At 52.9% G+C, this 70748-nt stretch overlaps 2 protein-coding genes across 4 annotated transcripts; both read left to right on the forward strand.

The window, feature by feature from the left end:
* Positions 1–38360: 38360 nt before the first annotated feature.
* Positions 38361–43593, forward strand: LOC147645791 (olfactory receptor 14A16-like). The gene has a single exon (XM_086874212.1). It carries the CDS (start codon positions 42529–42531, stop codon positions 43459–43461), a length of 933 nt encoding a protein of 310 aa, XP_086730338.1. The 5' UTR covers positions 38361–42528; the 3' UTR covers positions 43462–43593.
* A 6934-nt stretch (positions 43594–50527) lies between these two features.
* LOC147645792 (serine/threonine-protein kinase pim-1-like) lies at positions 50528–59105 on the forward strand. 3 transcript variants are annotated; one of them, XM_086874213.1, is made up of 8 exons: positions 50528–53491; positions 53621–53671; positions 53876–54242; positions 54798–54974; positions 55231–55378; positions 55562–55787; positions 56335–56469; positions 56756–56970. In XM_086874213.1, the coding sequence occupies exons 1-5, from the start codon at positions 52940–52942 to the stop codon at positions 55335–55337; spliced, it is 1254 nt and encodes a 417-aa protein (XP_086730339.1). In that variant the 5' UTR covers positions 50528–52939; the 3' UTR covers positions 55338–55378; positions 55562–55787; positions 56335–56469; positions 56756–56970. The 3 variants fall into 3 exon arrangements, with proteins under 3 accessions (XP_086730339.1, XP_086730341.1, XP_086730340.1); XM_086874215.1 differs by having other exon boundaries at positions 52703–53491; positions 55610–55787; positions 56756–59105; XM_086874214.1 differs by having other exon boundaries at positions 52704–53491; positions 55461–55787.
* The last annotated feature ends 11643 nt before the right edge of the window (positions 59106–70748 follow it).

The raw sequence follows: 70748 nt of genomic DNA on the forward strand, positions 1-70748 counted from the left end.
CTCACACCACAACAGCAGTGACAGCACCTATTTCTTCATCTCTTCCAGCACAGAAGTGAGAGCCCCAAAGTTCCACTCGCTGTGACCGCAGTGCAGTCACACACCAAATTTCCTCCTTTCTCGGACTCCACGGCAGTGACAGCCCCACTCCTCCATTCCCTGTGACACCAGGGCAGTGACATGCCCAATTTCCTCCTCTCTGTGACTCCAGAACAAGGAGAGCTCCAGTGTTCCTCTCTCTGTGACAACACAGCAGTGACAGCTCCAATGTTCCCGTCTCTGGGACACCAGAGCAGTATGAGCCCCAAAGTTCCACTCTCTGAGACAGCAGTGCAGCCACAGCCCAAAATTGCTCCTGTTGGTGAAAGGACAGCAATTTTAGGCCCAGGATTACCCTGTTGGAGACACCACAGCAGTTAGAGCCCAACTTTACCCGTCTCTGTGACACCAGAGCAGTGAGGGCCCAAATTTCCTCTTCTCTGGGACACCACAGCAATGTCAGAGCCACTGTTACCCTACCTGTGACATCATAGCAGTGTGAGCTCCAACGTGCTCCTCTCCATGACAGCACAGCAATGACAGGCCCAGTGTTTCCCTCTCTCAGACACCACAGCAGTGACAGCTCCAATATTCCCGTCTCCGTGACACCACAGCAGGGACAGCCAAAAAGTTGCCCTCTCTGTGAAACCAGAGAGGTGAGAGCCAAAATTGCCTCCTCTCTGGGAAACCACACCAATGTCAGGCCCAGTGTTCCACTCTCTGACACCACAGCAGCGACAACACCGCTGTTTCTCTCTCTGTGACACCACAGCAGTGAGAGCCCCAAAGTTCCGCTCTCGGTGACAGCAGTGCACTCCGAGTCCCAGGATTCCCCTGTCTGTAACATCACAGCTCTAACTACCTCCATTTCACTCTCTTGCTGAAACCACAGCAGTGACAGCCCGACTCTTCCCCTCTCTGTGAAATCACAGTAATGACAGCCCCAAATTGCCTCCTCTCTGTTACACCACACCAATGTCAGGCCCAGTGTTCCACTGTCTAGGACACCACAGAAGTGTGAGCTCCAATTTAATCCTCTCTGGGACACCACAACAATGACAGCCCCAGTGTTATGTCCTCACTGATACAACAGCAGTGAGAGCCCAAATTTCCCCCTCTCTGTGACACCAGAGCAGGGAGAGGCCTAATTTCCTCCTCTCTGTGACATCACAGCAATATCAGAGCCAGTGTTACCCTATCTGTGACATCATAGCAGTGTGAGCTACAAAGTGCTCCTCTCCGTGACACCACAGCAATGACAGGCCCAAATTTCCTCTTCTCCGTCACACCACAACAGTAGTGACAGCACCTATTTCTTCATCTCTTCCACCACAGAAGTGAGAGCCCCAAAGTTCCACTCGCTGTGACCGCAGTGCAGTCACACACCAAATTTCCTCCTTTCTCTGACTCCACGGCAGTGACAGCCCCACTCTTCCATTCCCTGTGACACCAGGGCAGTCACATGCCCAATTTCCTCCTCTCTGTGACTCCAGAACAAGGAGAGCTCCAGTGTTCCGCTCTCTGTGACAACACAGCAGTGACAGCTCCAATGTTCCCGTCTCTGGGACACCAGAGCAGTATGAGCCCCAAAGTTCCACTCTCTGAGACAGCAGTGCAGCCACAGCCCAAAATCGCTCCTGTCTGTGAAACGACAGCAATTTTAGGCCCAGGATTACCCTGTTGGAGACACCAGAGCAGTTAGAGCCCAACTTTACCCGTCTCTGTGACACCAGAGCAGTGAGGGCCCAAATTTCCTCTTCTCTGGGACACCACAGCAATGTTAGAGCCACTGTTACCCTACCTGTGACATCATAGCAGTGTGAGCTCCAACGTGCTCCTCTCCATGACAGCACAGCAATGACAGGCCCAGTGTTTCCCTCTCTCAGACACCACAGCAGTGACAGCTCCAATATTCCTGTCTCCGTGACACCACAGCAGGGACAGCCAAAAAGTTGCCCTCTCTGTGAAACCAGAGAGGTGAGAGCCAAAATTGCCTCCTCTCTGGGAAACCACACCAATGTCAGGCCCAGTGTTCCACTCTCTGACACCACAGCAGCGACAACACCGCTGTTTCTCTCTCTGTGACACCACAGCAGTGAGAGCCCCAAAGTTCCACTCTCTGGGACAGCAGTGCAGCCACAGCCCAAAATTGCTCTTGTTGGTGAAACGACAGCAATTTTAGGCCCAGGATTACCCTGTTGGAGACACCACAGCAGTTAGAGCCCCGCTTTACCCCTCTCTGTGACACCAGAGCAGTGAGGGCCCAAATTTCCTCCTCTCTGGGACACCACAGCAATGTTAGAGCCACTGTTACCCTACCTGTGACATCATAGCAGTGTGAGCTCCAACGTGCTCCTCTCCATGACAGCACAGCAATGACAGGCCCAGTGTTTCCCTCTCTCAGACACCACAGCAGTGACAGCTCCAATATTCCCGTCTCCGTGACACCACAGCAGGGACAGCCAAAAAGTTGCCCTCTCTGTGAAACCAGAGAGGTGAGAGCCAAAATTGCCTCCTCTCTGGGAAACCACACCAATGTCAGGCCCAGTGTTCCACTCTCTGACACCACAGCAGCGACAACACCGCTGTTTCTCTCTCTGTGACACTACAGCAGTGAGAGCCCCAAAGTTCCGCTCTCGGTGACAGCAGTGCACTCCGAGTCCCAGTATTCCCCTGTCTGTAACATCACAGCTCTAACTACCTCCATTTCACTCTCTTGCTGAAACCACAGCAGTGACAGCCCGACTCTTCCCCTCTCTGTGAAATCACAGTAATGACAGCCCCAAATTGCCTCCTCTCTGTTACACCACACCAATGTCAGGCCCAGTTTTCCACTGTCTAGGACACCATAGAAGTGTGAGCTCCAATTTAATCCTCTCTGGGACACCACAACAATGACAGCTCCAGTGTTACGCCCTCACTGATACAACAGCAGTGACAGGCCAGATTTCCCCCTCTCTGTGACACCAGAGCAGGGAGAGGCCTAATTTCCTCCTCTCTGTGACAACACAGCAATATCAGAACCAGTGTTACCCTATCTGTGACACATAGCAGTGTGAGCTCCAAAGTGCTCCTCTCCGTGACACCACAGCAATGACAGGCCCAAATTTCCTCTTCTCCCTCACACCACAACAGCAGTGACAGCACCTATTTCTTCATCTCTTCCAGCACAGAAGTGAGAGCCCCAAAGTTCCACTCGCTGTGACCGCAGTGCAGTCACACACCAAATTTCCTCCTTTCTCGGACTCCACGGCAGTGACAGCCCCACTCCTCCATTCCCTGTGACACCAGGGCAGTGACATGCCCAATTTCCTCCTCTCTGTGACTCCAGAACAAGGAGAGCTCCAGTGTTCCTCTCTCTGTGACAACACAGCAGTGACAGCTCCAATGTTCCCGTCTCTGGGACACCAGAGCAGTATGAGCCCCAAAGTTCCACTCTCTGAGACAGCAGTGCAGCCACAGCCCAAAATTGCTCCTGTTGGTGAAAGGACAGCAATTTTAGGCCCAGGATTACCCTGTTGGAGACACCACAGCAGTTAGAGCCCAACTTTACCCGTCTCTGTGACACCAGAGCAGTGAGGGCCCAAATTTCCTCTTCTCTGGGACACCACAGCAATGTCAGAGCCACTGTTACCCTACCTGTGACATCATAGCAGTGTGAGCTCCAACGTGCTCCTCTCCATGACAGCACAGCAATGACAGGCCCAGTGTTTCCCTCTCTCAGACACCACAGCAGTGACAGCTCCAATATTCCCGTCTCCGTGACACCACAGCAGGGACAGCCAAAAAGTTGCCCTCTCTGTGAAACCAGAGAGGTGAGAGCCAAAATTGCCTCCTCTCTGGGAAACCACACCAATGTCAGGCCCAGTGTTCCACTCTCTGACACCACAGCAGCGACAACACCGCTGTTTCTCTCTCTGTGACACCACAGCAGTGAGAGCCCCAAAGTTCCGCTCTCGGTGACAGCAGTGCACTCCGAGTCCCAGGATTCCCCTGTCTGTAACATCACAGCTCTAACTACCTCCATTTCACTCTCTTGCTGAAACCACAGCAGTGACAGCCCGACTCTTCCCCTCTCTGTGAAATCACAGTAATGACAGCCCCAAATTGCCTCCTCTCTGTTACACCACACCAATGTCAGGCCCAGTGTTCCACTGTCTAGGACACCACAGAAGTGTGAGCTCCAATTTAATCCTCTCTGGGACACCACAACAATGACAGCCCCAGTGTTATGTCCTCACTGATACAACAGCAGTGAGAGCCCAAATTTCCCCCTCTCTGTGACACCAGAGCAGGGAGAGGCCTAATTTCCTCCTCTCTGTGACAACACAGCAATATCAGAGCCAGTGTTACCCTATCTGTGACATCATAGCAGTGTGAGCTACAAAGTGCTCCTCTCCGTGACACCACAGCAATGACAGGCCCAAATTTCCTCTTCTCCGTCACACCACAACAGTAGTGACAGCACCTATTTCTTCATCTCTTCCACCACAGAAGTGAGAGCCCCAAAGTTCCACTCGCTGTGACCGCAGTGCAGTCACACACCAAATTTCCTCCTTTCTCTGACTCCACGGCAGTGACAGCCCCACTCTTCCATTCCCTGTGACACCAGGGCAGTCACATGCCAAATTTCCTCCTCTCCGCTCTCCAGAACAGGGAGAGCTCCAGTGTTCCTCTCTCTGTGACAACACAGCAGTGACAGCTCCAATGTTCCCGTCTCTGGGACACCAGAGCAGTATGAGCCCCAAAGTTCCACTCTCTGAGACAGCAGTGCAGCCACAGCCCAAAATCGCTCCTGTCTGTGAAACGACAGCAATTTTAGGCCCAGGATTACCCTGTTGGAGACACCAGAGCAGTTAGAGCCCAACTTTACCCGTCTCTGTGACACCAGAGCAGTGAGGGCCCAAATTTCCTCTTCTCTGGGACACCACAGCAATGTTAGAGCCACTGTTACCCTACCTGTGACATCATAGCAGTGTGAGCTCCAACGTGCTCCTCTCCATGACAGCACAGCAATGACAGGCCCAGTGTTTCCCTCTCTCAGACACCACAGCAGTGACAGCTCCAATATTCCTGTCTCCGTGACACCACAGCAGGGACAGCCAAAAAGTTGCCCTCTCTGTGAAACCAGAGAGGTGAGAGCCAAAATTGCCTCCTCTCTGGGAAACCACACCAATGTCAGGCCCAGTGTTCCACTCTCTGACACCACAGCAGCGACAACACCGCTGTTTCTCTCTCTGTGACACCACAGCAGTGAGAGCCCCAAAGTTCCACTCTCTGGGACAGCAGTGCAGCCACAGCCCAAAATTGCTCCTGTTGGTGAAACGACAGCAATTTTAGGCCCAGGATTACCCTGTTGGAGACACCACAGCAGTTAGAGCCCCGCTTTACCCCTCTCTGTGACACCAGAGCAGTGAGGGCCCAAATTTCCTCCTCTCTGGGACACCACAGCAATGTTAGAGCCACTGTTACCCTACCTGTGACATCATAGCAGTGTGAGCTCCAACGTGCTCCTCTCCATGACAGCACAGCAATGACAGGCCCAGTGTTTCCCTCTCTCAGACACCACAGCAGTGACAGCTCCAATATTCCCGTCTCCGTGACACCACAGCAGGGACAGCCAAAAAGTTGCCCTCTCTGTGAAACCAGAGAGGTGAGAGCCAAAATTGCCTCCTCTCTGGGAAACCACACCAATGTCAGGCCCAGTGTTCCACTCTCTGACACCACAGCAGCGACAACACCGCTGTTTCTCTCTCTGTGACACTACAGCAGTGAGAGCCCCAAAGTTCCGCTCTCGGTGACAGCAGTGCACTCCGAGTCCCAGTATTCCCCTGTCTGTAACATCACAGCTCTAACTACCTCCATTTCACTCTCTTGCTGAAACCACAGCAGTGACAGCCCGACTCTTCCCCTCTCTGTGAAATCACAGTAATGACAGCCCCAAATTGCCTCCTCTCTGTTACACCACACCAATGTCAGGCCCAGTGTTCCACTGTCTAGGACACCACAGAAGTGTGAGCTCCAATTTAATCCTCTCTGGGACACCACAACAATGACAGCCCCAGTGTTATGTCCTCACTGATACAACAGCAGTGAGAGCCCAAATTTCCCCCTCTCTGTGACACCAGAGCAGGGAGAGGCCTAATTTCCTCCTCTCTGTGACAACACAGCAATATCAGAGCCAGTGTTACCCTATCTGTGACATCATAGCAGTGTGAGCTACAAAGTGCTCCTCTCCGTGACACCACAGCAATGACAGGCCCAAATTTCCTCTTCTCCGTCACACCACAACAGTAGTGACAGCACCTATTTCTTCATCTCTTCCACCACAGAAGTGAGAGCCCCAAAGTTCCACTCGCTGTGACCGCAGTGCAGTCACACACCAAATTTCCTCCTTTCTCTGACTCCACGGCAGTGACAGCCCCACTCTTCCATTCCCTGTGACACCAGGGCAGTCACATGCCAAATTTCCTCCTCTCCGCTCTCCAGAACAGGGAGAGCTCCAGTGTTCCTCTCTCTGTGACAACACAGCAGTGACAGCTCCAATGTTCCCGTCTCTGGGACACCAGAGCAGTATGAGCCCCAAAGTTCCACTCTCTGAGACAGCAGTGCAGCCACAGCCCAAAATTGCTCCTGTCTGTGAAACGACAGCAATTTTAGGCCCAGGATTACCCTGTTGGAGACACCATAGCAGTTAGAGCCCAACTTTACCCCTCTCTGTGACACCAGAGCAGTGAGGGCCCAAATTTCCTCTTCTCTGGGACACCACAGCAATGTTAGAGCCACTGTTACCCTACCTGTGACATCATAGCAGTGTGAGCTCCAACGTGCTCCTCTCCATGACAGCACAGCAATGACAGGCCCAGTGTTTCCCTTTCTCAGACACCACAGCAGTGACAGCTCCAATATTCCCGTCTCCGTGACACCACAGCAGGGACAGCCAAAAAGTTGCCCTCTCTGTGAAACCAGAGAGGTGAGAGCCAAAATTGCCTCCTCTCTGGGAAACCACACCAATATCAGGCCCAGTGTTCCACTCTCTGACACCACAGCAGCGACAACACCGCTGTTTCTCTCTCTGTGACACCACAGCAGTGAGAGCCCCAAAGTTCTGCTCTCGGTGACAGCAGTGCACTCCGAGTCCCAGGATTCCCCTGTCTGTAACATCACAGCTCTAACTACCTCCATTTCACTCTCTCGCTGAAACCACAGCAGTGACAGCCCGACTCTTCCCCTCTCTGTGAAATCACAGTAATGACAGCCCCAAATTGCCTCCTCTCTGTTACACCACACCAATGTCAGGCCCAGTGTTCCACTGTTTAGGACACCACAGAAGTGTGAGCTCCAATTTAATCCTCTCTGGGACACCACAACAATGACAGCCCCAGTGTTATGTCCTCACTGATACAACAGCAGTGAGAGCCCAAATTTCCCCCTCTCTGTGACACCAGAGCAGGGAGAGGCCTAATTTCCTCCTCTCTGTGACAACACAGCAATATCAGAACCAGTGTTACCCTATCTGTGACACATAGCAGTGTGAGCTCCAAAGTGCTCCTCTCCGTGACACCACAGCAATGACAGGCCCAAATTTCCTCTTCTCCCTCACACCACAACAGCAGTGACAGCACCTATTTCTTCATCTCTTCCACCACAGAAGTGAGAGCCCCAAAGTTCCACTCGCTGTGACCGCAGTGCAGTCACACACCAAATTTCCTCCTTTCTCTGACTCCACGGCAGTGACAGCCCCACTCTTCCATTCCCTGTGACACCAGGGCAGTCACATGCCCAATTTCCTCCTCTCTGTGACTCCAGAACAGGGAGAGCTCCAGTGTTCCGCTCTCTGTGACAACACAGCAGTGACAGCTCCAATGTTCCCGTCTCTGGGACACCAGAGCAGTATGAGCCCCAAAGTTCCACTCTCTGAGACAGCAGTGCAGCCACAGCCCAAAATTGCTCCTGTCTGTGAAACGACAGCAATTTTAGGCCCAGGATTACCCTGTTGGAGACACCAGAGCAGTTAGAGCCCAACTTTACCCGTCTCTGTGACACCAGAGCAGTGAGGGCCCAAATTTCCTCTTCTCTGGGACACCACAGCAATGTTAGAGCCACTGTTACCCTACCTGTGACATCATAGCAGTGTGAGCTCCAACGTGCTCCTCTCCATGACAGCACAGCAATGACAGGCCCAGTGTTTCCCTCTCTCAGACACCACAGCAGTGACAGCTCCAATATTCCTGTCTCCGTGACACCACAGCAGGGACAGCCAAAAAGTTGCCCTCTCTGTGAAACCAGAGAGGTGAGAGCCAAAATTGCCTCCTCTCTGGGAAACCACACCAATGTCAGGCCCAGTGTTCCACTCTCTGACACCACAGCAGCGACAACACCGCTGTTTCTCTCTCTGTGACACCACAGCAGTGAGAGCCCCAAAGTTCTGCTCTCGGTGACAGCAGTGCACTCCGAGTCCCAGGATTCCCCTGTCTGTAACATCACAGCTCTAACTACCTCCATTTCACTCTCTCGCTGAAACCACACCAGGGACAGCCCGACTCTTCCCCTCTCTGTGAAATCACAGTAATGACAGCCCCAAATTGCCTCCTCTCTGTTACACCACACCAATGTCAGGCCCAGTGTTCCACTGTCTAGGACACCATAGAAGTGTGAGCTCCAATTTAATCCTCTCTGGGACACCACAACAATGACAGCTCCAGTGTTACGCCCTCACTGATACAACAGCAGTGAGAGGCCAGATTTCCCTCTCTCTGTGACACCAGAGCAGGGAGAGGCCTAATTTCCTCCTCTCTGTGACAACACAGCAATATCAGAACCAGTGTTACCCTATCTGTGACACATAGCAGTGTGAGCTCCAAAGTGCTCCTCTCCGTGACACCACAGCAATGACAGGCCCAAATTTCCTCTTCTCCGTCACACCACAACAGCAGTGACAGCACCTATTTCTTCATCTCTTCCACCACAGAAGTGAGAGCCCCAAAGTTCCACTCGCTGTGACCGCAGTGCAGTCACACACCAAATTTCCTCCTTTCTCTGACTCCACGGCAGTGACAGCCCCACTCTTCCATTCCCTGTGACACCAGGGCAGTCACATGCCCAATTTCCTCCTCTCCGTGACTCCAGAACAGGGAGCGCTCCAGTGTTCCTCTCTCTGTGACAACACAGCAGTGACAGCTCCAATGTTCCCGTCTCTGGGACACCAGAGCAGTATTAACCCTAAAGTTCCACTCTCTGGGACAGCAGTGCAGCCACAGCCCAAAATTGCTCCTGTTGGTGAAACGACAGCAATTTTAGGCCCAGGATTACCCTGTTGGAGACACCATAGCAGTTAGAGCCCAACTTTACCCCTCTCTGTGACACCAGAGCAGTGAGGGCCCAAATTTCCTCTTCTCTGGGACACCACAGCAATGTTAGAGCCACTGTTACCCTACCTGTGACATCATAGCAGTGTGAGCTCCAACGTGCTCCTCTCCATGACAGCACAGCAATGACAGGCCCAGTGTTTCCCTCTCTCAGACACCACAGCAGTGACAGCTCCAATATTCCCGTCTCCGTGACACCACAGCAGGGACAGCCAAAAAGTTGCCCTCTCTGTGAAACCAGAGAGGTGACAGCCAAAATTGCCTCCTCTCTGGGAAACCACACCAATGTCAGGCCCAGTGTTCCACTCTCTGACACCACAGCAGCGACAACACCGCTGTTTCTCTCTCTGTGACACCACAGCAGTGAGAGCCCCAAAGTTCTGCTCTCGGTGACAGCAGTGCACTCCGAGTCCCAGGATTCCCCTGTCTGTAACATCACAGCTCTAACTACCTCCATTTCACTCTCTCGCTGAAACCACAGCAGTGACAGCCCGACTCTTCCCCTCTCTGTGAAATCACAGTAATGACAGCCCCAAATTGCCTCCTCTCTGTTACACCACACCAATGTCAGGCCCAGTGTTCCACTGTCTAGGACACCATAGAAGTGTGAGCTCCAATTTAATCCTCTCTGGGACACCACAACAATGACAGCCCCAGTGTTACGCCCTCACTGATACAACAGCAGTGAGAGGCCAGATTTCCCCCTCTCTGTGACACCAGAGCAGGGAGAGGCCTAATTTCCTCCTCTCTGTGAAACACAGCAATATCAGAACCAGTGTTACCCTATCTGTGACATCATAGCAGTGTGAGCTCCAAAGTGCTCCTCTCCGTGACACCACAGCAATGACAGGCCCAAATTTCCTCTTCTCCCTCACACCACAACAGCAGTGACAGCACCTATTTCTTCATCTCTTCCACCACAGAAGTGAGAGCCCCAAAGTTCCACTTGCTGTGACCGCAGTGCAGTCACACACCAAATTTCCTCCTTTCTCTGACTCCACGGCAGTGACAGCCCCACTCTTCCATTCCCTGTGACACCAGGGCAGTGACATGCCCAATTTCCTCCTCTCCGTGACTCCAGAGCAGGGAGAGCTCCAGTGTTCCTCTCTCTCTGTGACAACACAGCAGTGACAGCTCCAATGTTCCCGTCTCTGGGACACCAGAGCAGTATGAGCCCCAAAGTTCCACTCTCTGGGACAGCAGTGCAGCCACAGCCCAAAATTGCTCCTGTCTGTGAAACGACAGCAATTTTAGGCCCAGGATTACCCTGTTGGAGACACCATAGCAGTTAGAGCCCAACTTTACCCGTCTCTGTGACACCAGAGCAGTGAGGGCCCAAATTTCCTCTTCTCTGGGACACCACAGCAATGTTAGAGCCACTGTTACCCTACCTGTGACATCATAGCAGTGTGAGCTCCAACGTGCTCCTCTCCATGACAGCACAGCAATGACAGGCCCAGTGTTTCCCTCTCTCAGACACCACAGCAGTGACAGCTCCAATATTCCCGTCTCCGTAACACCACAGCAGGGACAGCCAAAAAGTTGCCCTCTCTGTGAAACCAGAGAGGTGAGAGCCAAAATTGCCTCCTCTCTGGGAAACCACACCAATGTCAGGCCCAGTGTTCCACTCTCTGACACCACAGCAGCGACAACACCGCTGTTTCTCTCTCTGTGACACCACAGCAGTGAGAGCCCCAAAGTTCTGCTCTCGGTGACAGCAGTGCACTCCGAGTCCCAGGATTCCCCTGTCTGTAACATCACAGCTCTAACTACCTCCATTTCACTCTCTCGCTGAAACCACAGCAGTGACAGCCCGACTCTTCCCCTCTCTGTGAAATCACAGTAATGACAGCCCCAAATTGCCTCCTCTCTGTTACACCATAGCAATGTCAGGCCCAGTGTTCCACTGTCTAGGACACCATAGAAGTGTGAGCTCCAATTTAATCCTCTCTGGGACACCACAACAATGACAGCCCCAGTGTTACGCCCTCACTGATACAACAGCAGTGAGAGGCCAGATTTCCCCCTCTCTGTGACACCAGAGCAGGGAGAGGACTAATTTCCTCCTCTCTGGGACAACACAGCAATATCAGAACCAGTGTTACCCTATCTGTGACATCATAGCAGTGTGAGCTCCAAAGTGCTCCTCTCTGTGACACCACAGCAATGACAGGCCCAAATTTCCTCTTCTCCCTCACACCACAACAGCAGTGACAGCACCTATTTCTTCATCTCTTCCACCACAGAAGTGAGAGCCCCAAAGTTCCACTCGCTGTGACCGCAGTGCAGTCACACACCAAATTTCCTCCTTTCTCTGACTCCACGGCAGTGACAGCCCCACTCTTCCATTCCCTGTGACACCAGGGCAGTCACATGCCCAATTTCCTCCTCTCCGTGACTCCAGAACAGGGAGCGCTCCAGTGTTCCTCTCTCTGTGACAACACAGCAGTGACAGCTCCAATGTTCCCGTCTCTGGGACACCAGAGCAGTATGAGCCCCAAAGTTCCACTCTCTGGGACAGCAGTGCAGCCACAGCCCAAAATTGCTCCTGTTGGTGAAAGGACAGCAATTTTAGGCCCAGGATTACCCTGTTGGAGACACCATAGCAGTTAGAGCCCAACTTTACCCCTCTCTGTGACACCAGAGCAGTGAGGGCCCAAATTTCCTCTTCTCTGGGACACCACAGCAATGTTAGAGCCACTGTTACCCTACCTGTGACATCATAGCAGTGTGAGCTCCAACGTGCTCCTCTCCATGACAGCACAGCAATGACAGGCCCAGTGTTTCCCTCTCTCAGACACCACAGCAGTGACAGCTCCAATATTCCCGTCTCCGTGACACCACAGCAGGGACAGCCAAAAAGTTGCCCTCTCTGTGAAACCAGAGAGGTGACAGCCAAAATTGCCTCCTCTCTGGGAAACCACACCAATGTCAGGCCCAGTGTTCCACTCTCTGACACCACAGCAGCGACAACACCGCTGTTTCTCTCTCTGTGACACCACAGCAGTGAGAGCCCCAAAGTTCTGCTCTCGGTGACAGCAGTGCACTCCGAGTCCCAGGATTCCCCTGTCTGTAACATCACAGCTCTAACTACCTCCATTTCACTCTCTCGCTGAAACCACAGCAGTGACAGCCCGACTCTTCCCCTCTCTGTGAAATCACAGTAATGACAGCCCCAAATTGCCTCCTCTCTGTTACACCACACCAATGTCAGGCCCAGTGTTCCACTGTCTAGGACACCATAGAAGTGTGAGCTCCAATTTAATCCTCTCTGGGACACCACAACAATGACAGCCCCAGTGTTACGCCCTCACTGATACAACAGCAGTGAGAGGCCAGATTTCCCCCTCTCTGTGACACCAGAGCAGGGAGAGGCCTAATTTCCTCCTCTCTGTGAAACACAGCAATATCAGAACCAGTGTTACCCTATCTGTGACATCATAGCAGTGTGAGCTCCAAAGTGCTCCTCTCCGTGACACCACAGCAATGACAGGCCCAAATTTCCTCTTCTCCCTCACACCACAACAGCAGTGACAGCACCTATTTCTTCATCTCTTCCACCACAGAAGTGAGAGCCCCAAAGTTCCACTTGCTGTGACCGCAGTGCAGTCACACACCAAATTTCCTCCTTTCTCTGACTCCACGGCAGTGACAGCCCCACTCTTCCATTCCCTGTGACACCAGGGCAGTGACATGCCCAATTTCCTCCTCTCCGTGACTCCAGAGCAGGGAGAGCTCCAGTGTTCCTCTCTCTCTGTGACAACACAGCAGTGACAGCTCCAATGTTCCCGTCTCTGGGACACCAGAGCAGTATGAGCCCCAAAGTTCCACTCTCTGGGACAGCAGTGCAGCCACAGCCCAAAATTGCTCCTGTCTGTGAAACGACAGCAATTTTAGGCCCAGGATTACCCTGTTGGAGACACCATAGCAGTTAGAGCCCAACTTTACCCGTCTCTGTGACACCAGAGCAGTGAGGGCCCAAATTTCCTCTTCTCTGGGACACCACAGCAATGTTAGAGCCACTGTTACCCTACCTGTGACATCATAGCAGTGTGAGCTCCAACGTGCTCCTCTCCATGACAGCACAGCAATGACAGGCCCAGTGTTTCCCTCTCTCAGACACCACAGCAGTGACAGCTCCAATATTCCCGTCTCCGTAACACCACAGCAGGGACAGCCAAAAAGTTGCCCTCTCTGTGAAACCAGAGAGGTGAGAGCCAAAATTGCCTCCTCTCTGGGAAACCACACCAATGTCAGGCCCAGTGTTCCACTCTCTGACACCACAGCAGCGACAACACCGCTGTTTCTCTCTCTGTGACACCACAGCAGTGAGAGCCCCAAAGTTCTGCTCTCGGTGACAGCAGTGCACTCCGAGTCCCAGGATTCCCCTGTCTGTAACATCACAGCTCTAACTACCTCCATTTCACTCTCTCGCTGAAACCACACCAGGGACAGCCCGACTCTTCCCCTCTCTGTGAAATCACAGTAATGACAGCCCCAAATTGCCTCCTCTCTGTTACACCACACCAATGTCAGGCCCAGTGTTCCACTGTCTAGGACACCATAGAAGTGTGAGCTCCAATTTAATCCTCTCTGGGACACCACAACAATGACAGCTCCAGTGTTACGCCCTCACTGATACAACAGCAGTGACAGGCCAGATTTCCCCCTCTCTGTGACACCAGAGCAGGGAGAGGCCTAATTTCCTCCTCTCTGTGACAACACAGCAATATCAGAACCAGTGTTACCCTATCTGTGACATCATAGCAGTGTGAGCTCCAAAGTGCTCCTCTCCGTGACACCACAGCAATGACAGGCCCAAATTTCCTCTTCTCCCTCACACCACAACAGCAGTGACAGCACCTATTTCTTCATCTCTTCCACCACAGAAGTGAGAGCCCCAAAGTTCCACTTGCTGTGACCGCAGTGCAGTCACACACCAAATTTCCTCCTTTCTCTGACTCCACGGCAGTGACAGCCCCACTCTTCCATTCCCTGTGACACCAGGGCAGTGACATGCCCAATTTCCTCCTCTCCGTGACTCCAGAGCAGGGAGAGCTCCAGTGTTCCTCTCTCTCTGTGACAACACAGCAGTGACAGCTCCAATGTTCCCGTCTCTGGGACACCAGAGCAGTATGAGCCCCAAAGTTCCACTCTCTGGGACAGCAGTGCAGCCACAGCCCAAAATTGCTCCTGTCTGTGAAACGACAGCAATTTTAGGCCCAGGATTACCCTGTTGGAGACACCATAGCAGTTAGAGCCCAACTTTACCCGTCTCTGTGACACCAGAGCAGTGAGGGCCCAAATTTCCTCTTCTCTGGGACACCACAGCAATGTTAGAGCCACTGTTACCCTACCTGTGACATCATAGCAGTGTGAGCTCCAACGTGCTCCTCTCCATGACAGCACAGCAATGACAGGCCCAGTGTTTCCCTCTCTCAGACACCACAGCAGTGACAGCTCCAATATTCCCGTCTCCGTAACACCACAGCAGGGACAGCCAAAAAGTTGCCCTCTCTGTGAAACCAGAGAGGTGAGAGCCAAAATTGCCTCCTCTCTGGGAAACCACACCAATGTCAGGCCCAGTGTTCCACTCTCTGACACCACAGCAGCGACAACACCGCTGTTTCTCTCTCTGTGACACCACAGCAGTGAGAGCCCCAAAGTTCTGCTCTCGGTGACAGCAGTGCACTCCGAGTCCCAGGATTCCCCTGTCTGTAACATCACAGCTCTAACTACCTCCATTTCACTCTCTCGCTGAAACCACACCAGGGACAGCCCGACTCTTCCCCTCTCTGTGAAATCACAGTAATGACAGCCCCAAATTGCCTCCTCTCTGTTACACCACACCAATGTCAGGCCCAGTGTTCCACTGTCTAGGACACCATAGAAGTGTGAGCTCCAATTTAATCCTCTCTGGGACACCACAACAATGACAGCTCCAGTGTTACGCCCTCACTGATACAACAGCAGTGACAGGCCAGATTTCCCCCTCTCTGTGACACCAGAGCAGGGAGAGGCCTAATTTCCTCCTCTCTGTGACAACACAGCAATATCAGAACCAGTGTTACCCTATCTGGGACACATAGCAGTGTGAGCTCCAAAGTGCTCCTCTCCGTGACACCACAGCAATGACAGGCCCAAATTTCCTCTTCTCCCTCACACCACAACAGCAGTGACAGCACCTATTTCTTCATCTCTTCCACCACAGAAGTGAGAGCCCCAAAGTTCCACTCGCTGTGACCGCAGTGCAGTCACACACCAAATTTCCTCCTTTCTCTGACTCCACGGCAGTGACAGCCCCACTCTTCCATTCCCTGTGACACCAGGGCAGTGACATGCCCAATTTCCTCCTCTCCGTGACTCCAGAGCAGGGAGAGCTCCAGTGTTCCTCTCTCTCTGTGACAACACAGCAGTGACAGCTCCAATGTTCCCGTCTCTGGGACACCAGAGCAGTATGAGCCCCATAGTTCCACTCTCTGAGACAGCAGTGCAGCCACAGCCCAAAATTGCTCCTGTTGGTGAAAGGACAGCAATTTTAGGCCCAGGATTACCCTGTTGGAGACACCACAGCAGTTAGAGCCCAACTTTACCCGTCTCTGTGACACCAGAGCAGTGAGGGCCCAAATTTCCTCTTCTCTGGGACACCACAGCAATGTTAGAGCCACTGTTACCCTACCTGTGACATCATAGCAGTGTGAGCTCCAACGTGCTCCTCTCCATGACAGCACAGCAATGACAGGCCCAGTGTTTCCCTCTCTCAGACACCACAGCAGTGACAGCTCCAATATTCCCGTCTCCGTGACTCCACAGCAGGGACAGCCAAAAAGTTGCCCTCTCTGTGAAACCAGAGAGGTGAGAGCCAAAATTGCCTCCTCTCTGGGAAACCACACCAATGTCAGGCCCAGTGTTCCACTCTCTGACACCACAGCAGCGACAACACCGCTGTTTCTCTCTCTGTGACACCACAGCAGTGAGAGCCCCAAAGTTCCACTCTCTGGGACAGCAGTGCAGCCACAGCCCAAAATTGCTCCTGTTGGTGAAACGACAGCAATTTTAGGCCCAGGATTACCCTGTTGGAGACACCACAGCAGTTAGAGCCCAGCTTTACCCCTCTCTGTGACACCAGAGCAGTGAGGGCCCAAATTTCCTCCTCTCTGGGACACCACAGCAATGTTAGAGCCACTGTTACCCTACCTGTGACATCATAGCAGTGTGAGCTCCAACGTGCTCCTCTCCATGACAGCACAGCAATGACAGGCCCAGTGTTTCCCTCTCTCAGACACCACAGCAGTGACAGCTCCAATATTCCCGTCTCCGTGACACCACAGCAGGGACAGCCAAAAAGTTGCCCTCTCTGTGAAACCAGAGAGGTGAGAGCCAAAATTGCCTCCTCTCTGGGAAACCACACCAATGTCAGGCCCAGTGTTCCACTCTCTGACACCACAGCAGTGACAACACCGCTGTTTCTCTCTCTGTGACACTACAGCAGTGAGAGCCCCAAAGTTCCGCTCTCGGTGACAGCAGTGCACTCCGAGTCCCAGTATTCCCCTGTCTGTAACATCACAGCTCTAACTACCTCCATTTCACTCTCTTGCTGAAACCACAGCAGTGACAGCCCGACTCTTCCCCTCTCTGTGAAATCACAGTAATGACAGCCCCAAATTGCCTCCTCTCTGTTACACCACACCAATGTCAGGCCCAGTGTTCCACTGTCTAGGACACCATAGAAGTGTGAGCTCCAATTTAATCCTCTCTGGGACACCACAACAATGACAGCCCCAGTGTTACGCCCTCACTGATACAACAGCAGTGAGAGGCCAGATTTCCCCCTCTCTGTGACACCAGAGCAGGGAGAGGCCTAATTTCCTCCTCTCTGTGACAACACAGCAATATCAGAACCAGTGTTACCCTATCTGTGACACATAGCAGTGTGAGCTCCAAAGTGCTCCTCTCCGTGACACCACAGCAATGACAGGCCCAAATTTCCTCTTCTCCCTCACACCACAACAGCAGTGACAGCACCTATTTCTTCATCTCTTCCAGCACAGAAGTGAGAGCCCCAAAGTTCCACTCGCTGTGACCGCAGTGCAGTCACACACCAAATTTCCTCCTTTCTCGGACTCCACGGCAGTGACAGCCCCACTCCTCCATTCCCTGTGACACCAGGGCAGTGACATGCCCAATTTCCTCCTCTCTGTGACTCCAGAACAAGGAGAGCTCCAGTGTTCCTCTCTCTGTGACAACACAGCAGTGACAGCTCCAATGTTCCCGTCTCTGGGACACCAGAGCAGTATGAGCCCCAAAGTTCCACTCTCTGAGACAGCAGTGCAGCCACAGCCCAAAATTGCTCCTGTTGGTGAAAGGACAGCAATTTTAGGCCCAGGATTACCCTGTTGGAGACACCACAGCAGTTAGAGCCCAACTTTACCCGTCTCTGTGACACCAGAGCAGTGAGGGCCCAAATTTCCTCTTCTCTGGGACACCACAGCAATGTCAGAGCCACTGTTACCCTACCTGTGACATCATAGCAGTGTGAGCTCCAACGTGCTCCTCTCCATGACAGCACAGCAATGACAGGCCCAGTGTTTCCCTCTCTCAGACACCACAGCAGTGACAGCTCCAATATTCCCGTCTCCGTGACACCACAGCAGGGACAGCCAAAAAGTTGCCCTCTCTGTGAAACCAGAGAGGTGAGAGCCAAAATTGCCTCCTCTCTGGGAAACCACACCAATGTCAGGCCCAGTGTTCCACTCTCTGACACCACAGCAGCGACAACACCGCTGTTTCTCTCTCTGTGACACCACAGCAGTGAGAGCCCCAAAGTTCCACTCTCTGGGACAGCAGTGCAGCCACAGCCCAAAATTGCTCCTGTTGGTGAAACGACAGCAATTTTAGGCCCAGGATTACCCTGTTGGAGACACCACAGCAGTTAGAGCCCAGCTTTACCCCTCTCTGTGACACCAGAGCAGTGAGGGCCCAAATTTCCTCCTCTCTGGGACACCACAGCAATGTTAGAGCCACTGTTACCCTACCTGTGACATCATAGCAGTGTGAGCTCCAACGTGCTCCTCTCCATGACAGCACAGCAATGACAGGCCCAGTGTTTCCCTCTCTCAGACACCACAGCAGTGACAGCTCCAATATTCCCGTCTCCGTGACACCACAGCAGGTACAGCCAAAAAGTTGCCCTCTCTGTGAAACCAGAGAGGTGACAGCCAAAATTACCTCCTCTCTGGGAAACCACACCAATGTCAGGCCCAGTGTTCCACTCTCTGACACCACAGCAGCGACAACACCGCTGTTTCTCTCTCTGTGACACTACAGCAGTGAGAGCCCCAAAGTTCCGCTCTCGGTGACAGCAGTGCACTCCGAGTCCCAGGATTCCCCTGTCTGTAACATCACAGCTCTAACTACCTCCATTTCACTCTCTCGCTGAAACCACAGCAGTGACAGCCCGACTCTTCCCCTCTCTGTGAAATCACAGTAATGACAGCCCCAAATTGCCTCCTCTCTGTTACACCACACCAATGTCAGGCCCAGTGTTCCACTGTCTAGGACACCATAGAAGTGTGAGCTCCAATTTAATCCTCTCTGGGACACCACAACAATGACAGCTCCAGTGTTACGCCCTCACTGATACAACAGCAGTGAGAGGCCAGATTTCCCCCTCTCTGTGACACCAGAGCAGGGAGAGGCCTAATTTCCTCCTCTCTGTGACAACACAGCAATATCAGAACCAGTGTTACCCTATCTGTGACACATAGCAGTGTGAGCTCCAAAGTGCTCCTCTCCGTGACACCACAGCAATGACAGGCCCAAATTTCCTCTTCTCCCTCACACCACAACAGCAGTGACAGCACCTATTTCTTCATCTCTTCCACCACAGAAGTGAGAGCCCCAAAGTTCCACTTGCTGTGACCGCAGTGCAGTCACACACCAAATTTCCTCCTTTCTCTGACTCCACGGCAGTGACAGCCCCACTCTTCCATTCCCTGTGACACCAGGGCAGTGACATGCCCAATTTCCTCCTCTCCGTGACTCCAGAGCAGGGAGAGCTCCAGTGTTCCTCTCTCTCTGTGACAACACAGCAGTGACAGCTCCAATGTTCCCGTCTCTGGGACACCAGAGCAGTATGAGCCCCAAAGTTCCACTCTCTGGGACAGCAGTGCAGCCACAGCCCAAAATTGCTCCTGTCTGTGAAACGACAGCAATTTTAGGCCCAGGATTACCCTGTTGGAGACACCATAGCAGTTAGAGCCCAACTTTACCCGTCTCTGTGACACCAGAGCAGTGAGGGCCCAAATTTCCTCTTCTCTGGGACACCACAGCAATGTTAGAGCCACTGTTACCCTACCTGTGACATCATAGCAGTGTGAGCTCCAACGTGCTCCTCTCCATGACAGCACAGCAATGACAGGCCCAGTGTTTCCCTCTCTCAGACACCACAGCAGTGACAGCTCCAATATTCCCGTCTCCGTAACACCACAGCAGGGACAGCCAAAAAGTTGCCCTCTCTGTGAAACCAGAGAGGTGAGAGCCAAAATTGCCTCCTCTCTGGGAAACCACACCAATGTCAGGCCCAGTGTTCCACTCTCTGACACCACAGCAGCGACAACACCGCTGTTTCTCTCTCTGTGACACCACAGCAGTGAGAGCCCCAAAGTTCTGCTCTCGGTGACAGCAGTGCACTCCGAGTCCCAGGATTCCCCTGTCTGTAACATCACAGCTCTAACTACCTCCATTTCACTCTCTCGCTGAAACCACACCAGGGACAGCCCGACTCTTCCCCTCTCTGTGAAATCACAGTAATGACAGCCCCAAATTGCCTCCTCTCTGTTACACCACACCAATGTCAGGCCCAGTGTTCCACTGTCTAGGACACCATAGAAGTGTGAGCTCCAATTTAATCCTCTCTGGGACACCACAACAATGACAGCTCCAGTGTTACGCCCTCACTGATACAACAGCAGTGACAGGCCAGATTTCCCCCTCTCTGTGACACCAGAGCAGGGAGAGGCCTAATTTCCTCCTCTCTGTGACAACACAGCAATATCAGAACCAGTGTTACCCTATCTGTGACATCATAGCAGTGTGAGCTCCAAAGTGCTCCTCTCCGTGACACCACAGCAATGACAGGCCCAAATTTCCTCTTCTCCCTCACACCACAACAGCAGTGACAGCACCTATTTCTTCATCTCTTCCACCACAGAAGTGAGAGCCCCAAAGTTCCACTTGCTGTGACCGCAGTGCAGTCACACACCAAATTTCCTCCTTTCTCTGACTCCACGGCAGTGACAGCCCCACTCTTCCATTCCCTGTGACACCAGGGCAGTGACATGCCCAATTTCCTCCTCTCCGTGACTCCAGAGCAGGGAGAGCTCCAGTGTTCCTCTCTCTCTGTGACAACACAGCAGTGACAGCTCCAATGTTCCCGTCTCTGGGACACCAGAGCAGTATGAGCCCCAAAGTTCCACTCTCTGGGACAGCAGTGCAGCCACAGCCCAAAATTGCTCCTGTCTGTGAAACGACAGCAATTTTAGGCCCAGGATTACCCTGTTGGAGACACCATAGCAGTTAGAGCCCAACTTTACCCGTCTCTGTGACACCAGAGCAGTGAGGGCCCAAATTTCCTCTTCTCTGGGACACCACAGCAATGTTAGAGCCACTGTTACCCTACCTGTGACATCATAGCAGTGTGAGCTCCAACGTGCTCCTCTCCATGACAGCACAGCAATGACAGGCCCAGTGTTTCCCTCTCTCAGACACCACAGCAGTGACAGCTCCAATATTCCCGTCTCCGTAACACCACAGCAGGGACAGCCAAAAAGTTGCCCTCTCTGTGAAACCAGAGAGGTGAGAGCCAAAATTGCCTCCTCTCTGGGAAACCACACCAATGTCAGGCCCAGTGTTCCACTCTCTGACACCACAGCAGCGACAACACCGCTGTTTCTCTCTCTGTGACACCACAGCAGTGAGAGCCCCAAAGTTCTGCTCTCGGTGACAGCAGTGCACTCCGAGTCCCAGGATTCCCCTGTCTGTAACATCACAGCTCTAACTACCTCCATTTCACTCTCTCGCTGAAACCACACCAGGGACAGCCCGACTCTTCCCCTCTCTGTGAAATCACAGTAATGACAGCCCCAAATTGCCTCCTCTCTGTTACACCACACCAATGTCAGGCCCAGTGTTCCACTGTCTAGGACACCATAGAAGTGTGAGCTCCAATTTAATCCTCTCTGGGACACCACAACAATGACAGCTCCAGTGTTACGCCCTCACTGATACAACAGCAGTGACAGGCCAGATTTCCCCCTCTCTGTGACACCAGAGCAGGGAGAGGCCTAATTTCCTCCTCTCTGTGACAACACAGCAATATCAGAACCAGTGTTACCCTATCTGGGACACATAGCAGTGTGAGCTCCAAAGTGCTCCTCTCCGTGACACCACAGCAATGACAGGCCCAAATTTCCTCTTCTCCCTCACACCACAACAGCAGTGACAGCACCTATTTCTTCATCTCTTCCACCACAGAAGTGAGAGCCCCAAAGTTCCACTCGCTGTGACCGCAGTGCAGTCACACACCAAATTTCCTCCTTTCTCTGACTCCACGGCAGTGACAGCCCCACTCTTCCATTCCCTGTGACACCAGGGCAGTGACATGCCCAATTTCCTCCTCTCCGTGACTCCAGAGCAGGGAGAGCTCCAGTGTTCCTCTCTCTCTGTGACAACACAGCAGTGACAGCTCCAATGTTCCCGTCTCTGGGACACCAGAGCAGTATGAGCCCCATAGTTCCACTCTCTGAGACAGCAGTGCAGCCACAGCCCAAAATTGCTCCTGTTGGTGAAAGGACAGCAATTTTAGGCCCAGGATTACCCTGTTGGAGACACCACAGCAGTTAGAGCCCAACTTTACCCGTCTCTGTGACACCAGAGCAGTGAGGGCCCAAATTTCCTCTTCTCTGGGACACCACAGCAATGTTAGAGCCACTGTTACCCTACCTGTGACATCATAGCAGTGTGAGCTCCAACGTGCTCCTCTCCATGACAGCACAGCAATGACAGGCCCAGTGTTTCCCTCTCTCAGACACCACAGCAGTGACAGCTCCAATATTCCCGTCTCCGTGACTCCACAGCAGGGACAGCCAAAAAGTTGCCCTCTCTGTGAAACCAGAGAGGTGAGAGCCAAAATTGCCTCCTCTCTGGGAAACCACACCAATGTCAGGCCCAGTGTTCCACTCTCTGACACCACAGCAGCGACAACACCGCTGTTTCTCTCTCTGTGACACCACAGCAGTGAGAGCCCCAAAGTTCCACTCTCTGGGACAGCAGTGCAGCCACAGCCCAAAATTGCTCCTGTTGGTGAAACGACAGCAATTTTAGGCCCAGGATTACCCTGTTGGAGACACCACAGCAGTTAGAGCCCAGCTTTACCCCTCTCTGTGACACCAGAGCAGTGAGGGCCCAAATTTCCTCCTCTCTGGGACACCACAGCAATGTTAGAGCCACTGTTACCCTACCTGTGACATCATAGCAGTGTGAGCTCCAACGTGCTCCTCTCCATGACAGCACAGCAATGACAGGCCCAGTGTTTCCCTCTCTCAGACACCACAGCAGTGACAGCTCCAATATTCCCGTCTCCGTGACACCACAGCAGGGACAGCCAAAAAGTTGCCCTCTCTGTGAAACCAGAGAGGTGAGAGCCAAAATTGCCTCCTCTCTGGGAAACCACACCAATGTCAGGCCCAGTGTTCCACTCTCTGACACCACAGCAGTGACAACACCGCTGTTTCTCTCTCTGTGACACTACAGCAGTGAGAGCCCCAAAGTTCCGCTCTCGGTGACAGCAGTGCACTCCGAGTCCCAGTATTCCCCTGTCTGTAACATCACAGCTCTAACTACCTCCATTTCACTCTCTTGCTGAAACCACAGCAGTGACAGCCCGACTCTTCCCCTCTCTGTGAAATCACAGTAATGACAGCCCCAAATTGCCTCCTCTCTGTTACACCACACCAATGTCAGGCCCAGTGTTCCACTGTCTAGGACACCATAGAAGTGTGAGCTCCAATTTAATCCTCTCTGGGACACCACAACAATGACAGCCCCAGTGTTACGCCCTCACTGATACAACAGCAGTGAGAGGCCAGATTTCCCCCTCTCTGTGACACCAGAGCAGGGAGAGGCCTAATTTCCTCCTCTCTGTGACAACACAGCAATATCAGAACCAGTGTTACCCTATCTGTGACACATAGCAGTGTGAGCTCCAAAGTGCTCCTCTCCGTGACACCACAGCAATGACAGGCCCAAATTTCCTCTTCTCCCTCACACCACAACAGCAGTGACAGCACCTATTTCTTCATCTCTTCCAGCACAGAAGTGAGAGCCCCAAAGTTCCACTCGCTGTGACCGCAGTGCAGTCACACACCAAATTTCCTCCTTTCTCGGACTCCACGGCAGTGACAGCCCCACTCCTCCATTCCCTGTGACACCAGGGCAGTGACATGCCCAATTTCCTCCTCTCTGTGACTCCAGAACAAGGAGAGCTCCAGTGTTCCTCTCTCTGTGACAACACAGCAGTGACAGCTCCAATGTTCCCGTCTCTGGGACACCAGAGCAGTATGAGCCCCAAAGTTCCACTCTCTGAGACAGCAGTGCAGCCACAGCCCAAAATTGCTCCTGTTGGTGAAAGGACAGCAATTTTAGGCCCAGGATTACCCTGTTGGAGACACCACAGCAGTTAGAGCCCAACTTTACCCGTCTCTGTGACACCAGAGCAGTGAGGGCCCAAATTTCCTCTTCTCTGGGACACCACAGCAATGTCAGAGCCACTGTTACCCTACCTGTGACATCATAGCAGTGTGAGCTCCAACGTGCTCCTCTCCATGACAGCACAGCAATGACAGGCCCAGTGTTTCCCTCTCTCAGACACCACAGCAGTGACAGCTCCAATATTCCCGTCTCCGTGACACCACAGCAGGGACAGCCAAAAAGTTGCCCTCTCTGTGAAACCAGAGAGGTGAGAGCCAAAATTGCCTCCTCTCTGGGAAACCACACCAATGTCAGGCCCAGTGTTCCACTCTCTGACACCACAGCAGCGACAACACCGCTGTTTCTCTCTCTGTGACACCACAGCAGTGAGAGCCCCAAAGTTCCACTCTCTGGGACAGCAGTGCAGCCACAGCCCAAAATTGCTCCTGTTGGTGAAACGACAGCAATTTTAGGCCCAGGATTACCCTGTTGGAGACACCACAGCAGTTAGAGCCCAGCTTTACCCCTCTCTGTGACACCAGAGCAGTGAGGGCCCAAATTTCCTCCTCTCTGGGACACCACAGCAATGTTAGAGCCACTGTTACCCTACCTGTGACATCATAGCAGTGTGAGCTCCAACGTGCTCCTCTCCATGACAGCACAGCAATGACAGGCCCAGTGTTTCCCTCTCTCAGACACCACAGCAGTGACAGCTCCAATATTCCCGTCTCCGTGACACCACAGCAGGTACAGCCAAAAAGTTGCCCTCTCTGTGAAACCAGAGAGGTGACAGCCAAAATTACCTCCTCTCTGGGAAACCACACCAATGTCAGGCCCAGTGTTCCACTCTCTGACACCACAGCAGCGACAACACCGCTGTTTCTCTCTCTGTGACACTACAGCAGTGAGAGCCCCAAAGTTCCGCTCTCGGTGACAGCAGTGCACTCCGAGTCCCAGGATTCCCCTGTCTGTAACATCACAGCTCTAACTACCTCCATTTCACTCTCTCGCTGAAACCACAGCAGTGACAGCCCGACTCTTCCCCTCTCTGTGAAATCACAGTAATGACAGCCCCAAATTGCCTCCTCTCTGTTACACCACACCAATGTCAGGCCCAGTGTTCCACTGTCTAGGACACCATAGAAGTGTGAGCTCCAATTTAATCCTCTCTGGGACACCACAACAATGACAGCTCCAGTGTTACGCCCTCACTGATACAACAGCAGTGAGAGGCCAGATTTCCCCCTCTCTGTGACACCAGAGCAGGGAGAGGCCTAATTTCCTCCTCTCTGTGACAACACAGCAATATCAGAACCAGTGTTACCCTATCTGTGACACATAGCAGTGTGAGCTCCAAAGTGCTCCTCTCCGTGACACCACAGCAATGACAGGCCCAAATTTCCTCTTCTCCCTCACACCACAACAGCAGTGACAGCACCTATTTCTTCATCTCTTCCAGCACAGAAGTGAGAGCCCCAAAGTTCCACTCGCTGTGACCGCAGTGCAGTCACACATCAAATTTCCTCCTTTCTCGGACTCCACGGCAGTGACAGCCCCACTCTTCCATTCCCTGTGACACCAGGGCAGTGACATGCCAAATTTCCTCCTCTCCGCTCTCCAGAACAGGGAGAGCTCCAGTGTTCCTCTCTCTGTGACAACACAGCAGTGACAGCTCCAATGTTCCCGTCTCTGGGACACCAGAGCAGTATGAGCCCCAAAGTTCCACTCTCTGAGACAGCAGTGCAGCCACAGCCCAAAATTGCTCCTGTTGGTGAAAGGACAGCAATTTTAGGCCCAGGATTACCCTGTTGGAGACACCACAGCAGTTAGAGCCCAACTTTACGCGTCTCTGTGACACCAGAGCAGTGAGGGCCCAAATTTCCTCTTCTCTGGGACACCACAGCAATGTCAGAGCCACTGTTACCCTACCTGTGACATCATAGCAGTGTGAGCTCCAACGTGCTCCTCTCCATGACAGCACAGCAATGACAGGCCCAGTGTTTCCCTCTCTCAGACACCACAGCAGTGACAGCTCCAATATTCCCGTCTCCGTGACACCACAGCAGGGACAGCCAAAAAGTTGCCCTCTCTGTGAAACCAGAGAGGTGACAGCCAAAATTGCCTCCTCTCTGGGAAACCACACCAATGTCAGGCCCAGTGTTCCACTCTCTGACACCACAGCAGCGACAACACCGCTGTTTCTCTCTCTGTGACACCACAGCAGTGAGAGCCCCAAAGTTCTGCTCTCGGTGACAGCAGTGCACTCCGAGTCCCAGTATTCCCCTGTCTGTAACATCACAGCTCTAACTACCTCCATTTCACTCTCTCGCTGAAACCACAGCAGTGACAGCCCGACTCTTCCCCTCTCTGTGAAATCACAGTAATGACAGCCCCAAATTGACTCCTCTCTGTTACACCACAGCAATGTCAGGCCCAGTGTTCCACTGTCTAGGACACCATAGAAGTGTGAGCTCCAATTTAATCCTCTCTGGGACACCACAACAATGACAGCCCCAGTGTTAAGCCCTCACTGATACAACAGCAGTGAGAGGCCAGATTTCCCCCTCTCTGTGACACCAGAGCAGGGAGAGGCCTAATTTCCTCCTCTCTGTGACAACACAGCAATATCAGAACCAGTGTTACCCTATCTGTGACATCATAGCAGTGTGAGCTCCAAAGTGCTCCTCTCCGTGACACCACAGCAATGACAGGCCCAAATTTCCTCTTCTCCCTCACACCACAACAGCAGTGACAGCACCTATTGCTTCATCTCTTCCACCACAGAAGTGAGAGCCCCAAAGTTCCACTCGCTGTGACCGCAGTGCAGTCACACACCAAATTTCCTCCTTTCTCTGACTCCACGGCAGTGACAGCCCCACTCTTCCATTCCCTGTGACACCAGGGCAGTGACATGCCCAATTTCCTCCTCTCTGTGACTCCAGAACAGGGAGAGCTCCAGTGTTCCTCTCTCTGTGACAACACAGCAGTGACAGCTCCAATGTTCCCGTCTCTGGGACACCAGAGCAGTATGAGCCCCAAAGTTCCACTCCCTGGGACAGCAGTGCAGCCACAGCCCAAAATTGCTCCTGTTGGTGAAAGGACAGCAATTTTAGGCCCAGGATTACCCTGTTGGAGACACCATAGCAGTTAGAGCCCAACTTTACCCCTCTCTGTGACACCAGAGCAGTGAGGGCCCAAATTTTCTCTTCTCTGGGACACCACAGCAATGTTAGAGCCACTGTTACCCTACCTGTGACATCATAGCAGTGTGAGCTCCAACGTGCTCCTCTCCATGACAGCACAGCAATGACAGGCCCAGTGTTTCCCTCTCTCAGACACCACAGCAGTGACAGCTCCAATATTCCCGTCTCCGTGACACCACAGCAGGGACAGCCAAAAAGTTGCCCTCTCTGTGAAACCAGAGAGGTGAGAGCCAAAATTGCCTCCTCTCTGGGAAACCACACCAATGTCAGGCCCAGTGTTCCACTCTCTGACACCACAGCAGCGACAACACCGCTGTTTCTCTCTCTGTGACACCACAGCAGTGAGAGCCCCAAAGTTCTGCTCTCGGTGACAGCAGTGCACTCCGAGTCCCAGGATTCCCCTGTCTGTAACATCACAGCTCTAACTACCTCCATTTCACTCTCTCGCTGAAACCACAGCAGTGACAGCCCGACTCTTCCCCTCTCTGTGAAATCACAGTAATGACAGCCCCAAATTGCCTCCTCTCTGTTACACCACAGCAATGTCAGGCCCAGTGTTCCACTGTCTAGGACACCATAGAAGTGTGAGCTCCAATTTAATCCTCTCTGGGACACCACAACAATGACAGCCCCAGTGTTACGCCCTCACTGATACAACAGCAGTGAGAGGCCAGATTTCCCCCTCTCTGTGACACCAGAGCAGGGAGAGGCCTAATTTCCTCCTCTCTGTGACAACACAGCAATATCAGAACCAGTGTTACCCTATCTGTGACATCATAGCAGTGTGAGCTCCAAAGTGCTCCTCTCCGTGACACCACAGCAATGACAGGCCCAAATTTCCTCTTCTCCCTCACACCACAACAGCAGTGACAGCACCTATTGCTTCATCTCTTCCACCACAGAAGTGAGAGCCCCAAAGTTCCACTCGCTGTGACCGCAGTGCAGTCACACACCAAATTTCCTCCTTTCTCGGACTCCACGGCAGTGACAGCCCCACTCCTCCATTCCCTGTGACACCAGGGCAGTGACATGCCCAATTTCCTCCACTCCGCGACTCCAGAAAAGGAGAGCTCCAGTGTTCCTCTCTGTCTGTGACAACACAGCAGTGACAGCTCCAATGTTCCCGTCTCTGGGACACCAGAGCAGTATGAGCCCCAAAGTTCCACTCTCTGAGACAGCAGTGCAGCCACAGCCCAAAATTGCTCCTGTCTGTGAAACGACAGCAATTTTAGGCCCAGGATTACCCTGCTGGAGACACCATAGCAGTTAGAGCCCAACTTTAGCCCTCTCTGTGACACCAGAGCAGTGAGGGCCCAAATTTCCTCTTCTCTGGGACACCACAGCAATGTCAGAGCCACTGTTACCCTGCCTGTGACATTATAGCAGTGTGAGCTCCAATGTGCTCCTCTCTGTGACAGCACAGCAATGACAGGCCCAGTGTTTCCCTCTCTCAGACACCACAGCGGTGACAGCTCCAATATTCCCGTCTCCGTGACACCACAGCAGGGACAGCCAAAAATTTGCCCTCTCTGTGAAACCAGAGAGTTGACAGCCAAAATTGCCTCCTCTCTGGGAAACCACACCAATGTCAGGCCCAGTGTTCCACTCTCTGACACCACAGCAGCGACAACACCACTGTTTCTCTCTCTGGGACACCACAGCAGTGAGAGCCCCAAAGTTCTGCTCTCGGTGACAGCAGTGCACTCCAAGTCCCAGTATTCCCCTGTCTGTAACATCACAGCTCTAACTACCTCCATTTCACTCTCTCGCTGAAACCATAGCAGTGACAGCCCGACTCTTCCCCTCTCTGTGAAATCACAGTAATGACAGCCCCAAATTGCCTCCTCTCTGTCACACCACAGCAATGTCAGGCCCAGTGTTCTGCTGTCTAGGACACCATAGAAGTGTGAGCTCCAATTTAATCCTCTCTGGGACACCACAACAATGACAGCCCCAGTGTTACGCCCTCACTGATAGAACAGCTGTGAGAGACCAAATTTCCCCCTCTCTGTGACACCAGAGCAGGGAGAGGCCTAATTTCCTCCTCTCTGGGACAACACAGCAATATCAGAACCAGTGTTACCCTATCTGTGACACATAGCAGTGTGAGCTCCAAAGTGCTCCTCTCCGTGACACTACAGTAATGACAGCCCCAAATTGCCTCCTCTCTGTTACACCACACCAATGTCAGGCCCAGTGTTCCACTGTCTAGGACACCATAGAAGTGTGAGCTCCAATTTAATCCTCTCTGGAACACCACAACAATGACAGCCCAATGTTACGCCCTCACTGATACAACAGCAGTGAGAGCCCAAATTTCCCCTTCTCTGTGACAACACAGCATTATCCGAGCCAGTGTTACCCTATCTGTGACATCATAGCATTGTGAGCTCCAAAGTGCTCCCCTCTGTGACACCACAGCAATGACAGGCCCAAATTTCCTCTTCTCCCTCACACCACAACAGCAGTGACAGCACCTATTTCTTCATCTCTTCCACCACAGAAGTGAGAGCCCCAAAGTTCCACTCGCTGTGACCGCAGTGCAGTCACACACCAAATTTCCTCCTTTCTCTGACTCCACGGCAGTGACAGCCCCACTCTTCCATTCCCTGTGACACCAGGGCAGTGACGTGCCAAATTTCCTCCTCTCCGTGACTCCAGAACAGGGAGCGCTCCAGTGTTCCACTCTCTGTGACAACACAGCAGTGACAGCTCCAATGTTCCCGTCTCTGCGACACCAGAGCAGTATGAGCCCCAAAGTTCCACTCTCTGAGACAGCAGTGCAGCCACAGCCCAAAATTGCTCCTGTCTGTGAAACGACAGCAATTTTAGGCCCAGGATTACCCTGTTGGAGACACCACAGCAGTTAGAGCCCAACTTTACCCGTCTCTGTGACACCAGAGCAGTGAGGGCCCAAATTTCCTCTTCTCTGGGACACCACAGCAATGTTAGAGCCACTGTTACCCTACCTGTGACATCATAGCAGTGTGAGCTCCAACGTGCTCCTCTCCATGACAGCACAGCAATGACAGGCCCAGTGTTTCCCTCTCTCAGACACCACAGCAGTGACAGCTCCAATATTCCCGTCTCCATGACACCACAGCAGGGACAGCCAAAAAGTTGCCCTCTCTGTGAAACCAGAGAGGTGAGAGCCAAAATTGCCTCCTCTCTGGGAAACCACACCAATGTCAGGCCCAGTGTTCCACTCTCTGACACCACAGCAGCGACAACACCGCTGTTTCTCTCTCTGTGACACCACAGCAGTGAGAGCCCCAAAGTTCCACTCTCTGGGACAGCAGTGCAGCCACAGCCCAAAATTGCTCCTGTTGGTGAAACGACAGCAATTTTAGGCCCAGGATTACCCTGTTGGAGACACCACAGCAGTTAGAGCCCAGCTTTACCCCTCTCTGTGACACCAGAGCAGTGAGGGCCCAAATTTCCTCCTCTCTGGGACAGCGCAGCAATGTCAGAGCCACTGTTACCCTACCTGTGACATCATAGCAGTGTGAGCTCCAACGTGCTCCTCTCCATGACAGCACAGCAATGACAGGCCCAGTGTTTCCCTCTCTCAGACACCACAGCAGTGACAGCTCCAATATTCCCGTCTCCGTGACACCACAGCAGGGACAGCCAAAAAGTTGCCCTCTCTGTGAAACCAGAGAGGTGACAGCCAAAATTGCCTCCTCTCTGGGAAACCACACCAATGTCAGGCCCAGTGTTCCACTCTCTGACACCACAGCAGCGACAACACCGCTGTTTCTCTCTCTGTGACACCACAGCAGTGAGAGCCCCAAAGTTCTGCTCTCGGTGACAGCAGTGCACTCCGAGTCCCAGGATTCCCCTGTCTGTAACATCACAGCTCTAACTACCTCCATTTCACTCTCTCGCTGAAACCACAGCAGTGACAGCCCGACTCTTCCCCTCTCTGTGAAATCACAGTAATGACAGCCCCAAATTGCCTCCTCTCTGTTACACCACAGCAATGTCAGGCCCAGTGTTCCACTGTCTAGGACACCATAGAAGTGTGAGCTCCAATTTAATCCTCTCTGGGACACCACAACAATGACAGCCCCAGTGTTACGCCCTCACTGATACAACAGCAGTGAGAGGCCAGATTTCCCCCTCTCTGTGACACCAGAGCAGGAAGAGGCCTAATTTCCTCCTCTCTGTGACAACACAGCAATATCAGAACCAGTGTTACCCTATCTGTGACACATAGCAGTGTGAGCTCCAAAGTGCTCTTCTCCGTGACACCACAGCAATGACAGGCCCAAATTTCCTCTTCTCCCTCACACCACAACAGCAGTGACAGCACCTATTTCTTCATCTCTTCCACCACAGAAGTGAGAGCCCCAAAGTTCCACTCGCTGTGACCGCAGTGCAGTCACACACCAAATTTCCTCCTTTCTCTGACTCCACGGCAGTGACAGCCCCACTCTTCCATTCCCTGTGACACCAGGGCAGTGACGTGCCCAATTTCCTCCTCTCCGCGACTCCAGAATAAGGAGTGCTCCAGTGTTCCTCTCTCTCTGTGACAACACAGCAGTGACAGCTCCAATGTTCCCGTCTCTGGGACACCAGAGCAGTGTGAGCCCCAAAGTTCCACTCTCTGAGACAGCAATGCAGCCACAGCCCAAAATTGCTGCTGTCTGTGAAACAACAGCAATTTTAGGCCCAGGATTACCCTGTTGGAAACACCATAGCAGTTAGAGCCCAACTTTACCCCTCTCTGTGACACCACAGCAGGGACAGCCAAAAAGTTGCCCTCTCTGTGAAACCAGAGAGGTGACAGCCAAAATTGCCTCCTCTCTGTCAAACCACACCAATGTCAGGCCCAGTGTTCCACTCTGACACCACAGCAGCGACAACACCACTGTTTCTCTCTCTGTGACACCACAGCAGTGAGATCCCCAAAGCTCCGCACTCTGTGACACCAGTGCAATCAAAACAAAAAAATTCCTCCTCTCTGTGACACCACAGCAGTTAGAGTCTCAGTGTTCTCCACTCTGTGACCCCATAGCTGTGACAGCCCCCTATTTCCTCCTCTCTTTGAAACCACAGAAATGTCAGGCCCTGTGTCCTTCCATCGGAGACACCATAGCAGTGTGAGCTCCAGTTTCCTCCTCTCTGTGTCACCACAGAAGTGACAACCACGAAGTTCTACTCTCTGTGACAGTAGTGCCACGATAGGCCAGTGTCCCCTGTCTGTAACATCACTGCTGTAACAGCCTGAATTTCACCCTCTCGGTGATATCACAGCAGTGATAACCCCACTCTTTTCCTCTCTGTCAAACCAGTGTAGTGACATCCAAAATTGCCTCCTCTCTGTCACACCACAGCAATGTCAGGCCCAGTGTTCCACTGTCCTGGACACCATTCAAGTGTGAGCTCCAATTTAATCCTCTCTGGGACACCACAGAAGTGAGAGCCCAAATTTCCCACACTCTGTGACAACAATGACAGCCTCAGTGTCCCCCTATCCATGAAACCACAGCAATGACAGGCCCAGTGTTTCCCTCTCTGTGACACCTCAGCAGTCACAGCCCCTATTACCTTGTTGAAGAATGGCTTGCTTCTCCAGGGCACAGCTCCTTGCAAGGCCTGCACAACTCTGAGTGAGCTAGTCTAAGTCCTTGGCTGAATATTGTATCAAGGAAATGAAGAAGACTAATTTTTAATAAGACAATGAAGAGTTAGAATTTAGGATGAGAAATCTGCTAAATGTATCTTAATAAGTTTTACTAAAACTATCTTATAGAGCTCGGGTGTTATGATCTGGACCAATAGAAGTGTAGAAATTAACACGTGAAAAAATAGCAATTATCCAATCATAGTATAATACAGATCGCATGTTACCTTTTCAAAATACTATAAAAATATAGCTAAGATTGTAATAAATTGCGAAGAAGCAGCTAACTCACATTGGGTCGTCTCTTGATTCCCGAACCCGTCTCCTACAAGGCAGCAAAGGCACCTTGGCAGCAGCAGCTGCTTCCAGGCCATGGCCAGAAGGCTCCCTTGGCACCCCGGCCTGGTGGCCAGCACTGCAGAGCTGCTGCTTCAGGGCTCATTTCTGGCTGGGCTCTGAAAAGCCACTTCTGCTCCAGGAGCCTGACTGGGAAGCAATTGGCCCCAGCACCCTGGGGACAAGATAATAATGAACAAACTGTTCATGCCAGCAGAGACAAGGCAGGGGCAGAGGAAAGGGGAGAGCCTGGCCCAGGGGACATGGCTGAAATGGTGATGGCTCTGAGGTCACTGCCACTGCAGCAGCCTGGCTGGCCCTCAGCAGACATTCTGGCCAGGAGGGTTGTGAGGGCACCCAGCACATCAGAGAACCCACACAACAGCAATTCCATCCTTGGGGACAGGTGGGCACTTTCACTATGTCAGGTGACACAGCTCCTGCTCTGGGAGCAATCCTGGGATGGGGCATCCACTTCTCTGGAAAAACTGTTGCAGTTTTGTGCCACACTCATTGTAAAATATTTCCTACTTGTAACAAATCTAAATCCATTCTTGTTCAGTTTAGTGATATTGATCCTTGTTCTGTCACTGCAAGATTTGGTAGAAAATAATTTTGACCAGAGTTCCCATTTTCATAGATCATGGAGAGGACCCAAAAATCGCCCAGGATGGGGTCTGGAGGCCTCATCACATAAGCAGCAGGCAGAGGCTGAGGGCTCTGGGCTGTGCAGCTGCAAGGCCCTGCCAGAGGCAACTTGTGCAGCCCTTTGGCCATGGCTGCTGGCCCTGGGCCTGAGGCCAGCAGGGGACAAGTGACCCTGGCAGCCCTGGGGCCTCATTGCCTCCTTGTCCCTGCTCAGCAGCCTGGGAGGGGCCGCCCCATGGTGCTGCCCTTGGCATTGCACATCCCCACATGCCAGTGGCCCAGGAAGAGCCCTGAGCAATGAGGGAGGGACAGCATCTGCCTTGCCAGGGGCTGGGGCTCAGCCCTTGGCCCTTGGCATTCCTGAAACACATCCAGCTTTGCTCAGCACCACAGACACCTTTCCCTTGCTTGTCCCCAGCTGCCATCAGGGCCTCCAGTCTTCTGCTCTGCCTGGAACCTGGGGACGCTTTCTCACTCGTGTCTCTCTTATTTCAACTACAAGAAACTTCAGTGTTTCCATCTGACTTGGATTTCTTGAGAAGTTTTTTAGAGCACACTCTGAGGGACTGAGTGTGATGCAAAGAGCCCCAAAGGCCTGAGAGGGTTTTGTAAGTCCTGGTGCTGTGTCTGTGCTGCTGAGCTGGGCCGGGCTCCTGGCCCAGAGACAGCTCCTGGCAAGGGCAGCGCTGCAGAGAGACAGCTCTGGCCAGGAGCAGCTCCTGAGCACAGCCCAGCAGGGCTGGGGCCCTGCCAGGGCATCTCAGGGACACGAGCAGGCCCAGACAGAGCTCCCAGGGGCTCAGCACTGGCAGGGGCTGTGCGATGTCCCAGAGGGGGCTGTGTCACAGCGGCACCTCTGGGGCTGTGTCCTGGAGCCCCAGAGCAGCTGGGATGTCTGAAAGGGGCTGTGTGACAGCTCCGAGTGGGTTGTGTGAGGTTACAGGTGGGGCTGTGACATAACAGAGTTTGTTGTGTGAGGTCACAGAGCAGCTACAGCATCATAGAGGGGATTCTGTGGCATCAGAAATCAGGGTGTGACATCAGACTGTGGCTGTATGACATCCCAGTGTGGGCTGGGTGATACCACTTAGTAGGTTGTGACATCACAGACATTACTATGACATCAAAGGTTGAATGTATGTCATCATAGAGAGGGTTCTGACATCACAGATCAGGTTGTGACATCATAGAGTTGCTGGATGACATCACAAAGCCACTACAGGTTGGACTGTGAAATCACTGGTTGGTTGTGAGACATCACAGAACAGGCTGTGAGGCCACATGGCAGTGATGTGACATCATACAGCGGACTGTGACATCACAGAGTAGCTGTGTGACATCACAGTGTTCCCTGTGACATCACAGAGAAGAGTGTATGATGTCAGAGAGAAGGCTGTGACATCAGAGTGGGTTCTGCCACCTCAGAGGGGCTGGGGCATCACAGAATGGCTGTGGGACATTGCAAGGGCAGTGGGGTCTGGGACAGGGGGACAGGGACCTCCCCGGCAGCGTCCCCATGTCCCCCAGGGCCAGAGCCTGAGCCAGGGCTCCTTCACCCTGTCACCAACAAGGGCTTGAGAGCACTTAAAAAATCCCCAGCAAGGGAGCAGCAAAAACCAGATTTAATATTAAGCACCAGCAGCACAAAGTTCCTTGGCAAGAGTCACTCTGCTCCTGACTGGACACTTCAGGCACAGCAAGGAAACAAAGCAACAACAAAACCAAACAAAATCCAGGCAACTAAACCAGAAATGAACCCAGAACTGTCCCTGTGTTTGTGTGTGTGTGTGTGTGTATGTGTGTGTGTGTGTGTGTGTGTGTGTGTGTGTGTGACAAGAGGACAGTGAGGGCAAGGATAAAAGGAATACAGCCTAAAAGCTCTACACAGCTCAAACTTAACAGGACTTCACTTAGACCTCAACCTTAACTGATAGCACAAATGTCACAATTTAGCAAAAGAGCTGTATTTACTATATTTAACCTAACTTATAACCTATGACTTTTTGATTTAACAGGGGGATAACCCTTAACAATATTCAACTTAGCTTATAACTTATATTCAACTTAACTCAGCAAAGAGCAACAGTAGGCAGCATTTAACTTAGTTTATACCTCGTGACTTACCCTCACTCACAGGCCTGACTGACTCAGATCTCCAAGGCACCCCAGCCCCTCCGAGAGCAACATTTCTGCCACATTTGCCAGGGTACAGCGCTGGTGTGTGCACACAGACACAAAGAGGCAGTGCAAGGCAGCTGTGAGAAATTCCCCTGCAGGGCAGGGAAATGCTCCCTGTGGATGCTTTGGCATCTCCCCAGCGGGCCAAGGGCTGAGCCTGGAGGAGTGGGGGGATTGGCCCAGGCTCCGTCGTTGTTCGGGGATGCCCCGAGTGCAGCAAACGGGAGAGTTCCCGGCTCGCAGAGGCCCCACTCCGAGGGAGGTGGCTGGCCCAGGACAGCTGCAAGGGGCTCCTTTTGGAGCGCTGTTTGTAGGGCCCCAAGAGAGGGACTTCAGGCACAGCAATGTTTCATCCTGGCTGCACTCGGCATCAACAGCTTTCTTTGCAAGGCTGAGAACAGGGATGCTGTGCCACGGAGGGAACAGAAACAGTTCCCAGGGCTGCTCCTGAAGCAAGCAGGAGCTGGTTGGCAGCAGCAGTGCCTGGGAGCAGACAGTGTTTCTGATGAGCTGCACAGGAGCTGAGCCCAGGGGCTGTTGGCCAAGACCCAGGCCCAAGGAGCATTTCTCAGCTGGCACGGTGGCCTGAGAAGGGCAGGGGGGAATGCACCAGCACAGGGCCCCATGGAACCAAGGGACATCTGTGACATTGTGGGGCACCATGGAATAAACAAAGCATTGTGACACTGTGGGGCCTCATGGAACAGTGAGACCATTGTGGTCCCCACAGAACCAAGAGGACCATTGGGATACTGTGGGGCCTCGTGAAACCAAGAGGCCTTTGTGACACTGCAGGGCTACACGGAACCAAAGGTCCATTGTGATATTGAGGGGCCTCCTGTAATCAGTGGTCCATGGTGACACTGTGGAGCCAAAGGAGACCTTTGTGACACTGCAAATCCCCAAGGTCCATTGTGACATTTCAGGCCTCATGGAACAGAGGAGTCACGTGACATTGAGGGGCCTGTGGGACCACAGAGACCATTGTGACACTGCAAGGCCACATGGAATCGCTGGGACCATTGTGACACTGCAGGGCCTGATGGATCCTGAGGCCATTGTGACAACTCCATGGAATCAAGAGTCCACTGTGACACTGCAGGTCTTCTTATAATCAGTGCTCCACTATGACACTGCTGGATCCCATGGAATCACAGCACCATTATGACACTGCAGGGCCCCATTGAAGTAAGGGTCCGTTGTGACTCTATGGGGCCCCATAAAATCAAGGAAACACAGAACAGGTCTGGCTGCTTTGGCCTCCCAGGGGCCACCTGACTGGTCCAACTGACCTTGACATGTTGAGGGTCTCTTCTCATCTGCTACTGAAACACTGGGAAGGCACTGTGAGTTCCTTCCTGTGGGAAAGAACTGTCCTGCTTCTCCAGGCATCCGTGGCCAAAATTCGGATTCCACCTCTAACATTCCCTTGATCCAAAGACTGCTCCCAGACATATTCTGCCATTACTGACAAGTTTGGCTGGCCTTGGCCTCCTGATGTCCAGCTCTCACCTGCTTTCCAAACCCTGGGCCTCTGTGCTTTCCTTCCTATAGAAAAGAATTGTCCTTCTCAGCCAGGTGCCCATGACCAAAATTTGGATTCCACCTCTACCGTTGCCTGTTGTGAGAGACTGGAGGAGATTTTGGCTGGAAACATTTTGTGTGGGGGCAGGAAGGGGCAGGTCCAGCCTTGCCCAGCCCTGTAACCCCAGCACTGCACTGCCCTGGAACCCCAATCCCCCCAGAGCCTCTATCCCAGCCCAGCACTGTCTGCCAGTCCCTGGCACATCAAAGGCGATGCTCCACACTCACCTCTGGAGCCACCAGCCCAGCTCCTGAGTGACCAAATGATCGGAAATCCCACCTGGGGAAGGGCTCAGGAAGACCAAGGGGTATTTAAGGCTGACCACAAGGAAAACACACATCTTGACCCTACCTCCTCTTGGGATTTCTCTCTGAACACTGCTGGAATCCAGGAGTTGGTAGATCTGTGTGTCTATCTCTGTATCTTCTTTGTCTTTCTCTCTTTTTGTGTCTTTTTCGGTACTCTTGCAAATTTGGATTAACCTAAAATTGAATGGGTTTATAATTTGTGAAGTTGAATGGGCCAAATTAATGCTTTGAGAAATGTTTATTGTTGATTGAATGCCATATTAAACCATTTGTCAAACTTTCTCTGATTTACCAATAAAGACTGTTTTCTGGTTTTGTCCTCTTATCAGAAGATCTCTTATCAGTATTTCTCCAGTGCATCCAACTCAGAGGACACAAACAAATGTAATTCCTTTTAAAGGTCTCCTTGAGAGAGTTGTTTGGGGGATGGGGCTCAGCCCTTGGCTCTCCTGCTTGGCACAGCCCAGACAGGGCTTTCACAGCCCCATTCCACACTCCATTTCCCACCTGGAGCCGCTGGTGCCTCTGAGTTCTGCTTCCCCAGCCCCAGGGACGCTCTCCTCATCTGCCCATTCCCCCACAGTCTCTGGGCAGGGACGGCCTCAGTGGGGGCTGCTGACATCCTCAGCAACTTGGAGGCTGCTGCTGCTGCTGCCTTTTCCTTCTCCAGAGGCTTGTTCAGCCTTCAGCTCTTCAGGTCAGGAATTCAGTGCCCCAGGGCTCACTCACATTCTGAACACCTTAACAAGCCAAACCTCTGGAAACAACTTGATTCATGTTTCCAGATTGGATGGGGATTGCCATGGCACCCAAACCCAGCAGTGGGGTCAGTGCAGTGTCCATGGCTACAGCCCCTTGCAATGGCCCAGGGCAGGTTGGGATGATAATCCACCCACACAGCTGGCCCAGGGCAGCTCTGCAGTGCCCTTCCCCACAGCCTGTCTGCACAGAAACACTCCCAGGGCTCTCTGCACTTCCCTTCCCTCACTCTTGGCTCACTCACACACCTCCCAACAACCCACTTGGTGCTTTCAGATGCCAGGAGTTCAAAGCTTGGCTGGCCTTCAGCAGCTGCTCTAATTCTGCCTTCAGCCAACTCTGGCTTTGTGTTCATTGTAGAACTTCCTGTGTGTCTGAAACATTCCTTGCATGGTTCTGCCTTGGGGAAGGGGAAGCTCCTTGGTGGCACCTTGGACTTGGCACACACTTGAGGAGGGTGTCTGTTTTCCATACGGAAACTCAGGAGTTTTAGATTGCTAAAATTAAAGAAGGAAAACCCCTCTTTGCCTGAGTGCAGCCAGTTGTGTGAGCAAAGCAGGTCCCAGGGGAGTGAGGAGAGACAGGATGGGGCTGGGGAATGTGGAGCAAGGTCGTCCACACTGGGTCAGACCTCAAGACACAGCTTCTCTGACCTGGCCAGACCTTCTTAGGAGAGACCCTGGACCAATATCCATCACTGAATGCTACAATCCCTCTGCTCCAAAGAGAACAGGAATAAAAGATGCCCCTTAAAATAGGAATACATATTTCTTAGAAGCTCATAGAACTATTTCTCCGTAACGATTGTAGAAAACTTTCCTAAAAACTGCACCAGACCAGAGGGAAATCAAGGCAGAGCCATGGTTTATTAGGACTTGCTTGATCCTAATGAGTCCCATGGTGCATTTGGAGCTCAGCCCTTGAACCTCAGGGCCTGAGAGGAGATTGCATAAGCCTTTCCAGAAGTCCAAGTCAGAAAAAAACCCAAAGTGTCTCGTTTCATTAATGGGTGACACTGAGGTCCATCCCCAACACAGGCTCCTCATGGACTCTTTGGAGGACAGAATTGGAGGCCAGGATTGCACAAAAACCTCTCAGAGAGACTCAGTGTGGAAAGGAAAATCCAAAGTCGCTGAAAAAACCCTGAGTATCTCAAAGTATTGATGAGCCCCACTCAGTGTCAATGCAAAGCTCCCAGGGGACTCATTAAAGCAGATAATTGGGGCCATGATTGCACAAACTTCTCAGAAGAAGTTTTCTCAGAAGTGGGAAGGAGAAAGGAAAGTGCCTTAAGAACCTGAAGTACCTTGAAGCATTAATGAGCCCCACTGAGTGTTGTTACTGACAAAGCTTCTCAAGGGACTAATTACAGCAGATAATTGGAGATCATGATTGCACAAACCTCTTAGAGACTCCAAGGCAAAAGTAAAAGCCAAAGTCCTTTGAAAAAGCTGCAGTTCCTGAGAGCATGAAGGAGCCCCCAGGGCCATTCCTGAGCAAGGCTCCCCAGGGACTCCTTCCAGCAGATCCCTGAGGCCACTGGCATGTGGGCTAGGGGGGATGCTGAGGGCAGGCCAAGGGGGTGACAGTGGCCAGCCTTGCTGGGGCTGTGCCAGGAGGCCCCAGGGCCTCAGGACAAGGTGTCTCCTCACAGCCCTTGCTGGCACAGAGGCTGCTGTGGCCCAGGGCACCAGCACTTGGCTTCTCTTTGTCCCCACCTGTCATCAGTGCCTCCTGTTCTCTGCCCTGCCTGGGGCCTGGGGACACTTTCTCAGTCACATCCCTCAGTGGGACCCATTAAAAGGAAAAGAAACTTTGGAGTTGGATTCTGACTTGGACTTCTTGAGAAGTTTCTTCCCCTCCCTCTCAGGGACTGATGTTCAGGGCCTCAGCACAAAGGCCCAAGAGGCTCATTAAAGTCCTGCTGCTGTGTCTGTGCTGCTGAGCTGGGCCAGGCTCTTGGCACAGAGGCAGTTACTGGAAACCAAGAGGAGCTTCAAAAGCACATTTCTCTTGCTGAGCAGCTCCTCTCCCAGCCCAGCAGGGCTGGGGCACTGCCTGCAGCCACCCTGGGGCACAGCCCAGAGGCACAGAGAGCTTCAATCAGTCAGGGCTGGGAAGGTGCTGAGAAGTGCCTGGGGCACAATCCCTCCCAGCCCTTGACACAGGAAGCCTCTGGCTGCAGGACAATGCAGCTGCAGCTCCTGGAGCCATCTCCTAAAGCTGGAACATCCCAAGTGCCTACAGACTCTGTGAGTACAGCTCTGAGTATTTCTGCTGGAGGGGAACTTGAATGCTCATGAAGCTCTGACATGCTGAGGGCTTCTGATCAGTCATAGAATATTTCCAAGACAAGGATTTTCATAAAAATGAGGACATTTCCTAAGACTTTGTATTCAAATTCCTAATATTGCAGAACTGCAGGGAGGAGGGGGGAGGATAAATATTAAAGATATTATGAATTTTGACAAGTTCTTGAGACATGCAGACTGTTACTTTTAGTGATCAGTAGCTTCACAGGAGATAGCTAATGTGCATTCAGCCACTCTGCCCATGGACAGCACCAGCATCACCTTTGCTGGACCCATCAGCCTTAATCTGAGCTGTCCTTTCTCCAAGCTGCAAACAGAACCTGCCCCCAGCCAGAGCCCTGCAAACAGGCAGCGTTCTGTCAGGCTAAGGAGAGTGCACAGAGATTTGGGATCTGTGGGTGCTGGCAGGGAGAGATCAGACACAGGGAAACACCTGCAGGAGGAAAATCTCCAGGAAGCAGAGAGAAGATCAGGGAATGAGAGTAAACAAAAGCCCAGAAATCCTGTGACAGAGAGTTTAGAGATGTCCATAGGAGCCCCTGCAGTGCAGCCCCTCCCTCTGAACAAGCCCCCTCCCTCCTGTCCCCCCAGCCCACCCTCTGCCCTCAGGGCTGGGCTCCCAGGTGTGAAGCCCCTCCTGTGCAGGCAGAGCTGCAGCAGAGCCGTGGGGCAGCTCTGCAGCCCCGGGCCCAGGTCCCTCTGCAGAGCACAGGGCTGGGAGCAGCTGCCCAGCACTGGGGGCTCTGGCGGGGGGCACAGCTGGCTCAGGGGGACGCTGTCCCCAGTGCCCGGCTGTGGGCAATGCTGGCAGTGCAGCCAGGGAAGGAGCTGGATCTCCCTTCATCCAAAGCCATCATATGGACACTTGGAAGTCTCCCTGAGATTTCAGTCCCAGCTGGGAGCTTCAATGCAGAATGCAAACCTGTCCTAGAGCATGTTTGTGTTATCTGAAAGACCCACGGGGGAAGGTAGAGGTGTTCTGACAGTGACAATGCTGTTGGGTTGGTGAGATGAGCAATGTGAGTCCTTGGATACAAAGGTGGAGCTGGGCTGTGGTGGATCCATCTGCTCTCAGCAATACCTGATGATCTTTAAGGAAAACATGGGAGAGTAAACATCCTTCATGTGAGGAAAGTGAAAGCCCAGAGAAACTCCGAACAGAATGAAGTGACAGATCATCTCCCCTCAGTCTCCAGTCATCAGCTTGCATCAGGGAACTCACTCTGTTCTACCAGAGGGCAGCAGAAATGCTGAGAGTTTCTGATATCCAAAAATACCAGGAGAGACATGGGGGGGGCTTAAAAAGAAAAACTCTGTGTTGCAGAGGAAGGTGCATGAGAAATGGTTTTGATTTCTCCTGTAACTCTTCACTGTCTTTTTCCTCATGAACAGGTCCCCATGCCCAGCCACAGCAAATGTCCAACAGCAGCTCCATCAGCCACTTCCTCCTGCTGGCATTGGCAGACACACAGCAGCTGCAGCTCCTGCACTTCTGCCTCTTCCTGGGCATCTCCCTGGCTCCCCTCCTGGGGAACGGCCTCATCATCAGCGCCGTAGCCTGCAGCCACCACCTGCACAGCCCCATGATCTTCTTCCTGCTCAACCTGGCCCTGACTGACCTGGGCTCCATCTGCACCACTGTGCCCAAAGCCATGCACAATTCCCTCTGGGACACCAGGACCATCTCCTATGCAGGATGTGCTGCACAGTTATTTATTCTTGTCTTTTTCATCTCAGCAGAGTATTCCCTGCTGACCATCATGTGCTATGACCGCTACGTGTCCATCTGCAAACCCCTGCACTACGGGACCCTCCTGGGCAGCAGAGCTTGTGCCCACATGGCAGCAGCTGCCTGGGCCAGTGGCTTTCTCAGTGCTCTCATGCACACAGCCAATACATTTTCCCTACCCCTGTGCCATGGCAATGTCCTGGGCCAGTTCTTCTGTGAGGTGCCCCAGATTCTCAAGTTCACCTGCTCCAAATCCTATCTCAGGGAAATTTGGCTTCTTCCTGTTGGTGTGTGTTTAACTTTTAGTTGTTTTGTGTTCATTGTTTTCTCCTATGTGCAGATCTTCAGGGCTGTGCTGAGGATCCCCTCTGAGCAGGGACGGCACAAAGCCTTTTCCACCTGCCTCCCTCACCTGGCTGTGGTCTCTCTGTTCCTCAGCACTGCAGCATTTGCCTACCTGAAGCCCCCCTCCATCTCCTCCCCATCCCTGGATCTGGCCCTGTCAGTTCTGTACTCGGTGCTGCCTCCAGCCCTGAACCCCCTCATCTACAGCCTGAGGAACCAGGAGCTCAAGGCTGCAGTGTGGACACTGATGACTGGATGGTTTCAGAAACATTAAACTGCAGGCCAATTTCTGCAAATCACTTGTAATAAAAGTCATCTTTGATTCTTCTTGTTGGTTTCATTTTGGATGTTTTCTTTGTTTTCATTTTTAGATCTTGTCCACAATAAAATATCATTGTTTGTGCCATTTCTCATTTTGTTTCTCTCTTCATCTTCCCTTTGGCCACAGACTGTGCCAATGAGTGGCTGCGCTCTTGATAGCTTTAAAGGAACTAAAGGATCTCCTAGAAAAGTTTTCTCCTGAGATCTCCCTTTTGTTCTCTTCTCTGGAGCTGCAGCAGCAGTGTCTGTGTGCAGAGCTGGGGCAGATCAGTGCTGGCACAGCAGCTGTGCCCAGGAGCAGCAGCACTTGGTGTTGCCAGTGCTGCTCCCGTGCCACTGCCCCGCTGCCCTCCTGCCCTGGTGTTGCTGCAGGGCCTGAGTGCTCTCGGGGCCGGGCACAGCCCTGGGGGTGGCAGTGCCGGGGCTGCAGCAGGGACAGGCCATGGGCACTGCTGGGGCAGCGCTGACGCCTCAGGGCAGGGCCTGGGGGCTCCAGGCTCATTGTCCAGGCTCTCTCAAGAACACACCCAGGCCAATGCTCAGCACAGAAAACCCCCGTGAGCAGCCCCAGGGTGGCCGTGGGCAGGCTGGGGGCAAACAGCATGGCTGGGGCTCTGCAAGGTCCCTGGGGGAGACAGGAAGGAGCAGCAGAGCAGGGGCTGATCCATCCCCACTGCTCTGGACACCCCAGCACAGCATCCCAGAGAATCCTCATGGAGCTGCCAACAACATCCCCCCTGTGCAGCCCTGGCCTCTCCCCCAGCTCAGAGAGGTGCCGCATCCTTGCAGGCACAGACACAGCAGCACTGGCTCAGGAGCCCCTGTTTGCACTGCCCAGAGCAGGTGTCAGCACCCCCATGGTGCTGCTGTGGGGAGATGAACCTGAGGGAGCACAAATGCCATCAGCCCCAGGGGCCAGGAAGGGCTGGGGGACGGGAGGGAAACTACTCAGGTTTGTCGTGGCCTCTGAAGTCACACAGAAAGTTTGTACTCATGAGCTGTGAGTTTCCTGTGCCACTGCAGATGTTGTTGCTCAGAGCCAGGGCTGCCTGGCAGTCACCCCCAGACTGCCTTGAGCATTTCCTTTACTTTACCTTTGCTTTCTTTACTCTTCCTGCTCCAGATTTCTTCCTATTTCCCACCCCTATTCCCTCCCCTGCAAACAGCCCATCCCTGTTTGCCCTTTCCTCTCTGCCCCCACTCCCCATTTCAGTTCCTGAGCTGGCACCATGAGAAGGTCCCTCGGGGAGCAGGATCATCCTACAGGTGCTTCAGGAATTGTCTGCAGGGTTCTGCAGTGCCTCATGCTGCTCCCTTGCCAGAGGCAGCACAGGCCAGGGGGGCACATCTGGGCTACTGTGTCTGGCTGTGGGGCTCCCTGTTCTGGGCAATGACGAGGAGCTGGAAAGGCTTTGCAGGACTGACAGGATGGGTTTTGGGGGCTGTGTGGAGAAGCTGAGGGACCTGGGCTGCTGGAAGTTGCGAAGAGAAGGCCCAGGGCTCATCCTACACCTGCTCCAAGGGTGGTTTCAGAGAATCACAGAGTTAGCAAAGTTGGAAAAGACCTTGGAGATCATCAAGTCCAACTTGTGCCATGACACCACCTTGTCTTCCCTGAACCTCCTCTTCTCCTGGATTAACAACCCCATCTCCCTCAGCTTCCCCTCACAGAACTTGTGCTCCAGACCTGTCACCAGCCTTGTTGCCCTTCTCTGGACACTCTCCAACCCTTCCATGTCTTTCCAAAATTATGGGCCCAGAACTGGACACAGCACTCGAGGTGCAGCTCAACCAGTGCCAAGCATAGGGGAAGAATCCCTGGCCTGGTCCTGATGACCACACTGTTCCTGATCCAGGCCAGGTGCCATTGGCCTCCTTGGCCACCTGGGCTCACTGATGGCTCATGCTCAGCCTGCTGTCCATCAGTGCCCCAGCTCCCTTTCTCCCTGCCTGCTGGCCAGACTCTCTGTCCCCAGCCTGGAGCGCTGCAGGGGTTGTTGTGGCCAAAGTGCAGGACCTGGCACTTGGACTTGTTAAACCTCACCTTGTTGGGTTTGGCCCCTGGATCCAGCCTGTCCAAGTCCCTGTGCATAACCCTCCTACCCTGCAGCACATCAACACTCCCAGCCAACTTGGTGTCACCACGGTTCCATGAGGCCCTAGAGTGTCACAATGGTCTCCAGGATTCCATCAGGCCGCCCAGAGTCACAAAATCCCTTTGGTTCCATGGGGCCCTGCAGTATCCCAATGGCCCCATCATGACATGACGTCCTGCTCTGTCACAATGTTCTGCATGCTTCCACAGGGCCCTGCAGTGTCATAGGGGCCTCTTGGTTCCATGAGGCCTCCGAGTGCCACAATGAATCCCTTGGTGGTGCAGTGCCACAGTGGAGCCCAGGTTACACAAGATCCTGCAGTGTCACCCTTGGTTCCATGGGGCACTACAATGTCACAGGTGTTCCCTTAGTTCCAGGAGTCCCTGCAATGGAACAATGGCCCCTTGATCCCACTGGGGCCCAGGGTCTCACCAGGGTCTCCTTGGTTCCACAGTGGCCCCTTGGTTCCACAAGGCCCAGCAGTGTCACAGTGGCCTCTGTGGTTCCACAAGGACCCCGACTGTCACCATGGACTCCTTGTTTCCATGTAGCCCCACGGTGTCCCAATGGCTCTTTGGCTCCTTGGTGCCATGTGGGACACAGTGTCACTGTGGTCCTCTGAGTTCCACCAGGCCCCGCAGTGTCACAGTGGCCCCTTGCTTCCCCAGGGCCCTGCAGGGTCACAATCATCAGAGAATCAACCAGGCTGGAAAAGGCCTTGGAGAGCATCAAGTCCAACCTGTGACCCAACACCACCTTGTCACCCAGACCATGGCACTCAGTGCCACATCCAGACTGTCCTTAAACACTTCCAGGGACAGTCACTCACCCAGCTCCCTGGACAGCTCATTCCAATGCCCAATCATCCTTCCTGTGGAGAATATTTCCTAATGTCCAGCCTAAACGTCCCCTGGTGCAGCTTCAGGCTGTGTCCACTTGTCCTGGGACTGTTCCCTGGGTAAAGAGCCTGACCTCCACCTGGCTGCACCCTCCTGTCAAGTTGTTGCAGAGAGTGATGAGGTCTCCCCTGAGCCTCCTCTTCTCCAGGATAAACAACCCCAGCTCCCTCAGCCGCTCCTCACAAGATGTGTGCTCCAGCAGCCTTGTTGCCCTTTTCTGGACATGCTCCAGCCCCTCCATGTCTTTCCAAAATTGGGGGCCCAGTACTGGACACAGCACTCGAGATGAAGCTCAACCAGTGCCAAGCATAGGGGAAGAATCCCTGGCCTGCTCCTGATGACCACACTGTTCCTGATCCAGGCCAGGTGCCATTGGCCTCCTTGGCCACCTGGGCTCACTGATGGCTCATGCTCAGCCTGCTGTCCATCAGTGCCCCAGGTCCCTTTCTGCCTGCCTGCTGGCCAGCCTCTCTGTCCCCAGCCTGGAGCACTGCAGGGCTTGTTGTGGCCAAAGTGCAGGACCCAGCACTTGAACTTGTTAATCCTCACCTTGTTGGGTTTGGCCCCTGGATCCAGCCTGTCCAGGTCCCTGTGCAGAACCCTCCGACCCTGCAGCACATCAACACTCCCAGACAACTCGGTGTCACCATGGTTCCATGGGGCCCTAGAGTGTCACAATGGTCTCCAGGATTCCATCAGGCCTCCCATCCATCCATCTTTGGATTATACTGGGAGTGACTGGACTCATATTGGGAGTATCTGAGAGTGACTGGCAACATACATTGCACATCATCCCTCATACTGGGGGTGACTGGGAGCAACTAGGAGCACGCTGGGGGCAAATGGCATCATACTGGGACTGACTGGGTTGATCTAGCCAGAGGCAACTGGGACCATCTTGGGAGTGCTGGCATGTGACAAGGATCATCCTTGAGCTTACTGGGCTCATATGGGTGTTGAAAGGGAGTAACTGGGATCTCTGAATACCACAGGTTCCTTTCCCACTCTCTGAAAAAGGAGCTTCACAGTATCCATGTGTGAGGTGACCTTCACCTGAACCCGACGCTGTTAGGAGAAAAAGCTGCCTGTGATGGGAACTCCCACACAACAAGTCAATGCCTATAGAGAGCATTTTCCTTTCACAACTTCCCTCCTGGAGCCACAGTCCTTTTGGATCACACAACAGGCAAGAGAACAACACAAAATACTTGGCTGTGTCCAGTTTTTTGGCTGGACCTGCAAATGGAGGGAGTGCCAGGGTCCACTGCCACAGACTCTCCTCTTGGGGAACAGAACCCCCCCAGGCTCCATTCCAAATGCTGTGCACACCCTGCTGGCTTAGAAATAAACCCTTTTTTTAAGAAACTTTTGGCAGGAGCTCTCCCAAACATATGGCATTTAATGGCAATTTTCTTTCAAAATCACATCCATTCCAAAGGAAGAACAGAAAGCCCACAGCAATCCCAAAGGCACATATGGTACACCTGGGGAAATGCTCGACTTAGGGGCCAAGTGGGTTAAAAAATACCCATAAGAAGCCCCAGAGTCCAGAGTGCAAACTGCAGCAACCACTTACTGGATCATTTTGGCTGTGCTGCTCACATCTGCAGACTGTCTGTCAACCTGCCAGGACAGAAGGACACCCGTCAGGGACTGGGCTGTCTGCTGAGAATGCCTCAGGCAGGAGGATCCTCAGGCAATGAGCAGGCACCCAGAGCCGCTCTGACACTGAGGCCTCTGTGCCCCACAGCAACGGGAACGCCACAAGGACATGGCAACATTCCTGTGACATCACAGCAGCAGCTCACCCAAAAACCTCCTGGAAGGTTCTCCTGGGTCACCAAGGAGCACAAAGGATCCTCAGAGGGCACAACCTATTGCCCTCCAAAGGATCCAAGATGAACTCAGAAAATGCAGCAAACGAGGACACCCCCCCAGCCCAGCCTGGACACTCAGAAGGAACAAAGATGTGACCAAAGAAAAGAAAACACAACTTCTGTTCACTGATGCTTCTGATTAAAACCAGCAAGGCTTGTTCCCTCTGGGATCTTTGTTCTAGTTCTAAAAACAAACAAGATTCTCTGCTGTAAATGTACAGAAAGCAGGAACTTGGGGGAAAAGAAGGATGAGAGTGCCAAAGCCTTGTGTGACTTCTTGGACATCCTGTGGCTGAGGGTGTCCAAGGCAATGGACTCACAAGCGGGGTCCCTGCCCTCCCGACTGACAGCTGCCATCTCTCCTTCACCCCCACACGTGGCTCAAACAACCTCCTGTCAAGGGCCTCCATCCACACATTCCATCACCAACCAGAGATGCTCATCAACCAGGTCACCCAGCATCCCTGAGGCCACAGCAGGGAGTGCTCCTGGCATCTGGTAGAGCACTGTGGCTTTCCTGGGATCCTTCTGGTGTCTGTGGTTGAGAGGAGTGGGGTGGATGGAATCAGGATGGGTCACAGATCAGCAGCCGCACTGCAAGCAGTGCTTTCTCCTGCTGTGTGGGGACCATGTGGTGACTGATATTGGGACTCCTCTGGCTTTGGCTCCTACAGAGCACACAGTGGGTCAGCCTCAGTGGGCTGAGGGAAGGGGTCCCATGGAAACCCACCACAGGCATTTCTCTTTGGAGAGAATTTCTCTTTCTACAGTGAGAAAGGAGAAGAAGAGACTTTCCTGTCTGCTGAGATTCCCTCTCCTCCTTCAGCAGCCATACCACAATCCATCAGTACCAGAGTTGATAGGATCACTTCCCTACCAGGGAGCACAAGGCACTCAAAACTGAACCGTGCCAGAGCCCAGCCCTGCCTGCCCATTTGGAGGGTGTGGGAGAATGGAATTTCAGCAGGAGTTGACCCACAATGATACTTTGCCACTTGTGGGTTTCTCACAGCCTTAGAAGGAGTTTGAGATCTCTCCCAACACCTGCTCACCCTTCAAGTGCACACATGTGCCTGGGGACAATTCAGGTTCACTGGAGTGGTGGCTGCTTCCCTTTGAAACAGGAGCTGTTGCCTTTTCTGGTGTGCTTAACTCCTTTCTAACTATTAGAAAGTGGGAGAGTAAAGGAAATGTCCCTGGTGGTAGGGGACCAGAACCTTGGAAAAAGATGAATCGTCTTTTGTCTGAATTACAAATTAAAACTCTTTCATTTATTCCTTTAGTACTAATCTTTTACTACAAACAAAATGATGTTTCTGAGCTGATTGTTGGGATTCAGGGCTTCATTTCTTGTTCTTGATGTTATTATTATTTATTAGTATTACTTTTCATTGTTAAGACTTTTAAATCTTAGACACTAATAACAATGGCTGGATGTCACACTGAAATGTATGTGAAACACACATTGAAAACCAATGACTGAAAGTCTCTTGCTTTTCCCACTGGGATAAAACTGTACAGTCAAGTCCAAGTTGCAAGTGCATTCTCAAGATGGAAAATCCTGTTAATGGTGGGTCTGGTGTGGTTTGGAGCTGGGGAAGGGTCTCATCCCCTCCCAGAGCTGCCCCAAGCCCGCTCTGCTGCCACGTCTGCACTCACAGCCCCTCACGGCTGCCCTGCCCTGGGGACATGCTGGCACCCCCTCCTGCCAGGGCTGAGGCTCCTCATGGCCCCTCACAGCCCCTCACGGCTCCATGGAACTTCTCATGGCCCTGTAGAACCTCTCATAGCCCCTCACAGCCCTTCATTTCCCCTCACAGCCCCTCACGGCCCCTCACAGCCCCAGGCGTGGGGCTCCTCCCAAAGGAGAAGGGGTCGGGCCCTGCTTGTTCTCCTTTTATTTCGGTCCCTTCACAGCGCCGAGTAAAGAAAGGCTGAATGGAGCCTTTCGCCAGCGTTTCCCTCGGGCTTCATTGCGGGCTGAAGCTCTGTGCTGGCGCTGGCCCGAGCACCAACATCCCTGCAGCCCCCAAGGCCTTTGCTGTCCCCCCGTGTCCATTCCCTGTCCCCGAGTCCCGCCCGGCTCTGGCAGCAGCAGCAGCCGCAGCGCAGCGGGCGCAGGCCCGGCCCGGCCGGGGCTCCCGGCCACGGGCAGCAGCAGCGCCGGCCCTTCCCACCTGCTCCTGCCTCGGCTTCCCAGGGCTTTTGCCAGGGCAATTCTGGACTACAGCAACAATCCCCCACAAACAGCCCTCAGGCTTCCTCAGGGCCCGCCTCTGCTGCCCTGAACCAGCCCTCAGAGGAAGAAAGGATCGGGTTCCAGCGCTGTTTTCAGCTCTGTTTTACTCAACCTGAGGTGACAGCAGGAGGCTGTTGGTGCCTTTGCCTTGGCAATTGTAGATCTCGTCTGCTTTTGCCTTTCTTCTGCTTGCCACCTGAATTTTATCTGCAAAACTACAATTGCCTCTTTCAATCAGTGCTACCCACTGTGCTTTTGTGATCAGTAACTCAGGATTTTTTGTCTCAGACATCATGAGTGGCAGATTTTGAAATGCCCTCAAGTCCCTGAGCACTAAGTCGAGGGGAATGAAAGCCACACAGCTGACATTTGCAGTGCTCAAACACAGCCCTGTTGCTGCTGCTGCTGAAATAGAATCAAGTGACAGAGGCCATCACAGAAATTGCCCCTGCAGTGGCAAATAAAATGAAAAAATCCACCAGGAGAAAGAAAAAACAGAACTTGTCACTTAATTATTTTTTCTGAGCAGCAGCAGAAAGTGGAGATGCCCAGAGGTATTTCCAGCTGCTGCTGATCCCAGCTGGAGCCCAGCCTGCTGCCCAGTCCCAGTGGGAACCTGAGCCCAGCCCGGGCAGCTCCCGCAGTGTCGGGAGCTCAGCGCACGCGGGGCAGGCCCAGAGCCCCGGGCACGGCCGCCCATTGCGGGGCAGCGGCACAGACGGAATGTCCTGCGGCCCAAACCTCCTGCTCCTCACACACAGCTCCCATCCTCCTCCCCCTCCTCCTCTCCTGGCATGGCACAAATTACAGCCCCGAGGAGGCTTCCCAAGAGAGGCCTCAGGCTCCTGTTTCAGCCTGAGTGTCCCTGCAGAGGAACAGGGCACCTTTCAGGCACTTCCACAAGCTCCAGGTTCTCATTTCCTGGGCAATCTGCCATGCAAACAGCCTTGCCAGAAGGGACAAAAGCAAAGGGAATTAACTGGGCATTATTAGGATAAAAATCAACCTTCTTACAGACAAACTTCACCAAGTCATTCCCTGCATTTGTCCATTTCACATTCTTTCTCTCATCTACTGAGAGGTCCAGCTTATCATGTTCTGGTGCTTATCAACAACTGATTGTGCTCTTGATTTCTCCCAGTGCAGGAGATGTACAATCACCTAAACTGAACACACAAAACAAACTCCCTCTGTCAGCCCATTTTCATGTTCCAGATCACTTTCAAGTTGTCCATGGCGCTATTGGAATGATGAGCTCTCCACTGCTGGCTGCAGGCTCTGGAGATTCTTTCTCCACATTCAGCCAGGCTTGTATTCCCTAACAATTCCTGGCAGCTCATCATGTTTTCTTCGGATAGAAGAGTAACAATGCAAACCGTACCAATGGCACAACTCCCCTGTCCACAAGGAAAAGCAAGAACAAGTTGTCAAGTTCTTCAGGTAATTTGTCCTGCTTTGCTGTAAGAGTTGTGCTGCACGCACAGTGTGGGAAGCCAAGAGAAGCTGCAGCTGGGGGCACATCTTGAGACAGGAGCTGCACCTTGTTCTCCAGGACAGGTTTTTGGAAAGAAAAGACAGGACTGTGAAGATTCTGGGAAAATTGAAACAGCTTTTTTTAAGAAATTAAAATAAAATCAAAAGAAATGACCAATATGTTTTTCTCTATTTATTTTTATGTTTCCCTTTTCCATCGTGCACTAGTTCTCCATCCCATTCATTCCAAATGGATCTCACCTCTAAGATCCATCACTTGGCAAGTTTTAGACATTGTAAAATACCATGAGCTACACCCAGTTTGCCTTCCCCTGTTTTTCTTGGAAAGCAATGCTGGAGACACAAGTGCAGTGCTTGGGTCAGGTACAAATTCTGCATTCAGGGAATGTGCTCGGACAGTGTCTGACGCTCAGCAGGGACAAGGCACAGCAGCAGCCAAGGGCATTGCTGTGCCCCTGTGCAGGAATCAAGACTCTGGCTCTTGGCTCAACACGGCAAAGTTCCCGTGTTTGGCCAGGCTCAGGAGCTGCCCGGGGAGCGCGGGGCTCGGCGCGGGGCCGAGCGGGCAACGGACAAACGGACACGGGGACAAACGGCCCCGGTGCTTCAGTTGCAGCGGCAGCAGCGGCAGCAGCAGCAGCAGCGGCGGCGGCAGCAGCGCAAAGAGAAAAAGCGAAAGAAGCGACATTATCGCCCCTCTTTATCTTCTCCTCTCCCTCTCCCACTGTTCCACCCTCTCTCCCGCGGTCCCTCACCCATTCCCGATCTCCCTTTCTCTGTGTCCCCCTCCTCTCCCAGTTTCCCTCTCCCCTTGCCCGCCCGGGACATGCCCCCGGCCCGCCCCTGGCCCCGGCCCCGGCCCCGGCGCCGGCCCCGGGCGTCCCGCCTCGCTCTCGCCTCCGCCCGGCTCTGGCCGAGCTGGCGCTGGCGCTTCTGGGCGGGCCTCAGTGCCTGGGGCTGGGGCGGTATCGCCGCCCTTTGGCTCCGCCTGCTCCGAGCCCTGCCCCGGCCCTGGCCCTGGTCCCGGCCCTTGCCCCGGCTCCTCCCGGGGCCCGCGGAGGACACAGGCGGTGCAGCCGTTGCCGCCGCCTCCGCTGCGGCTTCCCCGGCCCGAGCTCCGCCGCTCGGCAGCGCGGCCGCTGGCCCCGAGCCGCCGCTGTCGCGTTCCAAGGAGCGGACGCCTGCGGATGCTCGGCCCGGGGAGGTCGGGGAGCGCTCGGGGGCCGTTCCTGGCCCCGGGCCGAGCGCTGACGGCCGCGTCTCTTCCCCAGGGAAGGCGCAGGAGGCCCTGCAGCAGCGCTACAGGATCGGCTCGCTGCTGGGGCGCGGCGGCTTCGGCAGGGTTTTCTCGGCCACTCGGCTCTCGGATGGCGCCCCGGTGAGCAGAGGGGCCAGCGGCGGGCGGAGGAGGAGGAGAGGGCGGAGGAGGAGGAGAGGGCGGAGGAGGAGGATGGGGCTGGACACTGGTAGGCGGCGAGCTGAATCCGCTGCTCCCTTTGGCTTGTAGGTGGCCATCAAAAAGGTGCCACGGAACCGCGTCCGGCACTGGGGCGAGCTGGTGAGTGAGCGGGGCCAGCGGCAGAAGCCGGGGCGTGCCGGGCGGGGATGAGCCGGGGCCCGGCAGGGTGGGAGCCACCAGGACACCTGGAGGGAGAGCGGGCGTGGGGCCAGCGGAGGGCACAGAGCATCCCGGGCTGGCTGAGGGCTCCCCGAGCCCTGGCACGGGCTCAGCCCCACTGACGGCACCGTGCTCCTCCCGCAGCCCGACGGCACCAGCGCACCACTGGAGATAGTGCTGCTGGACAAGGTGTCCACAGGCTTCCCCGGTGTGGTGCAGCTGCTGGATTGGTTTGAGCTCCCCAACACCATCGTGATGGTACTGGAGCGCCCAGAGCGGTGTCAGGACCTTCGGCATTTCATTCGAGCACGGAGGTTCCTGACCGAGGAAGAGGCGCGGGAGCTTTTCCGGCAGGTGCTGGAGGCCGTGCAGCACTGCACCAGCTGCGGGGTCCTGCACAGAGACATAAAACCTGAGAACATCCTGGTTGACCTGGACACCGGGCAGGCAAAATTGATTGACTTCGGCTGTGGCACCTACCTGCAGGACACAGCCTACACTCAGTTTGCAGGTGAGCCCACCCAGGGGTAGGCTCCCGGTCCCGGCATCTCCTGGCCCAACATCTCCTGGCCCAACATCTCATGGCCCAACCAGGGTGTGGCAGCAGGGATTCTCCCAGGACTGGGGCTGGGGCTGGGGCAGCCAGCCTGACAAAATCCCCTGTGGGTGGGGGTAGCAGAGAGGGAGAGCCAGGACCTGTGCACCAGCTGGTTTGGTGTGCAGGTGAGAATGGGCTTGGACTGCTGTGCTTCCCTGCTTTGCCTTGGTTCATAATATTTTTTGGGCAATGCCAGCAGGGAGGATGTGGGTATGGTTTTTCCCCAGCACTGTGAGCGGGTTTTTCCTTTGTGTGTCATGGTCGGGCCTTGCCAGGGTTTCTGCTGCCATCTTCCAGCACCAGTGCCTTCTTTTCCAACCCTGGGTTTGTACACAAGTGCCAGGTGCTGGCGAGAGGGCAGCAGGTCACCCCGTGTGCCACTGGGGCAGCCCCACATGCCCAGGGATGCTGGGCTCAGGCTCTGGGAGCAGCAGCATCCCCCTGCTGAGCTCCATCCGTATTCCATAGGAACACGATCATACAGACCCCCGGAATGGACCAACTTCAGATGGTATTATGGCGAGGCAGCAACCGTCTGGACCCTGGGCATCCTGCTGCATGAGATGGTCTGCGGGAAGCACCCTTTCAGGAGGGGCTGGAACATCAGCTGGGGCCAGCTCCCGCTGCCACAACGGCTCTCCCAAGGTGGATTCTCATCTCTGGGCACGGGGGGAACACCAGTGTTGGGAGACAGCAGCGGGCTCGTGAGCATCCCGCTCTGGCAGCTGCTGAGGAGGTGGCACATGTCCTGCTCTCCTGCTCTCCTCCAAAACAGAGAATTGATGGGAAAGTTTAGGCCCAGCTGTGAGCACATCCAGCGTGGCCTGGGCACGGGTATAGTGGGGCAAAGCAGACAGGAGCCTTCTCCAACTGACCAGTGGTTTGTGGTTTCTCTCCCCAGATTGCCAAGTTCTGATCAGGCGGTGTTTATCCCTGCACTACTTGGACAGGCCCTCATTAGAAGACCTGTTCAGTGATCCCTGGATGCAGGATATTCATCAGCCATAGAAGAAGGGAGAGAGCCACAGGCACAGTGATGCAGGGACCTGGTAAGTTACAGATCCACACATACCCTGGTAATCAGAAGCAAAGAAACCCAGACTTCTTTGTCCTGCCTGTGTCACTGCACAGGGCTCATCGAGTGAGAACACGCAGCCCTTGTGCTGGAGCTGAGCTGCACTGCCCAGCACTGGTGGCCGCCATCTGAGCTGGTTTTGCTTGTCCTGGTTCAGTGACAGCCGGGCCCTGGGCAGAACCCTGACAGCCTGGTGTCACCCCAGGGAAGAAGGAGCCCCTGGAGAAGCTGCACCAGGTGGGGCTGCTGCTGCTGCTGCTGGGGACATGGAGGACAACAGCAAGGATGACAACCTCTTCCTCGACCTGGCCAGCGGCAGCTGGCGATGATGGACTTTGATTCTGGCACCTTCTTGAAAGCCAGGCTCCACAGAGAATTTTCAGGTAAGTCCAGACCCAGGGGGATGCTCCCAGATTTGTGCATTGGCTGGGAACCAAAGGTTTCCCCTTTGCTGGGGTGGATGCAACTGATTCTTCAGTGGCTGCCCAGCTGGTTTTTGGCAGGGCTGGGGGTGTGGGCTGGGGTGGTTACGAAATGGGAGTGGGCTCCTGGTCCTGCCAACAGCCCCCAGCACCCACCGTGCCCCAGGCTGGGGCTGGGGCAGCCAGCCCAACACAAACAAACCCCCATGGCAGGAGCACAGGTGGGACTCCAGAACCTGAGCACGGCTGCTTTGCTGTGCAGGCAAGGAAGGGCTTGGGCTGCTCCACTCCCCTGCTTTGCTTTGGGATCACCGTGATTTTGGGGGACAGTGCAGGGGGGAAGGGAGAAAGCATGGGCTTCCCTCACCCGTGGGTGGGTTTTTCCCTAGAATGTAGGGGTTGTGCCTTCCTCAAACTCCTGACAGACATAAGATTTTTTACCTTTTTTCTTCTTTCCCCTTTTTGTCTGTAACCTATTTTCATTAATTTGTTGTTTGTTTTTCTAAAGGAAGAATTCTGGGTGGGGTCCAGTCTGGATCAGGAAGTGCTTGGGACCAGCCGTGGTGTGGATGGGCCGTGCCCTTGGAGAAGGCTGAGGACATCGTTTGGGACCAGCTTTTCTTCTGGCAGCAGATGGTGTGAGGTGGGTCCTCATCTCCTTGGCATGGGTGGGACAAGAGCTTTTGGGAGATGGCAGCGGGCACAGGAGCATCCCGCTCTGGGCAGCTGCTGAGGGGCTGGATCTGCCGTGGCTGGCTGCAGACTGGGCACATGTCCTGCCCTCCTGCTCTGCTCCCAAAGGCAGCAGTGATGGGCAGCTTTGGGCTCAGCGCTGAGCACGGCCAGCATGGCCTGGGCACCGTGGCTGGCTGGGACAAGGGGACAGGAGCCTTGAGCTGACGGGCGGTTTCTGGTTTCTCTCCTTGCAGCCGGGCTCTGCGGATGCTGAGGCTGCTCTGGGCTCTGCCAGGGCTCTGCTGGGCTCAGCACCGGGCCGGGATCAGCCAAAGAAGAAACGGTGTGACCTGCAGCAAAGACTTGAGCATTTTGGCAATGCAGCTCAAGTCTGCAGAGTGTCCACCTCCAAAGGAAAACATGACACTCCCCCCAAAATTAAACTTGTTCCATAACTTCTGAAATGAAATCAATCTGGGATGACCCCAAATGTCATTTTTCAGCTTTCTCAAGCTGTAGCTCAGCCCTTCTCTGAACAGTTCTCTCCCCCACCTGCCTTTTACTTCACAACTGCTCCCTCCTTTCCCCCAGTGATTTCCCAGCCCATCACAATCTCCATCACACTGCAGCCTTCCTTGATGCCCCTCACCACGAGGAAGGCCAAGCCCCAGGCTCAGGGACTCATCCTGTCACTGGCTGAAGAGCAGCAATGTCTGTCAGTGCCAGGGGCTCTTGGATGTCTCTGAATTCATGGACAGAAGGGTCTGTCTGTGCCAGGGGCTCTGGGATGTCTCTGAATCCATGGACAGAAGGGTCTGTCTGTGCCAGGGGCTCTTGGATGTCTTTCTATCCATGGACAGACGGTCTGTCCTTGCAAAGGTTTCCATAATATCTTTGTACCCATGAGTATGGAATGAACACAGAGGGTGAAAGTGTCAGTCACGTTGTTTGCACACTCCTTCCTTTCCATACAAGACATCCATGCACACCCCCATGTATAGATATATTAAAAGGATAGGGATGGATAGAGATTTCCCACAGAGCTCTAACTTTGGCATAACTCACCTTGTAAGCCATGGCCAGGGGATTTTTTTCCCCAGCTCTGTGTGGGTAGGTGTCCAGGAACTGAAGGGAACAGCATTTAGAAGCAGTTTCAGGATTTCTAGGCAGGAAAGGGAGCTGACAATCATCCACATAACTCACCATATTCGTCGGGATGGGCTGCTGGTTCTTTAGGAATATGGCACAATGGAGACACGAGACTTGGGATAATCCCAGCTCTCTGTGGATCTGTGCAAAGGTGGAGCAGCAGAAACACCTTGTGTCTTCTTTGGGGACACAAGGTCCAAGGAGCTGGGCTGGTGGCAGAGCGTGACCTGGGCTGGTGGCAGGTGAAGTCCCATTTCATGACATCCTGGAGTGGCACAGGACAAAGCTCCAAGCACCCACAGCCCCACTGAGGAAGTCCTTGGAGTGCTGCACATCCCATAGGAAAAGCTGCATTCACTCAGTCCATTGGGATTTATCATTTCCATTTGCAACGCTTTAGGTCCAAGTTTCAAACTGCAAAATTTTGACACTCAAGACACAGTCATGAAGAACATGTATTTCCTATTCCTTTAACTGCAGTGTAAAATATCTTAACATTGGAAAACATCCATCAAATCTGTAAAGGAAGGCAGCTAATGGATCCTTTCCACTAGCACGTGTACAAACTAAGGAACTAAAATCAAAGCTGAGTTCTCTTTTTCAAAGGATCAGTTACCTCTTTCTTACTCCAGAGTTATAGAAGATTTTTCACTACACGTTTGCGAGTAATTTTTATCTTTCATGTTTTTTTCGTGTTTGTTTGTTTGTTTGTTTTTCTACAGAAAACATGTCCTGGAAAAGGCATGCCCTTTGCTCTGGCTTCCCGTGTGGAGCAGCTCCCTTCGCGCTGGCTGAGCTGCTCAGGCAGAGCCCGGCAGCTCCCCGCCCTGCAGGGCTGAGGCTTTTCCCCGTTGCTGGGCACAGACTGATGGAGCAGCAGTGCTGAACACGGGCACACGCAGAGGGGCCAGAGCAGCTGCCTTTGCCCACCTGGAGCTCCAAGGCCAAACTCTGAGCAGGCACAGCTGGAAGAGTCTTGCAGGCTCCCTGTTGGCTCTGCTGCCCCACTTGTGCCTGGCCCAGCTCTGTGTGAGGCAGAGGAAGAACAAGGGGCAGCTCCCTCCCAGCCCCAGCCCAGGGACCCCTCCAGCCCCAGGCCTTGGGGCACTGTCAGCACCTGCTGCTCCAGCCACGGCTTCTGCTGGCACTGCCAGCAACAACCAAACTGGGCTGGTCCCGAGGGAGCAGCAGCAGTGCCTGGATCTGATCCCTCAGTCTGGGGCAGGCCCCTGGGGGAACAGAGGGCGCAGCAAGAGGGACAAAACCAGGCAGGGTCAGAGACTGGGAAGAGCCAGAGCTGGGAGCAGGAGCAGCTGCTTCATTGCACTCTTGGAGAAAGCTCTTGGCTGGGTCAAAGCGCTGAAAGGTGTGAAAGGCAGAGAGGAGGCCACACCAAACAATGCTCCTGTTTTCACACCCTTCTGTAATAAATGGCAATGATTTGTGCTAACTAAATTGTAACTGTTTGGAAAGTTATTATTAGGAGCAATCAAGGGAATTAGTGTTACAAGGCAGATGTACCCCCCTACAGATGTTACATGTTAAAATTAAGGTAGATGATGTAATTTTGAGATAAGAAATGTCCTAAGACAAAATCGACCTTGAGATGGATAAAGTTGGAATGACTTTAGGCATAAGGCCTGAAAATTACAAAATATAAGACTAATTAGTGGAGCGCAATGCTCACTTACATAACACTAGGCTTAGTACGCACGTGCAACCTGTGAGGTTATCCAGAGGACAATGAGGATGTGTGTAAGCCTTCAAGCAAAAGACCACCAAAAGAAGACTGAAGACCCCCTAGCAACAAGTGAAGCATGGACCATAGAAGAATAGTAATTTAAAAATTGGAAGTAGGGGGAAACTTGCAGGAAACATGAATGAATATGTAGAAGCGTACAGTATATAAGTTTAGTTTTAATTGCTTTTTTTGTACATGAGGTAGGGTGAGAAGCCCTCCCCATACTCCGGTCAGTTTTACTTATGCTTTAATCATACTTAATTACTGACAAACTATATATATATATATATATATATATATATATATATATATATATATATATATATATATATATATATATATATATATATATATGTGTGTGTGTATATATATATATATATATATATATATACATACCTGAATATATTTACTAAATTGTACTCTTTCACTAAATTGTATTTCTTTTATACCAAAACTGTATTCAATGCACTAAATTCTATCCATTTTTTCTTTATTATTAAATTACTATTAACTCAATAGACCTAGTTGTCAAAATTCTAATTTCATTTAGAACACTAACAGAAATGAGCTACCAACAGAGCTTGTTTTGATCTACATCAAACTTTGAGAAATGTCCCTCCTCCTGACAGCGACTCCTCTGCAGCTGCTCTGGGAGATCTCCTGGGCCCAGCCCAGTAAAGGAGATTTCACTGGAGCTGAGGTGCTCGAGGGGGCCCATTTCAATGCTCTGCTGAAGCCCAAGGACATTGTGTTTCTCCAAGGAGCAGTGTTCCTTTCTATGTTCCTTTCTGGCACTCGCTGGCCCATGAGGGACAGGATTCACTTGCTGCTCCTGGGTGAGTTACAGCCACAGCGAGAGGGAGGAGCCCACCCATGGCTGCTGCTGGGTCCAGACATTGGGTGAGATAAAACTGTTCTAAATGAAATTAGAATTTGGACAACTTGGTCTCTTGAGTTAATAACAGTTTAATTAAAAATGAATACAATTTAGTAAATTGAATAAAAAATTCGTATAAAAGACTGCAATTTAGTAAAAGAATACAATTTAATAAAAAAATGCAATTTATAGATGTAATTTGCAAGTAATTCCGTATGATTAAAGTATAAGCAAAACCGACTGGGGTACAGGGAGGGCTTCTCACCCCACCTGAGGTACAAAACTGACCGAGGTACGGAGGGGGCTTCCCACCCTGCCTCACATTGAAAACAAAGCACTTTAAGCTAAACTTATATACTGTATGCTTATACATATTCGTTAATGTTTCCCCTAAGTCTCCTCCTATTTCCAATTTTTCTGACTTTACATCACTTTTCTTCACACCACATGCCTCACTTGTTGCTAGGGGGTCTTCAGTCTTCTTTTGGGGGTCTTTTGGCGAAGGCTTCTCCTCATCCTCATTGTCCTTTGGATAACCTTACAGGTTTGCGCGTGCATACTAAGCGTTGTGTTATGTAAGTCTACTAATTAGTCTGATATTTACTGATTTTCAGGCCCTATGCCTAAAGTCATTCTAATTTTGTCCATCTCAAGGCCGTTTTCAACTTGGGATATCACTTATCTTCTAAACTACATCCTGCACCTTAATTTTAACATGTAACATCTGCAGAGGTGCGTTGTAGCACTGATCCTTTTGATTGCTTCTAAATAACTTTCCAAATAGTTCCAATTTAGTTAGCACGATTCAATTCCATGTATTACAAAGCTGAGCCAGAGCTTCAGCATCTCTCCCAAAATCCCAGAATCACAGAATGCCTTGGCTTGGAAGATACCTTCATGTTCATCTCGTTCCACCCCCTGCCATGGCAGGGACATCTTCCACTATCCCAGGCTGCTCCAAGCCCCTTCCAACCTGGCCTTGGACACTTCCAGGGATCCAGGGGCAGCCCCAGCTTCTCTGGGCAAGCTCTGATCTCTGCCCAGGTGAGCAGGGACAGGAGCCGAGGGAACGGCTGGAGCTGGGCCAGGGCAGGGCTGGGCTGCAGATCAGCAAAAGCTTCTTCCCCCACAGGGGGCTGGGGGCACTGGCCAGGCTCCCCAGGGAATGGGCACAGCCCCGAGGCTGCCGCAGCTCCAGGAGCCTTTGGCCAGCGCTGCCAGGGATGCACAGGCTGCGATTGTTGGGGTGTCTGTGCAGGGCCGGGGGCTGGACTCCATGATCCCAATGGGTCCCAGATCCCAGCTCAGCCCCTTGTGCAACTCTCACCCTTTGGCTCAGCCTTTGTGTGCCCTGGAGGCGCTGGCAGAGCTGATGGGGTGGGGCAGGAGCGGGGCAGCCCCAGCGTTCCCCTGGCAGTGACACCACAGCCGGGCCAGCAGCCCCAGCGTTCCCCTGGCAGTGACACCACAGCCGGGCCAGCAGCCCCAGCGTTCCCCTGGCAGTGACACCACAGCAGGGACAGCCCCAGCGTTCCCCTGGCAGTGACACCACAGCTGGGGCAGCAGCCCCAGCGTTCCCCTGGCAGTGACACCACAGCCGGGCCAGCAGCCCCAGCGTTCCCCTGGCAGTGACACCACAGCCGGGCCAGCAGCCCCAGCGTTCCCCTGGCAGTGACACCACAGCCGGGCCAGCAGCCCCAGCGTTCCCCTGGCAGTGACACCACAGCTGGGACAGCAGCCCCAGCGTTCCCCTGGCAGTGACACCACAGCCGGGCCAGCAGCCCCAGCGTTCCCTCCCTGGAGACGCTCCAAGGGAAGCGGCCAGAGCCACGTCCAGTCAGTGGAACTGAGCGGCCACTGAGCACCCCCGGCCTGGGCTGCTGTGGATTCCTCTGCACACAGCTCAGGGAAGGTCCCCTTGGCCACCCCGACAGTGCCACAGGCAAGTGTCACACCCAGTTACAGAGCTCTGCCCAGAGCTGACAGGGACAGTTAATTGGAAAAAACAAACAAGCACAGCGCCGGGAAGGTCTTGGTGCATCGAACCTTTGCTGCAGCCAAGGAAAGCTCCTGCCTCAGGGTCACCTTTCCTGCTCAGCCAGAGCCCCGAGTGCCCCAGCAGCAGCAGCAGCAGCAGCAGAGAATGGCAGCATTGCCCCGGGCTGGCTCAGGAAGGGGAGATTTCCCCCTCGAGAGAGGCTCCTCTGCCAGGTTTTGCATTCAGGCAGCTGCAGATGCCTCAGCTCTGGTTGCACAGCAGCTGGAAATGCAAGTGCAGGAGCTCTGTTCATGGCCAGCCCCAGCGGGTGACAGCAAGGACAGGGCCCTGGCAGTGGGACATTTGCAGGCAGCGCCTGCTGCAAGCGCTGGGGGTTGGAAGTGTGTGCAGAAAACAGCCCGAGGGTCTCTTAGCCGAGGCAAAAGGAACAAAGTTTCAGTTCTGGCCGCCGCAGGGATCACCAAAATGGTTCCTTTGCACGGCAAAGTTCCACTGGCGGGTGTTGTAGGGCCCCCTGAGGAGAGCTCAGGGTGTTCAAAGTGCCTCGGCCGGAGCAGCTTTTTGTCCCGCTCCGGGGCCATTGCCGCGGGCTCGGGGTCCCTGGGAAGGCGAACGAGGAGAGGGTGGAAGCGATGCGTTTGTAGTTTCAGGGTTTGGATGTTTTTTTTGTGGGAGAGATGTCCGATTGTGATTTTGGTGTTTTTGTGGGGCTGGGGGAATGTGTTTTTGTGAGCTGTGCCCAGCGGTTTGCAGCCCCGCAGGTGCGGGGAGCGCTGGCGCAGCCCCGGCCTGGGCGGAGCGGCCCCGGGCGGGCTGTGGGAGCCGGGAGCGGCCGGGCAGGCCCGGAGCCGCCGCCTCGGGCCGGGAGCCCCCCGGGCAGAGCTCTGTGCTCGGGGCCGATGCCCGGGCAGCGCTGGGCGGCCCGTGGGCCCCCGGCACAGGCGGGTCCGTGTGGCCGGGCCGGTGCCGTGTCCGCAGAGGGCTCCGAGGGGAGCGGTCCGGGCCAGCCGTGGCCGTGCGGGGCCTGGCGGGGCTCGGGGGACCGGGCCGGGCAGAGGCTGAGGGAGAGCGGGACAAGCACTGGCACAGAGGCCCCGGGCTCGCCGTGCCCCCCTGGCCACGCAGCCGGGCTCGGGGGCCGCCTGGCTCTGAGGCAGCCCCGGCTGCGGGGGTTCCCGGGGGTCTCTGGGGAGGGGGCGGCAATGGGGGCTGCTGGAGATCTGTGCCCGGGGCTGGGCGCGGCTGCCGAGGGAGCGGAGCATGCAGGCTCCCCCCGTGCTGGGGCTTGCTCTGCCCGCCTCAGGGGCTGCACTGTCAGCCCGGAGCCGCGTGGGGATGGCCCGGGACCAGCAGGGCTGGCAGGGAAAGCGGCAATGGGGGCAGCAGAAACTGGCAGTGCCAGTGCTGGGGGTGCTCCCAAAGCCTGCAGATGTTGGGAGCATGAACAAGGGGGCCCAGGGATACCCCAGGAGCCTGAAACAGGGAGCCCAGACAGTGCTGCCCGTCCAAAACTCCTGGGATGCCAGAGTGGTGAGGCCAGAGAAGGGGAGCCTCCTGGCTTGCCAGGAGCCCCAGCAGCCCAGAGAGGGGGTGTCGCCCTGAAAACTCAGCTTCTGAGCTTGCTAACATAGTTTTCTAAGGACTTTCCCAGGACAGTAACTGTAAACATAGATATGTGTACATTCTTTCTGTTACACGTCTTGTGATGGGCATCTCTCATGGCCATTGCAGGGGGAAAGTGTTATCCTGACCATCCAATCCCTGGCCGTGGTCACAAGCCTATAAATCCTGGGAGGAAAAATAAACTCTGCTCTTCTTTCATCACACCTTGACCTGTGTCCGCGTGATCTATTGATCCTCAGCGGTAACATCTGGTGGCCTCGCCGTGTCTTGCACGTGTGTTACAGGGTACTGTCTAGCCTGTGGCTATGGATGGTTTTGGGCTTTCTCTTAGGGAGGGCCTGGTTCTGGAGATATGGCGTGCAGTGCATGATCAGAGAGGGACTGATGTGTCGTATGCTGACTTTCAGCAATTGTGTGAGTATGGCAGACTTGAGGGGTTTTTCCCTGTGGTTGAAGCGATTTTTTCGCAGTAGGCTTGGGAGGCTTTAGGCGATTCCCTGATCGAGGCTCTGCTGGTCGGTTATGAGCCCCAGGTGCTCCAGTTGCTGGGGATCTGGCAAAGGTGTGGCGGCATTCTGAGGTCGGGTCCCGAGGTCGGCTCCCCCGGGATCGCCGGGGCCCCCGGCGGGTTGAACGGAGCCGCCGCGGGACCGGTGGGCGTGACCCCACCTCAGCCGGCGCCCCGGCGGTGTAGGCCCGGGGCGGGGTTGGATCCCTGCCGGCAGGCTGTCAGGGGCGCCGCGGACCCGGGGGGTGTAGCCCCACCTGTTGTAGTGCATCTAAAAATCTTGGTACCTCCCAAGGGTAAAACTCACCTCTGGTTTGTGTAATGTTAGTTCCTACCTGAGAACCTTCTTTCCACCCCCTTCCCATTGGCTGTGACCTCCCTGCATCCCCTAATCACCCCTGCCCCCTGGTATAAGAGATAAGACCCAGAGCATTTCGCTCTCTCTCTTGTCCCGGATGGACGACAGACAACAAACAAATAATTCCAGCAAGTTTGAGCCTCCTGTGTCTAGATACTTTGAGTCCGTGTTGTATCCACTCCAGGACCCCCTCCGTGGCCTGTGCCCTGAGACGAGAAAGCTCTCACCACAGAGGGTGGGACAGAGGGGTCCCGTCGGGGAGAAGGATAGCAACACCCACCTTGGCCCGCGCCCCGGCGATGGAAGCCCGGGGCGGGCTCGCCTCCTCCGTATGCTTTCCCGGCACAGACCAATGAGGGGGTGCTTGAACGGGGGGCCTGGGGGATGCCTCAGGGTCTGTCCCGTGTCCCTGCTGCGGCTGGGCCGTGCCCTGCCCCGTGGTGGGGGACGGGCAGGGCCCGGGCTCCGCGCCGGCAGCCACGCACGCTGTTCCAGTGCAGGAGCGGCCGGCACCGCTTCTTGGACCTTTCGCCCCTGAAGAAACGCTGTTAGGGGCGGTTCCGAGTGCTGCCACCACCGCGCCGGGAGCAGGCTGTGCTGAGCTGCCTCTAACCCCCCCCGCCTCAGGTTCCCAGGCATCACTCGAGCCTGCGGCTGGAGCCGGCCCTCCCCTGTCGCCTCCTGTGGCTGTGGCAGACCAAGGTCCTGAGCTGTTTACCACTGGCTCAGGTGGTGCTGCCGCGGGGGCGAAGCCGGTGGCCTTGACGGGCCAGGGGTCCCAGGCTGCTGGAGCCTCTTCGGCTGTCCTGTGGACTTTGTCCTCCTGTCAAATGACTGTGCAGCTGAGTGTATCAGGCATTCCATGTGCTTCCGAATGCTTTGGTCCGGTGGATGAGGGAATGAGTGCTCTTCTTGTGGCGTGCTTGAATGCCACTGCTCAAGGCATCATTGCTCACCTAGGAGACGTTGATTCGGATTTCCTGGGGGGCATTTCTGCCATGGGTTCCACACTCACCCCTCCTGTTCCTATCCCTGCGGGACCTGGATTTGCTCACCTTGTGCCTTTTGAGTTTTATGTTCGCAGAGCTGAGAACCAGCTGCGGGGAGATGGTGGCTTCGGGTTCCCTGGACCTCCCTGGGTCACTGGACTGCTGTTCTGACAGCCAGGGGTCATCCTGAATGGGTCTACACCCTGTCCATCCTTGGTGAGATGCTGTCAGAGACTAGCTTCTGCGGGTTCTTGACACTGGCATGGATATCACGATTGTCAGGTTTGCTGACGGGCCCCCGGAGTGACCCTTGGACCCGATGCTGACACATTCCATGCAAAGAAGAACTTGAGACTGACTCTTTGTTCAGCAGATTCTGTTCTCTTCTCTCATGATAGACTAGACACCATCCGTGACTTGATGCAAGAACAGTTGGATCACAGTGATCTGGAGTTTCAACCAGTCCCTGGGACATTCCTGTTTTCTGTGTCAAGAACAAGTCTGGGAAATGGAGGTTGCTATAATACCTCCAGAAAGTTACTGCTATGATGGAAAGCATGGGGATGTTGCAGGCTAGCATGCCTTCACCTGCCATGCTTCCTGCAAATTGGCTAGTCCTCATCGTGGATCTGAAGGATTGTTTTTACGATTCCTTTGCATCCCAATGACAGACCAAAATTTGCCTTTCTGGTGCCAGCTATCATTGATGCTGAGCCCACACAGAGATATCAATGGAGGTTTTGCCATAAGGCTTGTGAAAATTTGCCTGCATTTGCCGATGATATGAGGCTCTAGCCCTCTCTGGAGTTTGCAAGCAGTTTCCTGCTGCTTGTCTCTATAACCTCCCTGAAATTATTTGAGGGTCAAAAATAATTTTGGGACAAACAATCCCGCATTTGGAGGTGCAATTAATTTTTTTTGCATTCAGTGCATACACTGCATGAATGATGTCCAAATATTAATGGACTTTCACATGGTTGTGTCCCTAGATGGGACTGACCACAACACAACTGTCTCCCTTGTTTGGTCTATTAAAAGGGGGTCTCTGATTTTAAAGTCACCTCTGACACTGACCCCAGAGGCACAGTAGATGCTGGAGGAGGTTCTGTGAGCAGTTTCTGCTCCTCAAGTTTATTACATTAATCTTTCCATTGATGTCGCTGTTTTGTTTTTAGTTTGTTTTTTTTTTTTTGGAGAGTCATGAGGCTGGATCAGCATAATTAATAGAATTACAGACTGCTGTCATAGCATTTCATAGGTTTTCCCAGGCACCTTTCAGTTTGGCCATGGATTCTGCCTCTGTGACCAAATTGAGAGCCATCCAGAAGCAGGTATTGATGTTGGACATTTGTTTCATTTATTTTTGGGGGTTTCTGTTTTTTTTCTGGTTTTTTTGTTTGTTTGTTTGTTTTTTGTAATAACGAAAGCATGAGATATCACCCTGACATTACAGCCTTCTAATTATATGGAGTATTGTATTTTCCTGTTATTTATCTTTTTGATTGTTTATAATGTTGCTAGTTTCTTTGTTCATTTTTCTTTTTTCATTTCTTTTTGTTAAACCAAAAAGGGTGAGATGTCACCCTGAAAACTCAGCTTCTGAGCTTGCTAACATAGTTTTCTAAGGACTTTCCCAGGACAGTAACTGTAAACATAGATATGTGCACATTCTTTCTGTTACACGTCTTGTGAAGGGCATCTCTCATGGCCAGTGCAGGGGGAAAGTGTTATCCTGACCATCCAACCCCTGGCTGTGGTCACAAGCCTATAAATCCTGGGAGGAAAAATAAACTCTGCTCTTCTTTCACCACACCTCAACCTGTGTCCGCGTGATTTATTCATCTTCAGCGGTAACAGTGTTCTGTAAAACAGGTGAGTTGTTACAGCTTCTTGCCCCATTTATCACTGGATAAAACACAAACACTGCATTGCTCCATGCCTACTTTCTTCCAAGTAAAGGCAGATTTTGTTCATTATTCAGTGGGACATATTCATCTGTTGAGAAGCAAATTCTCCTTGCCATTCACACAATGTTGATTTGCTCTAATCGGATTGTAATTAACACCAACCTCTCTGTGTAATTAAGGCTGATGGATTGTGAGGCAAAGTGTTGCAGAATTTGCCCTGGAGAGAGTTTTTTTCTAATTCAATGATACTGGAAGACAGCTGCAGCCTACCATACTTCTGGCATACTAGAAACGAAAAAACAATCTTTCAAACAGGATTTTATGTTTTCTTCCTCCTCTTCCTCCCAGGAATTTAATTCCTGAAGCCTGAACTCTTCAGCTGCCTCACAAACATTGTTTCAATTCACACAGGCGTCCATGAAGTGAGCAACATATCAGGACTGTGGCTGTGAAGCTGGAAGCAATGTAGGTTTAGAGAACCAAAATTAATAATCCATTTCCCAGGTTAAACCAAGCAATTCCCAAATAACTCTACCTATCCTCAGGGATGTTTCAAAATGTGTAATAGTAAAAGCTGGGAGCAGGGAGAGAGAATGTCAACAAAATTAAAAATACAGCTATCTGAGATCTTTTTATTCCTATGGAAACAGAGTCAAAATTGTTTATAAATGGAAAATTAACTAAGAAGTGAACAAGAGATTGTCAAAATAACTGCTTGGGAAACAAAAATACCTAACTACAAATAAGTTTACATGTGGATTTATAAGAAAACAAACATTCTAAGAGAAAAAACAGACCTACCAAATCTAAAAACAGTAACACTGTCTCATATGTCTCAAAGAAAAAAAAACAAAAAACAAACAAACAAACAAAAAAATACCAAAAAATTTTAAAATAATTAGATTCTCAAGAGCATTACTATATACAGGACCCTGCAGGTAGTGGGAATAAACAAAAGAACTTTTTTGCAGACAAACAAAGGAACTTTTTTCTTCTTCTCAGTCTGTGGGAGCTGTCACTGGGCAGGTCGGGTCAGGGGTGGCAGTGGCTGCTCAAGGATGGGCTTGGCCCATGTCCCTGGAAGGAGCCACTGCCCAAGCAGCTGCACTGACCCCGGGCTCTGCTCTCAGCCTTCTGGGCTCTGTTGGCTGGCACAGCCTGTGCCAAGGGGTGGCAAGGTGCCTGCAGGCCCCAGCTCTGGGGAAACAGAGACCATCCTGGCCGTATCCAGCGTGCTGCCAGCTCAGCAGTGGAGCACAGCACGGGCTCACGCTGCCCATTGCTCCCAGAGATGCAGCCAGCACCACCAGACAAGCTCACAATATCTGGAGAAGCATGAGAAGAGTTTTCTGCTGAGGAACACAGTGTTTGATTAAGTTAATGGCCATTGTGGCTGGTGGAGCACTTTTCCTGATGATGTGCTATGCTGGAATCTGGTATTGCTGGAAGAGAGAAGGGTGAGTGTTTTGCTGATCTCAGCCTCAAACAGCTTCTTGAAAGGCTGCTCATAGTCAGGAAACATTCCCAGTGAGGCTGCTGTGCACTTGTGGCTAGTCCTTGGTTGCCCAAATCACTCTGCTGAGAGTTCTGCTGTTGCCCAGGCCTTTCTTTGGCCTCTTAATTGCTGGGCCTTGTCCTGGGGAGCCCGCTGGGGCTGCAGCCAGTGCTGGCTGCCACTGAGGCTGCCTGGCCAAGGGCAGCCCCAGGAGCAGTGGGCAGAGGCAAAGCAAGGTGGGCAGGAGAAAGAGCAGAGACGAGATTGCCCTTGAATGGCAGAGGCATTCTGGGGCCCACTCCTGGCCAGGGACCCTGCCCAGAGCCATCCCCTGCTCACTGGGGACATGAAGGTGTCAGGAAAATTAATCCACAAACACCAGAGGTTGATGTCCAAAAAGGAGACAGAGGACTCATTTACTTTATTTAAATAAAGGGAGAGGCCATGGGCCATTCCCCTGGGGTCTCTCAAGTTTTTTGGAGGACGCAGCCTCTTTTTTATCCTAATTTCCTGGCCGCATGTCCCTCCCTCTTTCCCCACTGGCTGAGGTACTTGAGAGGTAAAGATTTCCCAGAGTGCCTGATACCTAACATTCCCCTCTAATGTATAACCCTCCCGCCTAATTTTTAATTCTCAGAAATTTATGGTATTTCCCCATTGTTTCTTTCGTATTTCCATATCCAGTTTCATTTATCAGCAAACCTACAGTTTGTTTGTAAAGTGAAATATCTTTTTTCCATTCATCAATCACTGGAATCTTTCCCATTGTTTCTTTTATATCTCAGTGCTAGTTTTATCTATCAGCAGACCCACAGCTTGTTTGTAAACACAAATCTCTCATTCCTATCAATCTTTTTTTAATTTTTTTAATAATTGTCTTTACAAACATTAGTTTTCATTGACTCATTGAGGCTCATTGTTCCTGGGGTTTTTTTTTCTTTGTTTTGCAATTATTTGCAATGACATCAGTTTCTGCCCTTTTGTAGCTATTCCTGCAGTAGTAGGGATGGCTACTACCGGCATCCTTTTCATCACATGTTGAATAAGTTGTACTAAGCAGGGGATCATGCATACTAAAAAGATTAGAGTTGCTACAGCACAAGAAAAAGCATTTGTTAAACCCATAATTTACTAGGTAACCACCAAAACATGCCTTATTCTCATTCTTTCCATGTTTGGACTGACACATGAGTTAACTTTCTTATTGCTTTTGTAATTTGTTTCACCACCTTTTATCTATCATATAATTTGCCACACACTCTCCCTTCTTCTGCTGATAGTATTTGTATTTCTAAGCTGTCACATGAGGTTTCTACCTGCAGTTACATTTTAGATCTGTTCTGTTAGATCTGGAGCAGAACCTTTTACAAAGGGTTTGAGTTTCGTGTTGGTGTTGCTACTTCCACTGATAGTCATCTAAAACGTGTGTCCTGCTTGTGAAATTGTTTTGGGGGCAGCTTAAAAATAAGGGGTCCAAAAAGCCTTCTCTTTTTCCACTGCTTCATAGCCTTCAGAATCTTTTTGGTAATTATGGAAGGAACACCTTGCTTAGCTACTATTAGTGAACTGAATACGCGTTTGATTCTATTTGCCGTGATATC

The sequence above is a fragment of the Cyanistes caeruleus genome, unplaced genomic scaffold (assembly GCF_971803275.1).
Source record: "Cyanistes caeruleus unplaced genomic scaffold, bCyaCae1.hap1.1 HAP1_SCAFFOLD_170, whole genome shotgun sequence".
Classification (NCBI taxonomy): domain Eukaryota; kingdom Metazoa; phylum Chordata; class Aves; order Passeriformes; family Paridae; genus Cyanistes; species Cyanistes caeruleus.

Bases quoted from the DNA above. Each gene is read 5' to 3' on its own strand.
- LOC147645791 (XM_086874212.1), top strand. From the start codon at position 42,529: ATGTCCAACAGCAGCTCCATCAGCCACTTCCTCCTGCTGGCATTGGCA.
- LOC147645792 (XM_086874213.1), top strand. From the start codon at position 52,940: ATGCCCCCGGCCCGCCCCTGGCCCCGGCCCCGGCCCCGGCGCCGGCCC. The intron at 53,672-53,875 runs GTGAGTGAGCGG...CTCCTCCCGCAG, and splicing joins TCCGGCACTGGGGCGAGCTG to CCCGACGGCACCAGCGCACC. The intron at 54,243-54,797 runs GTGAGCCCACCC...CGTATTCCATAG, and splicing joins AGCCTACACTCAGTTTGCAG to GAACACGATCATACAGACCC.